The following is a 72,089-nucleotide window of genomic DNA, read 5'->3' as shown; positions in this document are numbered from 1 at the left end:
CTGCAGATATCGACACTCTGAGGAGCGATGAACCCCTTGACTACTGGGTGTGCAGGCTTGACCTGTGGCCTGAGCTATCCCAATTTGCGATAGAACTTCTGGCCTGCCCCGCTTCAAGTGTCCTGTCAGAAAGGACCTTCAGTGCAGCAGGAGGTATTGTCACTGAGAAGAGAAGTCGCCTAGGTCAAAAAAGTCTAGATTACCTCACCTTTATTAAGATGAATGAGGGATGGATCCCGAAGGGACTGACACTGGGCGATACATTCGCTTAAAAAAGGCCTGATGAGATGAGCTGCCTTGGGCTAAAAATGGTCCACACGCTGCTGTATTTTAGCTCTGAATGACGTTTGACTTGCGTGACTTATCCGCCACCAACTAGGGTTCAAGCCGCCATGTTTTAGGGCACTTTCTGCCTGTGAAACAAACATAAATTTTTCAGCGGCTGCAACAATACCAAATTTTTCAGGCATGTGTACATGCCTAATTTTTAGGCCCACTGGTGCAGCACTGTGGCTTCAAAAAACAAACCAAAAATTAAAATCCTCCAAGATGGCACCAATATACCAGTGGTCTAAGCATCTTCCCACCTTGGCCTAAAAAGGGGAGGTGATTCAAAAATTAAAAATCTCTGCCATTTACACGTCCACTGATAGGAGACGCGGAAGGTATTAAACTGATATGAACAATACTCCACTCCTATCAGTAGGTCCGTCCCATTGTGATTTATGCTCCCCACCCACCGCGCAGGGATGGGGGCCGGGGGGAGGAAAGTAGGCCCCCCCATTGTGATTTATGCCCCCCACCCACCGCGCAGGGGTGGGGGCCGAGGGGGGGAGGACAGTAGGTCACCCCATTGTGATTTATGGCACCCACCGCGCAGGGGTTGGGGAGGACAGTAGCTCCCCCCAGTGTGTATCAGGGGCTTTGAGGACAGGTGTCAATCCATACCTGCCAAGTGACCCTATGTAGGGGGAACAGTCTCTATTCTGCTCTGTGTCAGTGTGTATCATGGTCTCTGTGGACGGTGAACAGTCTCTATTCTGCTCTGTGTCAGTGTGTATCATGGTCTCTGTGGACAGGGAACAGTCTCTATTCTGCTCTGTGTCAGTGTGTATCAGGGGTTTTGAGGACAGGTGTCAATCCATATCTGCCAAGTGACCCGATGTAGGGGGAACAGACTCTATTCTGCTCTGTGTCAGTGTGTATCAGGGATCATTAGGATAGGTGTCAATCCATATCTGCCAAGTGACCCTATGTAGGGGGAACAGTCTCTATTCTGATCTGTGTCAGTGTGTATCAGGGGTTTTGAGGACAGGTGTCAATCCATACCTGCCAAGTGACCCTATGTAGGGGGAACAGTCTCTATTCTGCTCTGTGTCAGTGTGTATCATGGTCTCTGTGGACGGTGAACAGTCTCTATTCTGCTCTGTGTCAGTGTGTATCATGGTCTCTGTGGACAGGGAACAGTCTCTATTCTGCTCTGTGTCAGTGTGTTTTGAGGACAGGTTTCAATCCATATCTGCCAAGTGACCCGATGTAGGGGGAACAGTCTCTATTCTGCTCTGTGTCAGTGTGTATCAGGGATCATTAGGATAGGTGTCAATCCATATCTGCCAAGTGACCCTATGTAGGGGGAACAGTCTCTATTCTGCTCTGTGTCAGTGTGTATCAGGGGTTTTGAGGACAGGTGTCAATCCATACCTGCCAAGTGACCCTATGTAGGGGGAACAGTCTCTATTCTGCTCTGTGTCAGTGTGTATCATGGTCTCTGTGGACGGTGAACAGTCCCTATTCTGCTCTGTGTCAGTGTGTATCAGGGGTTTTGAGGACAGGTGTCAATCCATATCTGCCAAGTGACCCTATGTAGGGGGAACAGTCCCTATTCTGCTCTGTGTCAGTGTGTATCATGGTCTCTGTGGACGGTGAACAGTCTCTATTCTGCTCTGTGTCAGTGTGTATCATGGTCTCTGTGGACAGGGAACAGTCTCTATTCTGCTCTGTGTCAGTGTGTATCAGGGGTTTTGAGGACAGGTGTCAATCCATATCTGCCAAGTGACCCGATGTAGGGGGAACAGTCTCTATTCTGCTCTGTGTCAGTGTGTATCAGGGATCATTAGGATAGGTGTCAATCCATATCTGCCAAGTGACCCTATGTAGGGGGAACAGTCTCTATTCTGCTCTGTGTCAGTGTGTATCAGGGGTTTTGAGGACAGGTGTCAATCCATACCTGCCAAGTGACCCTATGTAGGGGGAACAGTCTCTATTCTGCTCTGTGTCAGTGTGTATCATGGTCTCTGTGGACGGTGAACAGTCCCTATTCTGCTCTGTGTCAGTGTGTATCAGGGGTTTTGAGGACAGGTGTCAATCCATATCTGCCAAGTGACCCTATGTAGGGGGAACAGTCCCTATTCTGCTCTGTGTCAGTGTGTATCAGGGGTTTTGAGGACAGGTGTCAATCCATATCTGCCAAGTGACCCTATATAGGGGGAACAGTCTCTATTCTGCTCTGTGTCAGTGTGTATCAGGGGTTTTGAGGACAGGTGTCAATCCATATCTGCCAAGTGACCCGATGTAGGGGGAACAGTCTCTATTCTGCTCTGTGTCAGTGTGTATCAGGGATCATTAGGATAGGTGTCAATCCATATCTGCCAAGTGACCCTATGTAGGGGGAACAGTCTCTATTCTGCTCTGTGTCAGTGTGTATCAGGGGTTTTGAGGACAGGTGTCAATCCATACCTGCCAAGTGACCCTATGTAGGAGGAACAGTCTCTATTCTGCTCTGTGTCAGTGTGTATCATGGTCTCTGTGGACGGTGAACAGTCTCTATTCTGCTCTGTGTCAGTGTGTATCATGGTCTCTGTGGACAGGGAACAGTCTCTATTCTGCTCTGTGTCAGTGTGTATCAGGGGTTTTGAGGACAGGTGTCAATCCATATCTGCCAAGTGACCCGATGTAGGGGGAACAGTCTCTATTCTGCTCTGTGTCAGTGTGTATCAGGGATCATTAGGATAGGTGTCAATCCATATCTGCCAAGTGACCCTATGTAGGGGGAACAGTCTCTATTCTGCTCTGTGTCAGTGTGTATCAGGGGTTTTGAGGACAGGTGTCAATCCATATCTGCCAAGTGACCCTATGTAGGGGGAACAATCCCTATTCTGCTCTGTGTCAGTGTGTATCAGGGGTTTTGAGGACAGGTGTAAATCCATATCTGCCAAGTGACCATATGTAGGGGGAACAGTCTCTATTCTGCTCTGTGTCAGTGTGTATCAGGGGTTTTGAGGACAGGTGTCAATCCATATCTGCCAAGTGACCCGATGTAGGGGGAACAGTCTCTATTCTGCTCTGTGTCAGTGTGTATCAGGGATCATTAGGATAGGTGTCAATCCATATCTGCCAAGTGACCCTATGTAGGGGGAACAGTCTCTATTCTGCTCTGTGTCAGTGTGTATCAGGGGTTTTGAGGACAGGTGTCAATCCATACCTGCCAAGTGACCCTATGTAGGAGGAACAGTCTCTATTCTGCTCTGTGTCAGTGTGTATCATGGTCTCTGTGGACGGTGAACAGTCTCTATTCTGCTCTGTGTCAGTGTGTATCATGGTCTCTGTGGACAGGGAACAGTCTCTATTCTGCTCTGTGTCAGTGTGTATCAGGGGTTTTGAGGACAGGTGTCAATCCATATCTGCCAAGTGACCCGATGTAGGGGGAACAGTCTCTATTCTGCTCTGTGTCAGTGTGTATCAGGGATCATTAGGATAGGTGTCAATCCATATCTGCCAAGTGACCCTATGTAGGGGGAACAGTCTCTATTCTGCTCTGTGTCAGTGTGTATCAGGGGTTTTGAGGACAGGTGTCAATCCATACCTGCCAAGTGACCCTATGTAGGGGGAACAGTCTATATTCTTCTCTGTGTCAGTGTGTATCATGGTCTCTGTGGACAGTGAACAGTCCCTATTCTGCTCTGTGTCAGTGTGTATCAGGGGTTTTGAGGACAGGTGTCAATCCATATCTGCCAAGTGACCCTATGTAGGGGGAACAGTCCCTATTCTGCTCTGTGTCAGTGTGTATCAGGGGTTTTGAGGACAGGTGTCAATCCATATCTGCCAAGTGACCCTATGTAGGGGGAACAGTCTCTATTCTGCTCTGTGTCAGTGTGTATCATGGTCTCTGTGGACGGTGAACAGTCTCTATTCTGCTCTGTGTCAGTGTGTATCATGGTCTCTGTGGACAGGGAACAGTCTCTATTCTGCTCTGTGTCAGTGTGTATCAGGGGTTTTGAGGACAGGTGTCAATCCATATCTGCCAAGTGACCCGATGTAGGGGGAACAGTCTCTATTCTGCTCTGTGTCAGTGTGTATCAGGGATCATTAGGATAGGTGTCAATCCATATCTGCCAAGTGACCCTATGTAGGGGGAACAGTCTCTATTCTGCTCTGTGTCAGTGTGTATCAGGGGTTTTGAGGACAGGTGTCAATCCATACCTGCCAAGTGACCCTATGTAGGGGGAACAGTCTCTATTCTGCTCTGTGTCAGTGTGTATCATGGTCTCTGTGGACGGTGAACAGTCCCTATTCTGCTCTGTGTCAGTGTGTATCAGGGGTTTTGAGGACAGGTGTCAATCCATATCTGCCAAGTGACCCTATGTAGGGGGAACAGTCCCTATTCTGCTCTGTGTCAGTGTGTATCAGGGGTTTTGAGGACAGGTGTCAATCCATATCTGCCAAGTGACCCTATGTAGGGGGAACAGTCTCTATTCTGCTCTGTGTCAGTGTGTATCAGGGGTTTTGAGGACAGGTGTCAATCCATATCTGCCAAGTGACCCGATGTAGGGGGAACAGTCTCTATTCTGCTCTGTGTCAGTGTGTATCAGGGATCATTAGGATAGGTGTCAATCCATATCTGCCAAGTGACCCTATGTAGGGGGAACAGTCTCTATTCTGCTCTGTGTCAGTGTGTATCAGGGGTTTTGAGGACAGGTGTCAATCCATACCTGCCAAGTGACCCTATGTAGGGGGAACAGTCTCTATTCTGCTCTGTGTCAGTGTGTATCATGGTCTCTGTGGACGGTGAACAGTCTCTATTCTGCTCTGTGTCAGTGTGTATCATGGTCTCTGTGGACAGGGAACAGTCTCTATTCTGCTCTGTGTCAGTGTGTATCAGGGGTTTTGAGGACAGGTGTCAATCCATATCTGCCAAGTGACCCGATGTAGGGGGAACAGTCTCTATTCTGCTCTGTGTCAGTGTGTATCAGGGATCATTAGGATAGGTGTCAATCCATATCTGCCAAGTGACCCTATGTAGGGGGAACAGTCTCTATTCTGCTCTGTGTCAGTGTGTATCAGGGGTTTTGAGGACAGGTGTCAATCCATACCTGCCAAGTGACCCTATGTAGGGGGAACAGTCTCTATTCTGCTCTGTGTCAGTGTGTATCATGGTCTCTGTGGACGGTGAACAGTCCCTATTCTGCTCTGTGTCAGTGTGTATCAGGGGTTTTGAGGACAGGTGTCAATCCATATCTGCCAAGTGACCCTATGTAGGGGGAACAGTCCCTATTCTGCTCTGTGTCAGTGTGTATCAGGGGTTTTGAGGACAGGTGTCAATCCATATCTGCCAAGTGACCCTATGTAGGGGGAACAGTCTCTATTCTGCTCTGTGTCAGTGTGTATCAGGGGTTTTGAGGACAGGTGTCAATCCATATCTGCCAAGTGACCCTATGTAGGGGGAACAGTCCCTATTCTGCTCTGTGTCAGTGTGTATCAGGGGTTTTGAGGACAGGTGTCAATCCATATCTGCCAAGTGACCCTATGTAGGGGGAACAGTCTCTATTCTGCTCTGTGTCAGTGTGTATCAGGGGTTTTGAGGACAGGTGTCAATCCATATCTGCCAAGTGACCCTATGTAGGGGGAACAGTCTCTATTCTGCTCTGTGTCAGTGTGTATCAGGGATCATTAGGATAGGTGTCAATCCATATCTGCCAAGTGACCCTATGTAGGGGGAACAGTCACTATTCTGCTCTGTGTCAGTGTGTATCAGGGGTTTTGAGGACAGGTGTCAATCCATATCTGCCAAGTGACCCTATGTAGGGGGAACAGTCCCTATTCTGCTCTGTGTCAGTGTGTATCATGGTCTCTGTGGACGGTGAACAGTCTCTATTCTGCTCTGTGTCAGTGTGTATCATGGTCTCTGTGGACAGGGAACAGTCTCTATTCTGCTCTGTGTCAGTGTGTATCAGGGGTTTTGAGGACAGGTGTCAATCCATATCTGCCAAGTGACCCTATGTAGGGGGAACAGTCCCTATTCTGCTCTGTGTCAGTGTGTATCAGGGGTTTTGAGGACAGGTGTCAATCCATATCTGCCAAGTGACCCTATGTAGGGGGAACAGTCTCTATTCTGCTCTGTGTCAGTGTGTATCATGGTCTCTGTGGACGTTGAACAGTCTCTATTCTGCTCTGTGTCAGTGTGTATCATGGTCTCTATGGACAGGGAACAGTCTCTATTCTGCTCTGTGTCAGTGTGTATCAGGGGTTTTGAGGACAGGTGTCAATCCATATCTGCCAAGTGACCCGATGTAGGGGGAACAGTCTCTATTCTGCTCTGTGTCAGTGTGTATCAGGGATCATTAGGATAGGTGTCAATCCATATCTGCCAAGTGACCCTATGTAGGGGGAACAGTCTCTATTCTGCTCTGTGTCAGTGTGTATCAGGGGTTTTGAGGACAGGTGTCAATCCATACCTGCCAAGTGACCCTATGTAGGGGGAACAGTCTCTATTCTGCTCTGTGTCAGTGTGTATCATGGTCTCTGTGGACGGTGAACAGTCCCTATTCTGCTCTGTGTCAGTGTGTATCAGGGGTTTTGAGGACAGGTGTCAATCCATATCTGCCAAGTGACCCTATGTAGGGGGAACAGTCCCTATTCTGCTCTGTGTCAGTGTGTATCAGGGGTTTTGAGGACAGGTGTCAATCCATATCTGCCAAGTGACCCTATGTAGGGGGAACAGTCTCTATTCTGCTCTGTGTCAGTGTGTATCAGGGGTTTTGAGGACAGGTGTCAATCCATATCTGCCAAGTGACCCGATGTAGGGGGAACAGTCTCTATTCTGCTCTGTGTCAGTGTGTATCAGGGATCATTAGGATAGGTGTCAATCCATATCTGCCAAGTGACCCTATGTAGGGGGAACAGTCTCTATTCTGCTCTGTGTCAGTGTGTATCAGGGGTTTTGAGGACAGGTGTCAATCCATACCTGCCAAGTGACCCTATGTAGGGGGAACAGTCTCTATTCTGCTCTGTGTCAGTGTGTATCATGGTCTCTGTGGACGGTGAACAGTCTCTATTCTGCTCTGTGTCAGTGTGTATCATGGTCTCTGTGGACAGGGAACAGTCTCTATTCTGCTCTGTGTCAGTGTGTATCAGGGGTTTTGAGGACAGGTGTCAATCCATATCTGCCAAGTGACCCGATGTAGGGGGAACAGTCTCTATTCTGCTCTGTGTCAGTGTGTATCAGGGATCATTAGGATAGGTGTCAATCCATATCTGCCAAGTGACCCTATGTAGGGGGAACAGTCTCTATTCTGCTCTGTGTCAGTCTGTATCAGGGGTTTTGAGGACAGGTGTCAATCCATACCTGCCAAGTGACCCTATGTAGGGGGAACAGTCTCTATTCTGCTCTGTGTCAGTGTGTATCATGGTCTCTGTGGACGGTGAACAGTCCCTATTCTGCTCTGTGTCAGTGTGTATCAGGGGTTTTGAGGACAGGTGTCAATCCATATCTGCCAAGTGACCATATGTAGGGGGAACAGTCCCTATTCTGCTCTGTGTCAGTGTGTATCAGGGGTTTTGAGGACAGGTGTCAATCCATATCTGCCAAGTGACCCTATGTAGGGGGAACAGTCTCTATTCTGCTCTGTGTCAGTGTGTATCAGGGGTTTTGAGGACAGGTGTCAATCCATATCTGCCAAGTGACCCTATGTAGGGGGAACAGTCCCTATTCTGCTCTGTGTCAGTGTGTATCAGGGGTTTTGAGGACAGGTGTCAATCCATATCTGCCAAGTGACCCTATGTAGGGGGAACAGTCTCTATTCTGCTCTGTGTCAGTGTGTATCAGGGGTTTTGAGGACAGGTGTCAATCCATATCTGCCAAGTGACCCTATGTAGGGGGAACAGTCTCTATTCTGCTCTGTGTCAGTGTGTATCAGGGATCATTAGGATAGGTGTCAATCCATATCTGCCAAGTGACCCTATGTAGGGGGAACAGTCACTATTCTGCTCTGTGTCAGTGTGTATCAGGGGTTTTGAGGACAGGTGTCAATCCATATCTGCCAAGTGACCCTATGTAGGGGGAACAGTCCCTATTCTGCTCTGTGTCAGTGTGTATCAGGGGTTTTGAGGACAGGTGTCAATCCATATCTGCCAAGTGACCCTATGTAGGGGGAACAGTCTCTATTCTGCTCTGTGTCAGTGTGTATCATGGTCTCTGTGGACGGTGAACAGTCTCTATTCTGCTCTGTGTCAGTCTGTATCATGGTCTCTGTGGACAGGGAACAGTCTCTATTCTGCTCTGTGTCAGTGTGTATCAGGGGTTTTGAGGACAGGTGTCAATCCATATCTGCCAAGTGACCCTATGTAAGGGGAACAGTCCCTATTCTGCTCTGTGTCAGTGTGTATCAGGGGTTTTGAGGACAGGTGTCAATCCATATCTGCCAAGTGACCCTATGTAGGGGGAACAGTCTCTATTCTGCTCTGTGTCAGTGTGTATCATGGTCTCTGTGGACGGTGAACAGTCTCTATTCTGCTCTGTGTCAGTGTGTATCATGGTCTCTATGGACAGGGAACAGTCTCTATTCTGCTCTGTGTCAGTGTGTATCAGGGGTTTTGAGGACAGGTGTCAATCCATATCTGCCAAGTGACCCTATGTAGGGGGAACAGTCTCTATTCTGCTCTGTGTCAGTGTGTATCAGGGATCATTAGGATAGGTGTCAATCCATATCTGCCAAGTGACCCTATGTAGGGGGAACAGTCTCTATTCTGCTCTGTGTCAGTGTGTATCAGGGGTTTTGAGGACAGGTGTCAATCCATACCTGCCAAGTGACCCTATGTAGGGGGAACAGTCTCTATTCTTCTCTGTGTCAGTGTGTATCATGGTCTCTGTGGACAGTGAACAGTCCCTATTCTGCTCTGTGTCAGTGTGTATCAGGGGTTTTGAGGACAGGTGTCAATCCATATCTGCCAAGTGACCCTATGTAGGGGGAACAGTCCCTATTCTGCTCTGTGTCAGTGTGTATCAGGGGTTTTGAGGACAGGTGTCAATCCATATCTGCCAAGTGACCCTATGTAGGGGGAACAGTCTCTATTCTGCTCTGTGTCAGTGTGTATCATGGTCTCTGTGGACGGTGAACAGTCTCTATTCTGCTCTGTGTCAGTGTGTATCATGGTCTCTGTGGACAGGGAACAGTCTCTATTCTGCTCTGTGTCAGTGTGTATCAGGGGTTTTGAGGACAGGTGTCAATCCATATCTGCCAAGTGACCCGATGTAGGGGGAACAGTCTCTATTCTGCTCTGTGTCAGTGTGTATCAGGGATCATTAGGATAGGTGTCAATCCATATCTGCCAAGTGACCCTATGTAGGGGGAACAGTCTCTATTCTGCTCTGTGTCAGTGTGTATCAGGGGTTTTGAGGACAGGTGTCAATCCATACCTGCCAAGTGACCCTATGTAGGGGGAACAGTCTCTATTCTGCTCTGTGTCAGTGTGTATCATGGTCTCTGTGGACGGTGAACAGTCCCTATTCTGCTCTGTGTCAGTGTGTATCAGGGGTTTTGAGGACAGGTGTCAATCCATATCTGCCAAGTGACCCTATGTAGGGGGAACAGTCCCTATTCTGCTCTGTGTCAGTGTGTATCAGGGGTTTTGAGGACAGGTGTCAATCCATATCTGCCAAGTGACCCTATGTAGGGGGAACAGTCTCTATTCTGCTCTGTGTCAGTGTGTATCAGGGGTTTTGAGGACAGGTGTCAATCCATATCTGCCAAGTGACCCGATGTAGGGGGAACAGTCTCTATTCTGCTCTGTGTCAGTGTGTATCAGGGATCATTAGGATAGGGGTCAATCCATATCTGCCAAGTGACCCTATGTAGGGGGAACAGTCTCTATTCTGCTCTGTGTCAGTGTGTATCAGGGGTTTTGAGGACAGGTGTCAATCCATACCTGCCAAGTGACCCTATGTAGGGGGAACAGTCTCTATTCTGCTCTGTGTCAGTGTGTATCATGGTCTCTGTGGACGGTGAACAGTCTCTATTCTGCTCTGTGTCAGTGTGTATCATGGTCTCTGTGGACAGGGAACAGTCTCTATTCTGCTCTGTGTCAGTGTGTATCAGGGGTTTTGAGGACAGGTGTCAATCCATATCTGCCAAGTGACCCGATGTAGGGGGAACAGTCTCTATTCTGCTCTGTGTCAGTGTGTATCAGGGATCATTAGGATAGGTGTCAATCCATATCTGCCAAGTGACCCTATGTAGGGGGAACAGTCTCTATTCTGCTCTGTGTCAGTGTGTATCAGGGGTTTTGAGGACAGGTGTCAATCCATACCTGCCAAGTGACCCTATGTAGGGGGAACAGTCTCTATTCTGCTCTGTGTCAGTGTGTATCATGGTCTCTGTGGACGGTGAACAGTCCCTATTCTGCTCTGTGTCAGTGTGTATCAGGGGTTTTGAGGACAGGTGTCAATCCATATCTGCCAAGTGACCCTATGTAGGGGGAACAGTCCCTATTCTGCTCTGTGTCAGTGTGTATCAGGGGTTTTGAGGACAGGTGTCAATCCATATCTGCCAAGTGACCCTATGTAGGGGGAACAGTCTCTATTCTGCTCTGTGTCAGTGTGTATCAGGGGTTTTGAGGACAGGTGTCAATCCATATCTGCCAAGTGACCCTATGTAGGGGGAACAGTCCCTATTCTGCTCTGTGTCAGTGTGTATCAGGGGTTTTGAGGACAGGTGTCAATCCATATCTGCCAAGTGACCCTATGTAGGGGGAACAGTCTCTATTCTGCTCTGTGTCAGTGTGTATCAGGGGTTTTGAGGACAGGTGTCAATCCATATCTGCCAAGTGACCCTATGTAGGGGGAACAGTCTCTATTCTGCTCTGTGTCAGTGTGTATCAGGGATCATTAGGATAGGTGTCAATCCATATCTGCCAAGTGACCCTATGTAGGGGGAACAGTCACTATTCTGCTCTGTGTCAGTGTGTATCAGGGGTTTTGAGGACAGGTGTCAATCCATATCTGCCAAGTGACCCTATGTAGGGGGAACAGTCCCTATTCTGCTCTGTGTCAGTGTGTATCAGGGGTTTTGAGGACAGGTGTCAATCCATATCTGCCAAGTGACCCTATGTAGGGGGAACAGTCTCTATTCTGCTCTGTGTCAGTGTGTATCATGGTCTCTGTGGACGGTGAACAGTCTCTATTCTGCTCTGTGTCAGTGTGTATCATGGTCTCTGTGGACAGGGAACAGTCTCTATTCTGCTCTGTGTCAGTGTGTATCAGGGGTTTTGAGGACAGGTGTCAATCCATATCTGCCAAGTGACCCTATGTAGGGGGAACAGTCCCTATTCTGCTCTGTGTCAGTGTGTATCAGGGGTTTTGAGGACAGGTGTCAATCCATATCTGCCAAGTGACCCTATGTAGGGGGAACAGTCTCTATTCTGCTCTGTGTCAGTGTGTATCATGGTCTCTGTGGACGGTGAACAGTCTCTATTCTGCTCTGTGTCAGTGTGTATCATGGTCTCTATGGACAGGGAACAGTCTCTATTCTGCTCTGTGTCAGTGTGTATCAGGGGTTTTGAGGACACGTGTCAATCCATATCTGCCAAGTGACCTTATGTAGGGGGAACAGTCCCTATTCTGCTCTGTGTCAGTGTGTATCAGGGGTTTTGAGGACAGGTGTCAATCCATATCTGCCAAGTGACCCTATGTAGGGGGAACAGTCTCTATTCTGCTCTGTGTCAGTGTGTATCAGGGGTTTTGAGGACAGGTGTCAATCCATATCTGCCAAGTGACCCTATGTAGGGGGAACAGTCCCTATTCTGCTCTGTGTCAGTGTGTATCAGGGGTTTTGAGGACAGGTGTCAATCCATATCTGCCAAGTGACCCTATGTAGGGGGAACAGTCTCTATTCTGCTCTGTGTCAGTGTGTATCAGGGGTTTTGAGGACAGGTGTCAATCCATATCTGCCAAGTGACCCTATGTAGGGGGAACAGTCCCTATTCTGCTCTGTGTCAGTGTGTATCAGGGGTTTGTAGGACAGGTGTCAATCCATATCTGCCAAGTGACCCTATGTAGGGGGAACAGTCTCTATTCTGCTCTGTGTCAGTGTGTATCAGGGGTTTTGAGGACAGGTGTCAATCCATATCTGCCAAGTGACCCTATATAGGGGGAACAGTCTCTATTCTGCTCTGTGTCAGTGTGTATCAGGGGTTTTGAGGACAGGTGTCAATCCATATCTGCCAAGTGACCCTATGTAGGGGGAACAGTCTCTATTCTGCTCTGTGTCAGTGTGTATCAGGGATCATTAGGATAGGTGTCAATCCATATCTGCCAAGTGACCCTATGTAGGGGGAACAGTCCCTATTCTGCTCTGTGTCAGTGTGTATCAGGGGTTTTGAGGACAGGTGTCAATCCATATCTGCCAAGTGACCCTATGTAGGGGGAACAGTCTCTATTCTGCTCTGTGTCAGTGTGTATCATGGTCTCTGTGTACGGTGAACAGTCTCTATTCTGCTCTGTGTCAGTGTGTATCATGGTCTCTGCGGACAGGGAACAGTCTCTATTCTGCTCTGTGTCAGTGTGTATCAGGGGTTTTGAGGAGAGGTGTCAATCCATATCTGCCAAGTGACCCTATGTAGGGGGAACAGTCCCTATTCTGCTCTGTGTCAGTGTGTATCAGGGGTTTTGAGGACAGGTGTCAATCCATATCTGCCAAGTGACCCTATGTAGGGGGAACAGTCCCTATTCTGCTCTGTGTCAGTGTGTATCAGGGGTTTTGAGGACAGGTGTCAATCCATATCTGCCAAGTGACCCTATGTAGGGGGAACAGTCTCTATTCTGCTCTGTGTCAGTGTGTATCATGGTCTCTGTGTACGGTGAACAGTCTCTATTCTGCTCTGTGTCAGTGTGTATCATGGTCTCTGTGGACAGGGAACAGTCTCTATTCTGCTCTGTTTCAGTGTGTATCAGGGGTTTTGAGGACAGGTGTCAATCCATATCTGCCAAGTGACCCTATGTAGGGGGAACAGTCCCTATTCTGCTCTGTGTCAGTGTGTATCAGGGGTTTTGAGGACAGGTGTCAATCCATATCTGCCAAGTGACCCTATGTAGGGGGAACAGTCTCTATTCTGCTCTGTGTCAGTGTGTATCAGGGATCATTAGGATAGGTGTCAATCCATATCTGCCAAGTGACCCTATGTAGGGGGAACAGTCCCTATTCTGCTCTGTGTCAGTGTGTATCAGGGATTTTGAGGACAGGTGTCAATCCATATCTGCCAAGTGACCCTATGTAGGGGGAACAGTCCCTATTCTGCTCTGTGTCAGTGTGTATCAGGGGTTTTGAGGACAGGTGTCAATCCATATCTGCCAAGTGACCCTATGTAGGGGGAACAGTCTCTATTCTGCTCTGTGTCAGTGTGTATCATGGTCTCTGTGGACGGTGAACAGTCTCTATTCTGCTCTGTGTCAGTGTGTATCATGGTCTCTGTGGACAGGGAACAGTCTCTATTCTGCTCTGTGTCAGTGTGTATCAGGGGTTTTGAGGACACGTGTCAATCCATATCTGCCAAGTGACCCTATGTAGGGGGAACAGTCCCTATTCTGCTCTGTGTCAGTGTGTATCAGGGGTTTTGAGGACAGGTGTCAATCCATATCTGCCAAGTGACCCTATGTAGGGGGAACAGTCTCTATTCTGCTCTGTGTCAGTGTGTATCATGGTCTCTGTGGACGGTGAACAGTCTCTATTCTGCTCTGTGTCAGTGTGTATCATGGTCTCTGTGGACAGGGAACAGTCTCTATTCTGCTCTGTGTCAGTGTGTATCAGGGGTTTTGAGGACAGGTGTCAATCCATATCTGCCAAGTGACCCTATGTAGGGGGAACAGTCTCTATTCTGCTCTGTGTCAGTGTGTATCAGGGGTTTTGAGGACAGGTGTCAATCCATATCTGCCAAGTGACCCTATGTAGGGGGAACAGTCTCTATTCTGCTCTGTGTCAGTGTGTATCAGGGGTTTTGAGGACAGGTGTCAATCCATATCTGCCAAGTGACCCTATGTAGGGGGAACAGTCCCTATTCTGCTCTGTGTCAGTGTGTATCAGGGGTTTTGAGGACAGGTGTCAATCCATATCTGCCAAGTGACCCTATGTAGGGGGAACAGTCTCTATTCTGCTCTGTGTCAGTGTGTATCAGGGGTTTTGAGGACAGGTGTCAATCCATATCTGCCAAGTGACCCTATGTAGGGGGAACAGTCTCTATTCTGCTCTGTGTCAGTGTGTATCAGGGGTTTTGAGGACAGGTGTCAATCCATATCTGCCAAGTGACCCTATGTAGGGGGAACAGTCTCTATTCTGCTCTGTGTCAGTGTGTATCAGGGATCATTAGGATAGGTGTCAATCCATATCTGCCAAGTGACCCTATGTAGGGGGAACAGTCACTATTCTGCTCTGTGTCAGTGTGTATCAGGGGTTTTGAGGACAGGTGTCAATCCATATCTGCCAAGTGACCCTATGTAGGGGGAACAGTCCCTATTCTGCTCTGTGTCAGTGTGTATCAGGGGTTTTGAGGACAGGTGTCAATCCATATCTGCCAAGTGACCCTATGTAGGGGGAACAGTCTCTATTCTGCTCTGTGTCAGTGTGTATCATGGTCTCTGTGGAGGGTGAACAGTCTCTATTCTGCTCTGTGTCAGTGTGTATCATGGTCTCTGTGGACAGGGAACAGTCTCTATTCTGCTCTGTGTCAGTGTGTATCAGGGGTTTTGAGGACAGGTGTCAATCCATATCTGCCAAGTGACCCTATGTAGGGGGAACAGTCCCTATTCTGCTCTGTGTCAGTGTGTATCAGGGGTTTTGAGGACAGGTGTCACTCCATATCTGCCAAGTGACCCTATGTAGGGGGAACAGTCTCTATTCTGCTCTGTGTCAGTGTGTATCAGGGATCATTAGGATAGGTGTCAATCCATATCTGCCAAGTGACCCTATGTAGGGGGAACAGTCCCTATTCTGCTCTGTGTCAGTGTGTATCAGGGGTTTTGAGGACAGGTGTCAATCCATATCTGCCAAGTGACCCTATGTAGGGGGAACAGTCTCTATTCTGCTCTGTGTCAGTGTGTATCATGGTCTCTGTGGACGGTGAACAGTCTCTATTCTGCTCTGTGTCAGTGTGTATCATGGTCTCTGTGGACAGGGAACAGTCTCTATTCTGCTCTGTGTCAGTGTGTATCAGGGGTTTTGAGGACACGTGTCAATCCATATCTGCCAAGTGACCCTATGTAGGGGGAACAGTCCCTATTCTGCTCTGTGTCAGTGTGTATCAGGGGTTTTGAGGACAGGTGTCAATCCATATCTGCCAAGTGACCCTATGTAGGGGGAACAGTCTCTATTCTGCTCTGTGTCAGTGTGTATCAGGGGTTTTGAGGACAGGTGTCAATCCATATCTGCCAAGTGACCCTATGTAGGGGGAACAGTCTCTATTCTGCTCTGTGTCAGTGTGTATCAGGGGTTTTGAGGACAGGTGTCAATCCATATCTGCCAAGTGACCCTATGTAGGGGGAACAGTCTCTATTCTGCTCTGTGTCAGTGTGTATCAGGGATCATTAGGATAGGTGTCAATCCATATCTGCCAAGTGACCCTATGTAGGGGGAACAGTCACTATTCTGCTCTGTGTCAGTGTGTATCAGGGGTTTTGAGGACAGGTGTCAATCCATATCTGCCAAGTGACCCTATGTAGGGGGAACAGTCCCTATTCTGCTCTGTGTCAGTGTGTATCAGGGGTTTTGAGGACAGGTGTCAATCCATATCTGCCAAGTGACCCTATGTAGGGGGAACAGTCTCTATTCTGCTCTGTGTCAGTGTGTATCATGGTCTCTGTGGACAGTGAACATTCCCTATTCTGCTCTGTGTCAGTGTGTATCAGGGGTTTTGAGGACAGGTGTCAATCCATATCTGCCAAGTGACCCTATGTAGGGGGAACAGTCCCTATTCTGCTCTGTGTCAGTGTGTATCAGGGGTTTTGAGGACAGGTGTCAATCCATATCTGCCAAGTGACCCTATGTAGGGGGAACAGTCTCTATTCTGCTCTATGTCAGTGTGTATCATGGTCTCTGTGGACGGTGAACAGTCTCTATTCTGCTCTGTGTCAGTGTGTATCATGGTCTCTGTGGACAGGGAACAGTCTCTATTCTGCTCTGTGTCAGTGTGTATCAGGGGTTTTGAGGACAGGTGTCAATCCATATCTGCCAAGTGACCCTATGTAGGGGAAACAGTCCCTATTCTGCTCTGTGTCAGTGTGTATCAGGGGTTTTGAGGACAGGTGTCAATCCATATCTGCCAAGTGACCCTATGTAGGGGGAACAGTCTCTATTCTGCTCTGTGTCAGTGTGTATCAGGGGTTTTGAGGACAGGTGTCAATCCATATCTGCCAAGTGACCCTATGTAGGGGGAACAGTCCCTATTCTGCTCTGTGTCAGTGTGTATCAGGGATTTTGAGGACAGGTGTCAATCCATATCTGCCAAGTGACCCTATGTAGGGGGAACAGTCTCTATTCTGCTCTGTGTCAGTGTGTATCATGGTCTCTGTGGACGGTGAACAGTCTCTATTCTGCTCTGTGTCAGTGTGTATCATGGTCTCTGTGGACAGGGAACAGTCTCTATTCTGCTCTGTGTCAGTGTGTATCAGGGGTTTTGAGGACAGGTGTCAATCCATATCTGCCAAGTGACCCTATGTAGGGGGAACAGTCTCTATTCTGCTCTGTGTCAGTGTGTATCAGGGGTTTTGAGGACAGGTGTCAATCCATATCTGCCAAGTGACCCTATGTAGGGGGAACAGTCTCTATTCTGCTCTGTGTCAGTGTGTATCAGGGGTTTTGAGGACAGGTGTCAATCCATATCTGCCAAGTGACCCTATGTAGGGGGAACAGTCCCTATTCTGCTCTGTGTCAGTGTGTATCAGGGGTTTTGAGGACAGGTGTCAATCCATATCTGCCAAGTGACCCTATGTAGGGGGAACAGTCTCTATTCTGCTCTGTGTCAGTGTGTATCAGGGGTTTTGAGGACAGGTGTCAATCCATATCTGCCAAGTGACCCTATGTAGGGGGAACAGTCTCTATTCTGCTCTGTGTCAGTGTGTATCAGGGATCATTAGGATAGGTGTCAATCCATATCTGCCAAGTGACCCTATGTAGGGGGAACAGTCACTATTCTGCTCTGTGTCAGTGTGTATCAGGGGTTTTGAGGACAGGTGTCAATCCATATCTGCCAAGTGACCCTATGTAGGGGGAACAGTCCCTATTCTGCTCTGTGTCAGTGTGTATCAGGGGTTTTGAGGACAGGTGTCAATCCATATCTGCCAAGTGACCCTATGTAGGGGGAACAGTCTCTATTCTGCTCTGTGTCAGTGTGTATCATGGTCTCTGTGGAGGGTGAACAGTCTCTATTCTGCTCTGTGTCAGTGTGTATCATGGTCTCTGTGGACAGGGAACAGTCTCTATTCTGCTCTGTGTCAGTGTGTATCAGGGGTTTTGAGGACAGGTGTCAATCCATATCTGCCAAGTGACCCTATGTAGGGGGAACAGTCCCTATTCTGCTCTGTGTCAGTGTGTATCAGGGGTTTTGAGGACAGGTGTCACTCCATATCTGCCAAGTGACCCTATGTAGGGGGAACAGTCTCTATTCTGCTCTGTGTCAGTGTGTATCAGGGATCATTAGGATAGGTGTCAATCCATATCTGCCAAGTGACCCTATGTAGGGGGAACAGTCCCTATTCTGCTCTGTGTCAGTGTGTATCAGGGGTTTTGAGGACAGGTGTCAATCCATATCTGCCAAGTGACCCTATGTAGGGGGAACAGTCTCTATTCTGCTCTGTGTCAGTGTGTATCATGGTCTCTGTGGACGGTGAACAGTCTCTATTCTGCTCTGTGTCAGTGTGTATCATGGTCTCTGTGGACAGGGAACAGTCTCTATTCTGCTCTGTGTCAGTGTGTATCAGGGGTTTTGAGGACACGTGTCAATCCATATCTGCCAAGTGACCCTATGTAGGGGGAACAGTCCCTATTCTGCTCTGTGTCAGTGTGTATCAGGGGTTTTGAGGACAGGTGTCAATCCATATCTGCCAAGTGACCCTATGTAGGGGGAACAGTCACTATTCTGCTCTGTGTCAGTGTGTATCAGGGGTTTTGAGGACAGGTGTCAATCCATATCTGCCAAGTGACCCTATGTAGGGGGAACAGTCCCTATTCTGCTCTGTGTCAGTGTGTATCAGGGGTTTTGAGGACAGGTGTCAATCCATATCTGCCAAGTGACCCTATGTAGGGGGAACAGTCTCTATTCTGCTCTGTGTCAGTGTGTATCATGGTCTCTGTGGACAGTGAACATTCCCTATTCTGCTCTGTGTCAGTGTGTATCAGGGGTTTTGAGGACAGGTGTCAATCCATATCTGCCAAGTGACCCTATGTAGGGGGAACAGTCCCTATTCTGCTCTGTGTCAGTGTGTATCAGGGGTTTTGAGGACAGGTGTCAATCCATATCTGCCAAGTGACCCTATGTAGGGGGAACAGTCTCTATTCTGCTCTATGTCAGTGTGTATCATGGTCTCTGTGGACGGTGAACAGTCTCTATTCTGCTCTGTGTCAGTGTGTATCATGGTCTCTGTGGACAGGGAACAGTCTCTATTCTGCTCTGTGTCAGTGTGTATCAGGGGTTTTGAGGACAGGTGTCAATCCATATCTGCCAAGTGACCCTATGTAGGGGGAACAGTCCCTATTCTGCTCTGTGTCAGTGTGTATCAGGGGTTTTGAGGACAGGTGTCAATCCATATCTGCCAAGTGACCCTATGTAGGGGGAACAGTCTCTATTCTGCTCTGTGTCAGTGTGTATCAGGGGTTTTGAGGACAGGTGTCAATCCATATCTGCCAAGTGACCCTATGTAGGGGGAACAGTCCCTATTCTGCTCTGTGTCAGTGTGTATCAGGGATTTTGAGGACAGGTGTCAATCCATATCTGCCAAGTGACCCTATGTAGGGGGAACAGTCTCTATTCTGCTCTGTGTCAGTGTGTATCAGGGGTTTTGAGGACAGGTGTCAATCCATATCTGCCAAGTGACCCTATGTAGGGGGAACAGTCTCTATTCTGCTCTGTGTCAGTGTGTATCAGGGGTTTTGAGGACAGGTGTCAATCCATATCTGCCAAGTGACCCTATGTAGGGGGAACAGTCTCTATTCTGCTCTGTGTCAGTGTGTATCAGGGATCATTAGGATAGGTGTCAATCCATATCTGCCAAGTGACCCTATGTAGGGGGAACAGTCACTATTCTGCTCTGTGTCAGTGTGTATCAGGGGTTTTGAGGACAGGTGTCAATCCATATCTGCCAAGTGACCCTATGTAGGGGGAACAGTCCCTATTCTGCTCTGTGTCAGTGTGTATCAGGGGTTTTGAGGACAGGTGTCAATCCATATCTGCCAAGTGACCCTATGTAGGGGGAACAGTCTCTATTCTGCTCTGTGTCAGTGTGTATCAGGGATTTTGAGGACAGATGTCAATCCATATCTGCCAAGTGACCCTATGTAGGGGGAACAGTCTCTATTCTGCTCTGTGTCAGTGTGTATCATGGTCTCTGTGGACGGTGAACAGTCTCTATTCTGCTCTGTGTCAGTGTGTATCATGGTCTCTGTGGACAGGGAACAGTCTCTATTCTGCTCTGTGTCAGTGTGTATCAGGGGTTTTGAGGACACGTGTCAATCCATATCTGCCAAGTGACCCTATGTAGGGGGAACAGTCCCTATTCTGCTCTGTGTCAGTGTGTATCAGGGCTGGGCTTTGAGGACAGGTGTCAATGTTAGGTGATTTCTGCCCTTTATGGATTAAAAGCAGACTCTGCATCAACTGTGCAATTTTCCATGGGAGTTTTGCCATGGATCCCCCTCTGGCATGCCACAGTCCAGGTGTTAGTCCCCTTGAAACAACTTTTCCATCACTATTGTGGCCCGAAAGAGTCCCTGTTGTTTTTAAAATTCGCCTGCCCATTGAAGTCAATGGCGGTTCGCGCGGTTCGCCGGTTCGCGAACATTTGCGGAAGTTCGTGTTCGCCGTTCGCGAACCGAAAATTTCGGGTTCGCGACAACACTATTCAGGATTCCATAGCATGTTACAGTCAGAGGTTTAGTCTATATTTACTGATATTAATAAAGAAGAGCAGTCTACCACATGAAAGGCCTTGTGTTCCAGTATGTAAAAGCAGGGGAGATTCCTAGTGATATCCATTCAGCATTAAAGTGGTTTTGAACTTTTAATGCTAAATGAGAGTCCCCACTTTTGATCCTATCATCCTAACATGGTGTCCATTTCGGGCATGAATTGGTATTAGTAGAATGAAGACTGTATCTTAGTCACAGGTTGTGGGTGCCAGGGACCATCATTCAGTGATAAACTTCTCAGGAACAGTTTAACATTGAAGATTTACAGCACCAAGGAACTCCAGGCACTATAACAAATTTAATGAGATTAAATATATATTCACTTTTTGTATCACACAGCTAGGTTACAATGCTGCCGCCCATCCCATGTGTTTCCTATTAAGGGTTAACAAGTACACAGGGGTGTATATAAAAAAATACTCCTTTCTGTCTGATTAGAGATATTTTTGCCAGAAGTTCAAGGAAGCAAGGTAAAGGGTCAGAGTAGGGGGGTCTGCCTTCACGTTGGCAGACGGGCATTCCCTCCACTGGCCATTGGAGTAACTAAATGACGTCCATTTGTTTAAATATACATAGGGATTAAGGAGAGAGCGCAGGTAACATTTTTTTTCTTTGGTTTTTACTATATGTATTAGCTGATGTGTACTGTAGTCATTGCTGCCGCCCAGGAGTGATGAGAGTGAGCGCAGGACTTTTCTTTATATATATATATATATATATATATATATATATATATATATATATATATATATATATATATACATACACATATTATAGTGCCTATAGTGTCCCTTAGTTTATGGGAGATTAAACTATAGCAACCAGACTGTTATGGTTGCCTTTCCTCTTTAAAATCAATGTAATAAAAAGCTTGAAACAGCAAACAACAAAAACATCTACCTGTACTAGGAGGTAGTAAGTGATACAATGAAGTGCCTAAATAAAAAAGCAGTTCTACAAACAGTGGAATACCCTTTTTCCACAATAAATCTTAGATATACAGGAAATGTATGGTATACTACATATACCAATTAGTGGAGCGCTGTAAATTGAGGATTGTGCAGGGGTTAAACTTACCCCATCAGTTCAGTGTAAATTGTAAGACCATTTTGGTGATAAGTTATGCACATAACACCAAAATGGTCTTACAATTAATACCCCTGCCCACCAATGATATTACTAATGAAATTATTTAATATAAACCATGACCGCCCGCCTTCCGGTGGTGGAGGGCGGACATGGCGAGAGATACCACCCGCGACGTCACTTCCGCCAACCATAAACCGGAAGTGACGCACTCAGATTAATATCACCAATCATATAGCCCTAATTTTAAGCGGCAAACACAATTACCCAATAGGGGTCCCCTTCACACAGGTGCAGCCTACTACTCAGAGGAATACCATACACGTTCTGGACTTGAGTTTGGTTAATTGGACATCATATGACCTCAAAGGGGAGGAGTTCAAGGACCCACAGAACATTTAAAAAGAAAAATGATCCCTGAGGCTTCATCACAGCTGACTGAGGAAGCTCATAGAAAAGCAAAACGCGTTTTAGCAGATCTGGACTTACTTTTGGACTTTTACTTTGTATTTATTTTTATACTATATGTGTTTTCATTTGTAAATGAATAAATTCAAAGTTATTTCAAATCAAGTCCTTGAAGCCTTCAGGAATCTTCATTGGGGAAGTGCCATCCCCAGAAAGTGGCACCTTGCTGGCTACTCTCAGAATCAGGAATTTAAGGCTCTTTAAAAGGTGAGTTCTATACCTACCATAGCTGTAGTATCTGTATTTGTAAAGTACCGCACATTTGGTCGCCACTTTCTTCCTTTTTTGTAATTCTCCTGGAGTAACATCAGTGAGGAAGTGGTGTGTTGCTGCTCTAAGAGCATAAAGATTTACCTTACGGAGCCAATAACATATAGGCTCCAGACCATGTGAGTGGTTCTATTTTATTTACCCATCACCGATTATTGTCCAAGACCATCTGCACTATAAACTTTGTATATTTTCTTTTCCATATGTATCGTTTGCAGTTTCAAGTTTTTTGTCACACTGAATTGATTGTGTAAGTTTAACCCCTGCACTATCCTCACTTTACAGTGCTCCACTAATTGGTATACGCAGTATACCATACATTTCCTGTTGAAACAGGAAATGTTGGACAGCCTCAAAGAGGGGAGCCTGACGCTCTAAGTCAATAAGTTGCGCCTCACTCACAGAATGGCTTGACAAACATACATATTTTTTTCACACTGTTTTTATGCATGAGGAGCTACTGATTGGCTTAGACTGTCAGTTGACACTGTCAGTTAATAAGCAGTGTCCTTGTCCAAGGCTTCCTGTTTCAAAAATCAGGAGGGCAGGTTTGACTCCCCAAGGTAAGCCAGTACAAGGGACCTCCTGGCACCACAACAGCTTAAATTCAATGAAGTGTTCCTTTAAATTGGCACTTTAACATTGCAGTTCTTGTTTTTAAGTTAATTCCTTTTTGTTCCTCTCTTTCCCATTGTTTTTATTATTAATATTTTTTTTAATTGACCAGTTTTTAGTTATACACAAAAAGCATGGACTACTTTTTCTAATATAGCTCATGATCTCTGACAATCTTTACTGTACACGTTTACAGCAGTGCAGGTCAAAGTAAACTGTAAGCTGTCACTGCCTTCACAAATATATAATAGCTGACAAGACAAGATTGCCCTCTGTCACCACACCTTTTTCTTTTATGGCATTTAGTTAATTATCAAATGTTTAGATTAATGTTTATATCTGCATAGTTACATATCCATACAGGTTGAACAAAGACTCAAGTGCATAATACAGTATATAATCTTTTACACATCACTGTTTTTGCTGCTTTTCCACAAGAAGTCAAACAACCCAAAATTCTAATGATTTCCAGTTATGCTGCAAAAAAGAAATAAAAACAAATAATTTTTTGACTCGTAAGTGGCAATTAGATTTTTTTGGTCTATAATATGTTCCCATTTATTGAAGTGTTAGAAAAAGAGTCTAAAATGTTTTGGCTTTTTCTGCCTAAATTCTGAAGTAGGATTGCTAAATCTCTTATGTTGTTGAAAAAATTGTGTACATTCACAACTTATAGTTAGTACTACAAAGAAGTAAAAGATTTAAAAAATGACATATTTAATACATTTAACAGAAAAAAAAGAAGCCATAACACACTGGTGAAACTACCGCGGTCACAGGGGTCGGAGCTGCGACCGGGCCCACCACTTCAGGGGTCCCAGCCGCCCTGCGGACCCCTGTGACCGGGTGCCAGCCATCATGTGTTGCAGCCCCGGCCCGCGTGGTAGAACCGCTCAGGCCACACGTTAAGGTGCCCATCTGGTGACCCATGCTGTTAGACCCACCTGATGGCAATGAATATCCAGGGGGCCCGGTCAGTGCTGTGGCACTTTAATAGCACGACCCCGCTGTGATGATGTCAGCTGCTGGGAGGAAGTGACTGCCCCGGTCACTCCTCCCAGCAATCCCACAGAGCCTGTGCAAAAGGAAGGAGGTGCCATCAGGCTTGAACCACCACTAGACCCCAGGGAAGTCAAAACATTTTGTATATGTGTGTGTATGTCTGTCTGTGCGTGTTTGTATGTGTGTCTGTCTGTATGCGTGTGTGTCTGTATGTGTGTGTGTATGTCTGCCTGTGTGTGTGTTTGTATGTGTCTGTATGTATGTGTGTATTTTTGTATGTATGTGTGTGTGTCTCTATGTATGTGTGCCTGTGTGTATGTGTGTGTCTCTGTATATGTTTGTTTGTCTATGTGCGTGTCTGCATGTGTATATGTTTGCCTGCATGTGTGGGGAGGGAACATATGGGAGAGGGAGGATAAAGGTATGTGGGGCTGGTGAACGTATGGAAGGGGGTGGATAGAGGTATGCTGAGGTGGCGGGGGAGAAAGTATGGGAGTAGGAGTATAGACGTATGGGGAGATGGCGGGCGATAGACGTATGGGGGGAGGGCCCCAGGGCAACTTTCGTGCCGAGGCCCCGTGGTTTCTTGTTACACCTCCCTCATTCTTTCTGTTTCTCCATGTTTTCTCTACGTTGATCGAGAAGAGCAATAACTGTTTTTTTTTTTTATGAACAGTGGCTACAGGGAGTCTCAGTTTCCACTAAAACAGGAGATCAAGAGATAGTAAACGGTGACTCCACTAATTTATTCTGTATATGAAGACACCCAACCTATTGAGTCGATGGGGATCCCACTGTAAATAACTACTCTCAAACACTGTGTGTAAAGGAAATATATAAATGCAGATATAATGCAATTTATTATCATAAATGCACAAATGCAAATAAACAGTGCAAAATAATAACTAGCTTGTGTTAAACTCTGCTGTAGTAATGTAGTTTCTGCAACAGCACACATATGGTCTGTATATGCTCAGCACACGACCACCACCCTCCACATATGGTCAATTATACCTTATGTTCCACAAGAAAGTTGGTGCATAATGTTAGGCACTTGATGTAAGTAGTTCTACCCTTAGAGTTTTGGAAGCGGGAGCACAGTAGATGGGAGATGTTTACTGGATGTGAAGTTAAGGGGAATTTCTGGCAATCCTTACTTTAGTGCATAACCCTGCTAGAAGACAAGAACATTGGAAATGTGCAAGGGAAGATCAGTGATACACAGCTGATCACAAGTCTTGTAAGCATGAGTACAAGCAGGTATTGAATGGAAAGCATGTCATAAAAGACAGAGACATTTTTTAAGAGAGAGACATTTTGCACGGAATAAAAACCATTAAATTCTGACTTTTTAATGGGATTCTTGCACAAATGATGCCAATGGAAGGTCTTACCAAGTTGTACAACAGATGAAGAAGGGAGACAGATCTCCCAGGAACAGTTTGAATAGAATACAATATAGAAAGACAGCTACTAACCAAAAGAGCCAAAACAAAAGATAAAAACCAAAGCTGGTATATCTTATTGTTGGATCACAGTCATATGTAAACAATGGTTGTAGATGGCTTTTTTGCCATCCTTTCTAGATCTAGACATTTCTCTATACCCTACTTAATCTAGTTATAGGATTTGGAGAAATGCCCCTCTGCTGGAGGGGTCAATTTATCTATGTCAAGTTGAGTTTGTAATGCATTTTAAGGAAGCGTAACAAACACTAAGTAAACAGTTCATGCTATATAAATAAATGATAATAATAATTGCATATTGAGATACACACAGCTGTGTCTAGAAATTATAGTGCTGAAGCATTATATAAATAAAGATGGGCCTTTAGTCATTAAATAAATGTTTGGGCTGTGTAGAATTTAGTTGTTTGTAGATTGTTGATGAAAGATCAACATTTGATGAAAATTAATGTGTAAATCAATGTAAATTGTCCCTCAAGCATGTTCATCAATTTAAGCAGGGCCAGATTAACGTAGAGGCTGATGGAGCTGCAGCTCCAGGCCCATGGAATATGAATTTTTTTTTATAGTTTTCTTTTTTTTTTTTTTAACACACTACTCTTAGGGTTGGCTGGCCAGTATTTCTCCGGTATTTGAGGCTGCCTAGCCGGTGCCGGTATTGCAGTAATACCGGCAATACAAATGTTAGTCTCAGTATAAACAGAGATTATACGGCCAGTAGGGGTCACTGTGTATGTGGAGAAAGGCAGGGATAAGAAGTTACAGCATCTCCCTCCCTTCCTCTCTCTACTCACTGATCCACGGGGGAGCAGCTCTGCACAGAGAGTCCAGACAACAGCTCTGAGCCTGCAGAGATAACCTACAGCTCAGATAAGTGAGGGATGGTGGGTAAGGCTGAGGACACTGAGACAATAGGGGACACTGGGGGACACTAGGGGGGCACTGGGAGACCTGGGGACACTGAGACACTAGGAGCACTGGGAGACATTAAGACACTGAGACAATGGGGAACATGAGGGCCCTGAGACACTAGGGACACAGTGACCCCCATGTCTCCCAGTGGCCCCTAGTCTTTTAGTGGCCCCATGTATTCCAGCTAGTGTCTCAGTGTCCCCATGTCTCTCAGTGTCCCCAAGTGTTTCATAGTCCAGTAGTGTCTCAGTGTCCCCATGTCTCCCCAAGTCTCTGTGTTCCCAGGTCTCCCAGTGTCTCAGTGTCCCCATGTTTCACAGTGTCCAAATGTCTCTAAGTGTCCCCTAGTGTCCTAGAGATGTGGGGACACCAGGCGACATGGGGACACTGAGAGACATGGGGACACTGGGGGAGACATGGGGACACTGGGTTACTTTAAGACCTGGGAGACATGGGACACTCAGTGTCCCCATGTCTCCCAGCCAGTGTCCCTAGTGTCTCTGTGTCCCCATGTTTCCCAGTGTCCCTGGTGTCTCTCAGTGTCCGTAGTGTGCCAGTGTCACTAGTGTCTCAGTGTTTCATAGTCTCCCAGAGTCCCCTAGTCTCCCTGTGTCCCCATGTCTCCCAGTGTCTCAGTATCCCCTGGTGTCTCCAGTGTCTCCATGTCTTGCAGTGTCCCCAAGTGTCTCAGTGTCCCCAGGTCTCCCAGTGTTTCCTAGTATATCAGTGTTCTCATGTCACCCAGTGTCCCAATGTCTCTCAGTGTCCCCTGGTGACATGGGGACACTGGGAGACATGGAGACACAGACACCAAGGGACTGGGAGACATGGAGACACAGACATGCTTGCTTTTTGGGTATGTTTGCCCCTTTTGGCAGTTGTGGTTGAGTGATTTGTGTCAGTGGCCCACCCTTTTACCCCATCCATAGACTTCCTTCTTCCCTGGATACTGCTGTTAGGGGGTATGGATTTACTTGAAAGATGAAAGCGTGAGATTAGCATAGGGTATGTGTTTTCTCATAGCTGCATCCTATGAGTTTCCCTCCAGCACTATCTCTATCAGATACATGATGCTTGGGAGGTAGGACTATTTTAGTGTTTGTGGTCAATAAGATTTTGTAATTAGGCCTATCATAATTGTCAGCACCAGCCCACTGGGCTCTTAATCTGGCCCTGAATATAAGTAATTTGAAAACTCCATATCTAGTGAAGTGTGCTCTCCTGGTAGTGTGTTGTAAAGGACCAATCACTATGGAAGCAAAGGCAGAGATCATAAATGATTTTACTCTTTTACTATTGAGCATCACATACGTCACCGAGACTGGTTCTTCTGGAAGATCATGACAATTGTGAAGTCCCTTGGACTTTTTTATAATTTGATGTGGTTGCACATTGCTCTATTCTGCTTGTGTTAAGTATAGCTCATATGTGTGGCTGCTTTGAAGGGCTGTATGTGGGTGTCTATATGTGGACTGTTTGTATCATGTGTATGTGACTAGTTTATGGTTTTGTGTGCATTATGCATGTATGTAGGTTGTGTATTTTTTTGTGTGTGGCCTGCATGTATTGTGTTTGTGTGCTCTACACACTACCACACACGCACAAACATTTACACTATTTTTTTTTAAAATAAAAAATATGGACCAGTATCCTTTACCTGCGGGTGTTTAATACTCAAAAAACATGTCTCACATTGAGGCCTAATGGTTTAATGATCAGACTGAGACAATCATAATGTCCACTGGATAAAAGGAAGCAACATGTGTGCAGTATTAAAGTATCATCAAATTCGTCAGTTTACAAAGACATGAATTCAATGAATTCCTATCATGATGCATACATCATGCACTATATATGATTTAATGTTTTGTTTCTGGTAAGTATCTGTTAGATTTATCTGTGATAGTGTCACTTACTGATCCTTGCCTGGAGCGATGTAAACTCTAGAAAGTCAGACAGGAGAATGAATGTATTTGAATATATCTAGTCTTTCACAGCAAAACCTATAGACTGTGTATGTCAGCCAAAATCCTGATTTAAAGCCAGGCCAGCCACGATGGAATCTAAGGATTGTCTACAAAAGCTACACATTTCATTGAGAAATCTGATAATTCATGTCGCCTAGTGACAGTATTATGCTTCACAATGTGGTTTTACTATAGATAAAGCTTTTCTTCTATAGTCAGTATCAGTTTTATCATGTAAACAAAGTGCATTTTGTCTCTTGTTCTCTGTACTTTAAAGTTGCAAATTTGTTTGGCAAAGTTTTATAAATGTTCTAAAATTAAGTTTATTTGTGCAAATGTGCATGATTATACATTATCTAAATTTGTAAGGATAACGAATAAGTTTACAGCAAAAGTGCTAAACAAATATCAACACTGTAATAAAATTATCATCTGGCTGGGAACAAAGTTGGGGCAGTAAACCAAAGTTTTTCATGTTTTCCTACTTTGGATGAAAATTATTAAGTAAATGGTAGTGAAAGGCCAAAACATGTTTGTGTTATGCCCTAAGCTTTCAGAATGTAGAGATACAACCAAAAATGGATAAGTAAAAAAGTAAAAAAAAAAAGCTACACTCTGGAGGACTGATGTCAACAATCCTAGTCTTGCCAATCATCAAGTTAAATTTGTGAGCAAGGAAAGTCTGCTCAGTCAAACGTGAGTATTGGTTTATTTGCTGACCTGTAGTACATAATTTTAATGTGACATTTGATGAAAGTTGTACATTTGCAGTAGGGCAGTTGATACTTAGGGTGCTGATGATCTCGTTACAAGGATTTCACACTTGCACACAACATACACACAAAGGAATAGACTCTGTACACACTATTGGATATTGCTTCATATTGTGCACAAAATAGTGAATCCCACTCAATTTAATGACATTGGTTTTGTCCCAATCACTGTCTTCTGGGTGAATGTTGAATGTTGGCCTTTGGATCAATAATAACCAAGCGGATAAGTGAGATTTCCATTGTTTTGCATTTTTAGGATGACCGCCTGTCTCTAGACCAAGTAGAGATAACTAGACATTTTTGAAGCCCAAAATATTTTTGACAAAATATTTAATGAGACAAAAGATACTATTTAAACAGAACATCAAGAGCACTCTGATACACTATACCCACAAGAAATATAGTGCATTATTTTTGAAGATATTAGGACAAATATGTTTAAATCTTTTGATAACAGGCAAGAAAAAAAAAAAAGGCAGACTTGGTCACTGCCATCAAGCCCTGTAATTATAAAGCATTTATTCATGTTTATCTAAAATTATTGGGGTGTAATTAAAAAACAATTTAATTTTAGACAATAAGGGTCTGGCCTCTATAAATCCATGCTCCCCCCACATACCCCATGTCCAACCCATTACAGTTACGTCCATTTAAAGGACCACTATAGTGGCAGGAAAACATCCTCGTGTTTACTCGGCTGAAGGGGGAGGAAGGGGTTAATCCCTTACCCTTTTATCCAGCGCCGGGCTCCCTCGGCGCTGGGGACTCTCCTCCCTTTTCTGCCGTCATCGGCTGAATCTAGCAACTTGATAGATATGCTTAATGGAATTACGCAGGATTTGAAATGGCTGTTAGAGATTTTTTTCTGACCGCTTGTGGATGACAATTTTGGAGCAATAATACATTTTCCACCACTAAATGATTTTTATGTTATATTTGGAATCTTTTTCTCACCACTTGTTAAATCCAATATTTAATGAAGCAGTTTATATTAAAACATAGATCCTATGTTGAAATTCTTCAATTTCCGAGAAAATTAAACCATCCCTGGATGTTCCATTTTTTGCCCCTGAATTGTATTTATGAATGTTTAAGTTGTGCAAAATTTATAACATTAGGATTTACAGTGATTCATTTTTAAGTAAGGGAAAAGGATTGAAAAGTATGGTCTTCTTTATTATGCACAATAAAAATGTGACAGTGAGTCAATAAACTGAAATAAGAAATTAAATCGTATTTGATGTTTCAGTGGCACTTAGTCATAGGGTCAAGACCAAATTTTAGTGATAGAAAGCTGGATTGTAAATTCAACTGTATAGTCTATAGTTACTATAGTCACAGCTTGGCATTTTAGCCTAAATTTTGTTTCAGTTTATTAGAATTTCAGTATTTAGTATGTGGACCCCAGAATGTTTGGTTACTGGTGCCTGTGGGTGCTATTGTCAGGTTTTCTCCTGCTACAAAATACTGTACCACATTTTAATACAATATAGTTTTAAAACTTTTTTATTTTTTTCCGTAAATCAAATTGTATTTAGCATGTGGTGCTTATAGTGGAAGAATTACAACAAAACACTTGTTAACAAGAAGCAGTCAGATAGAGACAGGAACGTATCTTCTGCGAGGCAAACAAGGCATCTACCTTGGGCGCCACTTTGCAGATCGCCCAGGCAGATCCCTTGCTTGCCTCGCGTCCTGGGGGGCTCAAGAGCAGGCCAGCTGGCCACTTTTGAGCCCCCGAGGCGGGCAGCGGGCAGCAGGCAGCGAGGGAGCATACTCACCTGAGCTCTTCCTGCTCAGCTCTCTCCGTGCCGCTTAAAGACACAGGGAGCAGGGATATGATGTCAGACCGGCTCCCGGCATCACTAAGCGGCGTGCAAGGGAGCTGAGCAGGAAGATTAGAGCTCCCTCGCTGCCTTCTCAGCCTGTCCGCCCCCTGCCTGCTTGACCGGGAGCCCTACTGGACAGGTAAGTAATCCACTCCAGCTCTCCCAGGGAGGCTGGGTGGATTTAAAATAAAAAATTAAATAAAAACTATTGTGAGTGTTGGGGGAAATGTCTGTGTGTGTGTCTATGAGTAAATGTGTGTGTGTGTGTGTGTGTGTGAGTGAATGAGTGTGTGTGTCTGTGAGTGTGTGTCTGTGAGTAAATGAGTGTATGTGTCTGTGAGTGAATGTGTGTGTGTATGTATGTGTGTGTGTGTCTGTAAGTGAATGAGTGTGTGTCTGTGAGTGAATGTGTGTGTGTGTGTGTGTCTGTGAGTGAATTTGTGTGTGTATGTATGTGTGTGTGTCTGGAAGTATGTATCTGTGAGTGTGTATCTGTGAGTGTGTGTCTGTGAGTAAATGTGTGTGTGTGTGTGTGTGTGAGTGAATGTGTGTGTGTGTCTGTAAGTGAATGAGTGTGTGTCTGTGAGTGAATGTGTGTGTGTCTGTGAGTGAATTTGTGTGTGTATGTATGTGTGTGTGTCTGGAAGTGTGTATCTGTGAGTGTGTGTCTGTGAGTAAATGTGTGTGTGTGAGTGAATGTGTGTGGGTGTCTGTGAGTGAATGTGTGTGTGTCTATGAGTGTGTGTATGTGTGTGTGTCTGTAAGTGTGTATGCCTAAGTGAATGTGTGTGTGTGTCTAAGTGAATGTGTGTGTGTGTGTCTGTAAGTGTGTGTGTCTAAGTAAATGTGTTTGTGTGTGTGTGTGTGTCTGTGAGTGAATGTGTGTGTGTCTCTGAGTGAATGTGTGTGTGGGGGGGTCAGTGAATGTGTATGTTTCAGTCAGTGAGTGTGTATGTGTCGGTCAGTGAGTTTGTGCATCTGTCAGTGTGTGCGTCTGTCAATGAGAGTGTGCGTCTGTCAGTGTGTGTCCGAGTGATAGTGTGTGTCTGTCTATCAGTGTGTCAAATTAGTGAGTGTGTGTGTGTTTGTCATTGTTTGTCATTGCATATGAGAGTGTGTGTCTGTCAATGAGTGTATGCATCTATCAGTGAGTGTGTGCATCTGTCAGTCAAAGTGCGGCCTTGACTGTAAGGGGTGGGGACATTTTAATTAAGGGGGGGGGTGGTGACTGGCTGGTTTGGCTGGCTTTTCTGTGCCTGGGAGACAAACGGACAGTCTCCTTTCCTGTGTCTTGGCTCCCAGGCACAGAGGCTCATGTGATGAAGACCCACCCCTGTTGTCCTGGGCGGGAGACCCCTCGCCTGAGTGGCGGGCTTTCCATATTTGGGACACAAAGGGACAGCGACCCCGATCTCATTACCCATCTCAAATGTAAGTCAAAAATCTCTTTCCGCTCAATAAAAGAGAAGGTGTTTAGTAATTTAAACTGCCTTTGGGAAAGTGGACGTCAACCATTGTGCCCTGATGTCCATAGAGTTAATTTGCCCACAATGCCTCCATGTTATACCAGGAGGGTATGTCTGTCCTCCTTCACTGTAGCGGTATTAAGCTTTTTGCAATGTTTAAGATTCCAATAGTTAGTGACTTCATGTAGGCAGAGGTTGGTGTAGTCGTGTGGTGGAGGAGAAAAGACTCTGGATGGGGAGGTTTGACTTAAGATTTCTGCAAAAAATTGAGTGAATTTCCTGAAAAAGGCTGACCTTCAGACTCCAGCTATGAAGGGTCGTCCTTTGCATTCAAGCAACTCCAACAGCTCCTAGTGCAGGCAGGGCCGGCGCATCTATAAGGCGGCACAGGCGGCCGCCTTAGGGCGCACCGGCTCTGGGGGCGCAAAACTCCAGTGACTGGCAGGAGGGAAGTGCTCCCTCCTGCCAGGTCACCTCCTGGATCCCCGGCGCGGAGTGCAGCTGAACTGGATTCCGAGGTGGCGAGGGAGCTCTGATCTCTCTGATCTGCTCCCTCGCGCGCCTTTTACTGATGCCGCGGGAGCCAGAATCTGACGTCATATTCCGGCTCCCACGGCATCAGAAAACCACCTGCGAGGGAGCAGATGAGAGCGATCAGAGCTCCCTCGCCACCTTGGACTCCAGTTCAGCCACACGCCTTCCAGCAGCCCCACTGGACCACCAATGAGAGACCCACGCCAGATCTCCAGGTAGGGAGGCTGGGTGGGAAATTTAAATTAAATTTATATTATTAATTACTGTGAGTGTGTGTATGTGTGTGTGCATGTGAGTGTGTCTGTCAGTGTGTGTGTGTGTCTGTCAGTGTGTGTGTGTGCATGTGAGTATGTGTGTCTGTCAGTGTGTGTGTGAGTATGTGTCTGTGAGTTTGTGTGTGTGTGTGTGTGTCAGTGTGTGTGTGTGAGTGAGTGTGTCTGTCAGTGTGTGTGTGTGTGTGTGCATGTGAGTATGTGTGTCTGTCAGTGTGTGTGTGAGTATGTGTGTCTGTGAGTTTGTCAATGAGTCTGTCAGTATTTGTGTGTCTGTCAGTGTGCGTGTGAGTGTCTGTCAATGAATGAGCGTGTCAGATAAGTGAGTCTGGCTGTCAGAGACGTCTGTGTGTTTGTCATTGAGTGTGTGTGACTGTCAGTGTTTATACACCCATGACTGTAGCGTGGCCAAGCGGAGTGTACCGTGGTACAGGAACATCTGTTTCCTGTACCTGGCAGGACTGACAGGAAAAGCTCACTTACCGGGATTCGCTCCGCTCAGCCACGCTACAAGAAAGGTAGGATGCACACCAGGAAGGGAAGGGGACCACTATGGGGGTGGATGGCGCACCAATGGACAGGGAGAGGAGGAGAGAGATACCCTGAGGTACAGGAAAAGGATGGAGGGGGGAGAGGAACACTAAGCAACAGGGAACAGAGGGGGAGGGGAGAGGAACACTAAGGGACAGGGAAAGGAGGAGAGAGGGGAGAGGAACAGTAAGGGTCAGAGAAGGGAGGGGACCATTAAGGGATGGGGAGAGGGGCTGGATGTGAAAGAAACACACAGCGGGGCTTGAGAAGGAAAGAGACACACACAAAGGAGCTGGGAAGAGTAAAAGACACTAAGGGGCTGGGAGAAAAGGAGTCACACAAAGGGTCTGGGAGGAGTAAGACACACAAAATGTGGGAGGATGTAAGAGTCATACAAAGAGGAGAGATAGGAGACCCACAAAGGAAAAAATAGGAGATAAAATACACTAAAGAGAGTCAGATATTTAAAGACGGGATAAGAAACACAAAAGGGAGGTTAAGAGGCACACAGGTGAAGAGGTTTTTGAGGGGGCGGAAAAATGCATCTTCGCCTATGTACCCAAAATTCTTTGCACCGGCCCTGAGTGCAGGAAGGATTGAACACCTTTAATGTCTGCGGGCTTTGCTATTTGTATGCCGTTTCCTATACCTTGCTCAATAATACGCAATGGTGTATGATATAGCAATTTTTTTGCCATTGGGCATCTGTGAAAGTTAAGCCCAATGCATTTTCGCTCTTCTCCTTAATGGGAGGATGGGGCCACCCTCTTGTTGTAGAGTAGTGTATAGGTAACAGATTCCATGTTCTTATCCATCTGGGTTTGAGCATAGTTCCTCAAATGCCATGACTGGTAGACAGCCACTAGAGGCAATCTTAACACTGCAATGTAAACAGTTTCTTTGAGGGGGACAGGGCCACTGCTCCCAGACCCCTTTAATGAGATGAAGTGGTTTGGGTGCCTATAGTCCCTTTTATCTTATTTTAATTGAATTTTTACTTTATATATACAGTATGTAGACAGGACAAGCATCCTCAATACCCTTTATATCTATCCTGTAACACCTTTAAAAAGCCCACATTTTTCCATCTGAATTGTAAGAAGGTGTATGGTACAGGCTCCCATTGTGCTCTGTAACAATGATCTACAATGAGAGAATGTGTGTGAAACATGTGTTTCACAAATGTGACAAAGCATTGACTGTGTAGATGGGATAGTATGTAGCCGATGCCAGTTAATTTCCTTGGCACCCCTAAAATAAGACGGATTTTTGATTGATTGGTCATTTTCCATCATCATACTTTATTTTCATCAATAAAATCTAATAACAATGCCTGCGTGACTCACTCCATCTGGAATCCTAAAAACACAAACAGAACTTGAACAGCTCTGGTTAAGTGTATTTTATAATCAACTGGGGGTAAACAAGACAGTCCAGACTTATAATTCTCTTTGATCTCTTGATCTCTCCACAGAATGAAAATGTGAAGCATGAAATCTTAATATAGCGCTTAAAAAATGTTTCTTGAAAGGCTCAGCCCTCTGATTATTTAAAGGCGCATGGACAGTTTTTTAATATCCTATTTCACTTCTGGTACTAACTGAAATAAAATATGCTTTCTCACATGACTATAGCTGTCAGATTTCATTAAAATTGCCTCTTGCATGCTGCTATATAGTTTTCTTGTGTTGAGGTTGGATTAACATGGAATTAATTGCGTAGTAGCATTAGGCCCAAACCCCATAATAGACTCATTTAGATTTATCCTTTTCAACGTTTTTTTTTTGTCTTCTGAATGGCAGCTGTTAAAAGGTAATGTTAATGGTACGTAGTCCAATAAAGAAGTGATCATTCACTTGCTGGAGCAAAGTGAATTGTGCCATATGTAACACAGCCAGGCATTAATAAAGGGACACAACAGGCACCCAAACAACTTCATATCATTGCTATGGTCTGAGTGCAATGTCACTGTCCCCTTAGCCCCGTAATGTAAAGCTTTGCAGTTTTGGAGTAAGGAAATCTACCAGACGGCCACTAGAAGTGCTTCCTACTGCTTTACAGAGTTTTACTCCGTGAAACAATGCTAGAAGTCCTCAAACTTTTGTCCATAGTCTTGTAAATACCCATAGAAAAGCATTAAGCCAATCCTTTCCTACGTGGAGAAGACCTAAAGCGAGTGCAGCAATCTCAGTGCATGCACATTAGGTTTCCTCCTATGGCTGACTCTGGAATCAGGTAAGTGTTTAAAGGGTTGTTTAACCCTTTCATGGCTGAGAGGGGAGCCACTGAGACAGCGGGACACTCCTAACACTATATTGTCCCTTTTACTCTTTTTAAAGGGACACTCTGCACATCAAAACAACTTTAATTCATATGATAACTTGTGGTCCCAATAATCGTCTGTATTAATTGCATTTTCAAATATGTATACTTTTTGCAAAAAGCATAACAATGTTTTGCAGAATTCTACACAATAAGCTATCCTTCGTTGCCATGCTTCAACCATCCTATAAAAAAACCTTACCTTTTGGCTCACTAACCATTGTACATATGCAATTAGGCCACTGACTGTGCTAGTCAGATGCTGAATGTCAAGAACCAAGGAGCCAACATGAGAAGAATAGAATGCCCAGACAGACATGTAGGTGTATCATTACATCTGAAATTTAATATAGGCAGATTGGCCGAAGTTGGCTATTTTAATTATTTTATGTTATATTAATAAAGGAAAATTTTACTTCCTGTGCCAAATACCTTTTTTTTTTATCCATTTTTAACCTGGTCTCCCAGAATTCCTGAAGATCTACTCACCAAAGAATCCCAGGTGGGGATTATACCACCCACACCCTAAAAGTGAGCAGTAACTCCTGCTCACTCAAGTGTGAGTATAATATCTTCCTACCTTTACCATATATAGTATTGTGTACACAGAGAGCACTATTCTTTTTTTATTTTATTTCCTCTGCCGAAATATCTCCACTAGAGATGTCCCGAACAGTTCGCCAGGAACTGTTCGCCGGCAAACATAGCTTGTTCGCGGTCGCCGCGGCGGGCGAACATATGCGATGTTCGGTCCGGCTCCTATTCGTCTTCATTGAGTAAACTTTGACCCTGTACCTCACAGTCAGCAGACACATTCCAGCCAATCAGCAGCAGACCCTCCCTCCCAGACCCTCCCGCCTCCATGACGAATAGGGGGCGGACCGAACATCGCATATGTTCGCCCACTGCGGCGACCGCAAACAATCTATGTTCGCCGGCGAACAGTTCCCGGCGAACTGTTCGGGACATCTCTAATCTCCACTTTCAGGGACACATAGACTAACATCATCACCGATATCCCACCAGTGGGGGAAGTTTGTACTAGCTCCTGAATAGGTGAGTGATACCATAGCGGATTTTTACATACAGTATTATATACACAGAGAGCACTATCTTTTTTTTTTTAATCTCCCTCTACTGAAATATCTCCACTCTGAGGGACCCACAGACGACCATCACTTCCTATATCCCACCAGTGGGGGATCAACACCACTGAATACTCATCCCACCTGAGCTTGTATTAGCTCTCAAATAGACTCCAGAGATCTCTATGACACAGATCCACAACAGCAACCAATAGAATTGCCAATATAAACCCACTACTGACTCACAGAGCTTGCTCACTGGAGTTTGCTTGAAAGAAGCTATTTAAAGTAGTCTATTTTAAGTAGGAGTTAAAACAACAGGAGTTGAAACCTACAAGGGAGTTTAAACCAATAGGGTAAATATTGTTTTTGCTCACTTGTGTTATTTGGTAACTGGGGATGAGTGCTAGCAAGATTACACGTTTTACTCAGTGTACATCCTGCTGCATGTATGCATGCCTGGATAAATCTGTCCAGGGTCCATACCTCTGTGGTGGGTGTGAGCAAGTGGCTTTTCTGGAAGCTCGGATTGGAGATCTGGAGAGGCAAATTACAACACTGAGGGAGATTGATAATCTTGAGAGGAGAGTTTAGTGGGTACAGGTAGTGGAGTGGGAGGAGATGAGACAGTTGGAGAACAGGCACATAGCTGGGTAACAGTGGGGCGAGGAAGCAGAGGGGGAGGTAAGAGGAAAGGTTTAGCTAGTCCTGATCTAGTGCAGCCTAACAGATTTGCCCGTTTGAGTGAAGATGTTGGGTGCATCAGCTCAGGAGTAGCTGTACTGCAGGAAGCTGTTCCTTCTAACAGCCGTGGGAACAGCCCCTCTAGTACGGGTGAGGTTGAGAGGGTAAGGAAGTCTAGACAGGTTGTGGTGGTAGGGGACTCTATTATTAAGAGAGTAGATAGGGTAATCTGTAACTCTGATTGACTCAACCGGACAGTTTGCTGTCTCCCGGGTGCTCGGGTCCGGCATGTTGCCGACAGAGTGGAGGGATTATTGGGAGGGGCTGGGGATGACCCAGCTGTCATGGTCCATATTGGTACCAATGATAAAGTCAGAGGAAAATGGAAGGTCCTAAAGAGTGAGTTCAGGGATCTAGGAAGTAAGCTTACCTGAAATATTACCTGTGCCGATATCAGAAATATTACCTGTGCCGCGCGCTACAGCAGAAAGGCAGCGGGAGATTAGAGAGGTCAATGCGTGGCTGAAGTCTTGGTGCAGGAAAGAGGGTTTGGGTTTTTTAGAGCACTGGGCCGATTTTGCGCTTGGGTACAACCTGTATAGTCGTGATGGATTACACCTAAACGGAAGAGGGTCTGCTGTGCTGGGGGATAGGATGGCTAGAAGGTTGGAGGAGATTTTAAACTAGTATTAAGGGGGAGGGTCAAAGCAATCTAGAAAATGGAGATAGGATAGAAATGAGATGGGCTTTAGCTCAGAACAAAGGGGGTGGAGATGGGGGGTGGGGGAAGCTCAGAACAGAGGAGGTATGTAATATTGATAATTCACAAAGAGTACAAATGACTCATGGTATTATTAAATGTATGCTTACTAATGCAAGGAGCCTATATAACAAAATGGGGGAACTAGAGGCAATAGCATACACTAAACAATACGATATAATATGCATAACAGAAACATGGTGGGATGAGACACATGACTGGGCAGTTAACTTAAATGGGTACACGTCATTTAGGAGGGATAGGATAAACAAGAAGGGTGGTGGGGTATGTTTGTATGTCAGTCATGAGTTCAAGTCAAATCTTAGGCATGTGGAGTGTGAAGAGGAAAACGTGGAAGCTTTATGGGTAGATATCTGCTTAGGGCAAACAAAGGGAAATACGTTATTGGTTGGGATATGTTATAAACCACCAAATGTAAATATTAATGAGGAAGAACTGCTGTTAGAGCAAATTGGTAAAGCTGCAAATCAGGGTAACACATTAATTATTAGAAATGTTAATTACCCGGACATAAATTGGGATAGAGGGACTAGTACTTCAGCTAGGGGAATCCGTTTTTTGAATGTGTTAAATTACACCTTTATGTCACAACTGGTACAAGCACCAACTAGAAAGGATGCTTGTCTGGATCTCGTTATAACAAACAATGTTAATCTTTTAACCAACATTCAAGTAGGGGAGCATTTGGGAAATAGTGATCACAATATGGTAACTTTTGAAATAAACTCAAAAAAGCAAAAGCATGTGGGGTATATTAAAACGTATAATTTAAAAAAAGCCAATTTTAATAAGATTAGGGCAGCTCTACAACATATCGACTGGCATAAACTCCTTAGTGATAAAAACACTGAGGAAAAATGGAAACTATTCAAACAAATATTAGAAAGGTACATTACACAGTATGTACCATTGGGTAATAAATATAAAAGAAACAAATTAAAACCAATGTGGCTTAGTAGAGAAGTAAAACAAGAGATTAAAAATAAGAAAAGGGCTTTTAAAGCATTTAAATCGGACAAATCAGAGGCATCCTATATAAGATATAAGGAAGCCAATAATACTTGCAAAAAGGCAATTAAAGTGGCTAAACTAGAAAATGAGAAATTGATAGCCAAAGAATGCAAAACCAACCCCAAATTTTTTTTCAAGTACATTAATTCTAAAAAAACAAAAAATGAAAGTGTAGGTACACTGAAAACAGAGATGGGTCTGTTAGTCAATGAAGACCAGCAAAAGGCAGAAATTCTAAATAACTATTTTTCTTCAGTATATATTAATGAGGATCCTATGGCAAGAGATATGCATATGATTGCTGCAACAAACTTGCAGATAACTTGTGATTGGATAACTCGAGACAAGGTGCTACAGCTATTAAAGAAAATTAATGTAAATAAAGCTCCGGGGCCTGACGGTATCCACCCACGAGTACTTAAGGAGCTAAGTTGGGAAATAAGTGAACCTCTGTATTTCATTTTTCAAGATTCTTTTGTTTCAGGTATTGTACCGGAGGATTGGAGGAAGGCAGATGTTGCTCCTATATTTAAAAAGGGTTCAAAATCCTTGCCTGGAAATTATAGACCTGTGAGCTTAACTTCTGTGACTGGGAAATTATTTGAATGGCTATTAAGGGCTAATATTCAGGAATTCATTGGGAAGAACTGTGTTATTAGCAATAATCAGCATGGTTTTATGAAACATAGGTCATGTCAAACTAACCGAATTGCATTCTACAAAGAAGTAAGTAGAAATATAGATCAGGGTGTTGCAGTGGATGTGATCTACTTGGATTTTGCCAAGGCATTTGATACGGTTCCTCACAATAGGTTAGTCTTCAAACTAAAAGAAATTGGTCTAGATAAATACTCTTGTTTTTGGGTAGAAAATTGGCTTAAGGATAGAGTACAGCGAGTTGTCATAAATGGTAAATTTTCAAGCTGGACAAAAGTGGTGTCCCTCAGGGTTCTGTTTTGGGACCGCTTCTATTTAACATATTTATAAATGATCTTGAAATGGGCATTGAAAGCCACGTATCAGTGTTTGCAAATGACACAAAACTTTGTAAAGTAATTAAATGTGAGCAGCATATTGCCTTGCTGCAGAGGGATTTGGATAGATTGGGGGACTGGGCACTAAAATGGCAGATGAAATTTAATGTAGAAAAATGCAAAGTTATGCACTTCGGGGTTAAGAATGCACAAGCAATTTACACCCTAAATGGGAGTGAACTAGGGATAACCACACACGAGAAGGATTTGGGAATTGTTATAGACAACAAATTAGGTAGCAATATGCAATGTCAATCTGCCGTTGCTAAGGCTAGTAAGGTTTTGTCATGTATAAATTGGGGCATAAATTCTCGAGATGAAAATATAATTTTGCCTCTTTATAAATCGCTGGTAAGACCACACCTTGAATATGCTTTGCAATTTTGGGCACCTGTTCTAAAGAAAGATAATGCATTCCTACATTATACTATTTGTACTATCATTTTTTCCTGTCTGGCCTATTATTGTAAGTACTATAAACATTTTTTTTCTCTCCTTTTATTACCAATAATATTTACTACATTTGAAATATTTTTTTATCATAATACTTTTATATACTGTGTATAGGCGCAACCTAATTAACAGTTACAGTATATATGCAGGCAACAAGTGAGATAATACCTCACTGACTTGGTGCAATTAATTTACACATATGCAGTTTTCATGCAGTTGTTTGCAAAAAAATATTTGCATCTGTTGTACTTTAAATGTATGTGATCACCTTCAATGTATGTGGTCCCTTTAATTGATTGTATGCACTTTTCATGCATAGTTGTTTGCACTAAATGTATGCATATGTGTCACTTTAAATGTCTGTGGTCACTTGATTTCCTGGGCTGTATTGCATATCCTTCTTCCTGTGTTAATTGCTGAAACACCTATGTTGCACAGCTGTATTGATTATTTCATGACTTGACGAGGACCCCTGTGTGGTCAAACCATAGCCCTTGTGTGTGCTGTTACCCAATAATTATAAGTGCTGCTCACTGAAGAATAATTATTGAAGTGCTGGATATTTTCCTTATGTTCTAGACTTTGGGTTGGTTTTGGTAAAACCTGTGTTAATTATGCACCCTCTGTCTAAAGAAAGCTTATTTTTCCTTTTTTCATATGGAGCTTTTTAGTGCGTGCTGGCTTTTATTTTTTGGTGCATCATTACACAATTTTATATGTATACTTACTATAAGGTGAGCTGTAAAAAGTTAAAATCCAGGCTGCACATTTTAGACCAAAACAAATGACTTTGACAAAACATACCACAAAGGTACCTTATGGCTTGGTGAATAAAGCCCTTGGTAGCTTTTTTAATAAAATTATTACAATATATTTCAGTGTGTAGATTTCTTTTTGTTTTTTTTATGTTTTGCAATATATGAATAGTTCAACGAGCATTGAGAGTTAACTCAGCCAGAATTTTAATTACACTTTATGTCCTACACTTTGGAATTTCATGGAGATTACTAAAATACACTGTATGTTCCATTAAAATGAAAGCCTACTCCTACTTTAGATATTTAAGTCTCCAGGATAAATCTCAAAAATCTAGTGAACTACATTCATTTTGACCCCAATGGAAGAATTTGTATGCCCTCATTATTTTCATAGGGCTCATCGTAATGCATTCTCCATAGGTGGAACTGTATTAGGTTCCAAAAGACACGAGCTCCTGGGAGAGTATTACTTCTAATCAAGTAGAGCTACCTGTCCAATCTTTTACGGGCTAGCATTGCTATTAACACCTGAAATGCTGCAAAAGTACTATTTTTAAAAGCCTGTAGTGTGTGTTAAACAGTGCAGACTCTGTACTGACTCAGAGCAGTTTCCCGCAGAGACAGACTGGCACTGGTCCAGCCTTTCACTCCTTCCATCAGGCGGTTTCAATCAGACCAGTGGAAGACAATATGGTTCTATGATTACAGCATCTGGTCTAACTCAGCAAGAGAGGAAGTAAAGGAAAAACCCTTAACACTTTCTTGTCTGTGCAATACCAGTTTCATGACACTTTCACTATTCCCTAGGGCCCCAGAGGTAGGCAACCTTTGTCACTCCAGATGTTGTGTACTACATCTCCCATAATACTCTTGCAGCCATAACAGTCGCAAAGTATCATGGGAGATGTAGTCCAAAACATCTGGAGTTCCAAAGATTGCCTACCCCTGTGTTTGTTTCACTAGGCATATATTAACTTAGAATACTGTAACATGGTTTAGATGTTTATGTGGTCTCTCCCAGTCTCACTGGTATTACAGGCCTGCTTACAACACAGCTTATCCACCCTCTGCTTTCGATTTCGTAGCACATGGCAGGGGCAGAGCTGACCCTGGAGGCTAAATGAAATAATATAAATAAAGTAAAATATCAGGAGAAATATATGTATGAAAACCGACACAAGAATTTTATTAACTAAAAAAGATCATATTCATATAAACAAAAAGCAAATAAATCCTGACAATTATTGTTAATTAATTACAGAAAATGTCATTTCACATTTTTTGTTGTAATTGTAACATCAATAATAAGGCTCAAGATGCTAAATCTTGCAAGTATAACAAATTTGCAAACTCCCCACAAGTGTGAGTTGAGAAAGCAGGAAGTTTAAAAAGACATCACAGGCGCCAGCAGATGACCAAAGATGGTGGGCCTCAGTGCTATGGAAAAGAAAGCGTAACACAAATGTAAAAAATGTAACACAAATGAAGCAATGAAGCTAAAGTTTATTTCCAAGAAGACATTGAAGATGAGAGTATTACTTTTAACCTAGAATATAGACACCAGCTGTTTGGAGATGAAACGGTAGCGTTTGGATAAAAAGGTTTGCAGATACAGCTGCACTTACAGTGCTGGAAGCCTCTCTACCATGTTCCGTGTCTTATACAAATCTAACGTGAAAGATACGTTTGATCCTGTACAGGCAGATGATGTTGAAAGCAAAATCGGTGAGATAATTCCTGCAGGGTTTTGTACTGGCACCGATGATTTCATATCTTTGGTGGAAGTCAATTTTAGGCGCTTCTGAACAATATTACATACATATACTGTACACAAAGAAGAGGCAGACAAAGACCTTACATATCAAATAACCAAGGCTGACATAACATATCCTGGCTTCAGAGAATACCACGGGAGGCTCCAGACATTTTTGATGTGGCTTATTGAAATTACTAGGCATGTGCAATTATTTTCGATCCATATTTAAATTCGGATGAATTTTGCAAATTCGGACATTCGGATGCTTCCGAATGTCTGGATTTCCGAAGTGCCGAACCAAATTGCCGAAGTCCCAAATTTCGGAAGTGCCGAACCGAACCGAATTGCCGAATTTTGGAAGTGCCGAAGTGCTTCGGATTTCTGAAAAGTGGCAAAACAGGAGAGGGAGGGAAAATTAAGGGAATGATGACAGGAATCTAACCCTAACACTAACCCCTAGCACTACCCTTAACTCTACCATGAAACTTCTAACCCTACCTCCTAATCCTACCCCCTAACCCTACCCCTAACCATAACTCTACCCCTAACCCTACCCCTAACCTAACCCCTAACCCCAACCATAACCCTAGTAGGGGTAGGGTTAGGAGTAGGGTAAGGGGTTAGGCTAGGGGCAGGGTTAGGGGTAGGGTTAGGGGTAAGGGTGTGGGTAGGGTTAGGGGCAGGGTTAGGGGTTAGGTTAGGGGTTAAAGTAAGGTTAGGGGGAGGGGCAGGGTTAGGGGTAGCATTAGGGGTAGGATTAGAGTTAGGAGTAGGGTAGGGTTAGGGTTAGGGAATTGCCAAATTTCCGAAGTCCCGAATTGCTGAAGTCCTGAATTTCGGAAGTGCCGAACCGAACCAAATTTTTTACCCATGCACATCCCTAGAAATTACACAGTCTGTACCCACCTAACCATTGGCACTTATAGATACATTATGGAATAAAGAATAGCAAATGTATTTTTCTTGATTATTTCATTTGACATTGGAGCTCAATATAAAAACAATACAAATATGACATAATGTGAATATTGCTTATCTAAGGAGTAGTGTATGAACTATTATCTGTAATTGGAAGTATAAAATTCATAAAATGAAAGTATAACACACACATTAACAAACAGAGGACAATGAAACAAACACACACAGTTACACACAGAAGACACTGACACACACACAGAGAACACTGACACACACTCATTGACAGACACACTCGCATTGATTTGACACACTCTGACATACACACTTACTGACACACACATTTACTGACAGACACAGTCACTCACAGATGCACTCACTTATATAACCCACATGGACTGACACACCCACTGGCACACTCTCACTGATTTGACACAAACTGATAGACACACACACATTCACTGACATACACATCCACATTCTCAAACACACACTCAATAACTTTTATTGTTTTTTTCTCCCTACCTTTGGTAGAGCTGGAGTGGATCCTTTCACTGGGGTCCAGTGGAGACCCTTTCCCTGCTGTCTAGCATTACTGCTGTCATCTTCATGGGTTTCTTGAACTGCTCCTTCGCAGGCTGTTTAGTTAGTCACTTGAGGACACACAAGGAAGCAGTGCTTGAAGAGCTCGTTTGACGCCCAGCTACAGCCTCCCCCTGAACACTATATTAAGACAGAGTAGGATAGTCTGTGTAGGCAGGTGCCTACTTTGTGTTAGTGCACAGCCTGACGCCGGACACCTCCTTGATGGCTCGAAGGTGGGAAGCTGGCCAGCTCTTGGTGTACCCCCTGCTTTTAGTGCGTGTACCCCTGGTTGACATATACAACAAAAATGGGTGTGATATACTTCTTCATATATATATATATGTGTGTGTGTGTGTGTGTGTGTTTGGCACGCGTCCATGTGTGTTAATTTACACAAATTGCCAAGACAAGTGTTAGGAACAGAGAGAAAGTCCCAGCTGATTCCTCAGTAAAAAGAACAATCGTAATTGGATACATTAGACATTCATAGCAAATTCCAAGTCATTCCACTCGGCCACTAGCTCAAACCTGTCTAGCTACATGTATACCCAGTTCTAACAAACTAGAGAATGTTAGTAGATTCCCCAGTAAATGGACTAAAACAGTTGGATACATCATCCATGTCTGTTAATTTCTTCAGCATTCTATTAAGAACACTAGTCATATTCCATGCATCAACAAGTCAATTCGCTAGATGTTGGCTTCATTTTCATTCTGTGTTTTTCTTGACATTCAAATCCCATGTGTACAAATGGACTAGCATTGGCAAATACTGCAAGGACTGCTATTCTGCTGTTCTAAAACCCTGGTGGCAGTATATGTGAGTGCTTGGGGAAAAGATACAGAAATTATCAAAGTAGCATTGGTTAGAAAAAAAGAATTACAACACAATTTATAATTGTAATAATTATAACACCACTGACAAGAGATATTTGATGTGAGGTTTGTGCATTATCTGAACATTTTCATGGTTTGGAAATAAACTTCATTTTATACATCTTTTTATGCTTTTTAGAATTCATTAGGACATTTACTGATTCCAATATATTTTCTATATACACACAAGTAATGCATCCACTGGGATTCTTGGCTATTATCAAGTTTGACTAGGGCATAGAAGATGAAGGCAAGGGTGAGTGAACTTTCTACTGTTTTGATTCTACAAATGTTTCATCTCAATGCCACAGAGTTTTGACAAAATGCTTCCATATGTAACTCACATGGCATATCTTATTACAAAATAACACAAATCAAAATTTCATGACAATTATCAACAAGGGACTTTGTTCAAAAGAACTCAACATCACTTTGTGTTTAATGAACAGACCACCAGAGGTACATTCAGGAAGTTATTACGTAACTAACCTCCTTTTGTCCAAGAAATAATAATATATTGTGAGGGCTTCTTCAACCCAACACATCATTATGCCCAGGGGTGTATTACAATTATAAGTAAATCAAATCTTGAAAGAAAGGACGGAGAACGGATATTTAGAACTGGAGACATAAAGGAGGATGTTTTGTGCTGCATAATTATAATTATGATAATAATACCAAGGATGGCTCCAATTATAATGTTAAGCAGCATGTCTCCTTGAGTATTTTTCATACTTAAAAACAGTCTTCACTACTAGTTCAGTATCTAATCATTTGTATAACAATAGAGATGGTTGAGAGATATGTTGTGACTATGACCCAACAATCCAGTGGTCCTTATGCTGTATGACACACTGCAGATGCAGTTAACCCATTTAAGGACAGCAATATATTTGGGAGTATATCAACAGTATTGATTTGTCGACAATATTGTTAAAATAGGCTTAGTCAATAAAGTCCTTTTTGCAATTTTAAGCATAGAGCTTATTCTTTTATATACTTCCTAAATGGTTAAATTGGTGGTTAGGTTTAGGAGTAGCCTTATAAGGCTGGTCTCACAGTAATTAATATTATTTTGGTTTTTGATTTATTCTGATGGAGATCCTCTCCAGTCTGATTTATATATGAGTCTTCGCTACGTTCCACACAGCTTAGGATACTTTTAATAATTCCAGGTTGGACCAATCCTTGTGACAAGGAAAAGTGCCTATTTTTTTCTAATTTTATAATTAGGGTGAGGTCCTGAGACACCCCTGGAGTGTCTAACAGGTGTACAGGTTCTGGGTAATTAGTTTATCCCGATCCCTGCATTAGTGTGTTTGTTTTTCAAGTTACAGTAGTACATTGGAAGATGCCAAAAAGGAAAATTGAAGCCAGAGCTTTGCTGTCCAGCTTTTAGCTTTTATTTTATTTTTCTCACTCCTAAAGGTAAATGTGGGAAGAAGGGTTATTCAGCAGTGGTAGTCCAATAAATTTGTGGTGGGGATTGCCCACCACCTTGTTACAACACCAATTCTCATAATACCTAAAACAATGCGATACATATTCCAAGAAGACTAATAGGTCTATTCACTAAACAGAGTGTTTAAAGTATGCTTACAACATTTTGACCAAAATTGTGGAGTTGCAAAAGTCACAATCTGTTGACGTTAACATTTAATCTAACTCGCCCATGTTAGCCTTTAATGTTTTGATAATCATTATTTAATAACGTTTTGCAATACACTGTACAAAGAAATAAGAAACAAACTGTAACAAATGGAAAAGCATAGAAGAAACACAAATATAATCACGTCAACCATAACTCCGGACATATAAAAATAGAAAATAGTTGTGAAATTAAGTGACTAGTCAGCATGATTACTATACACCTATACAGATCATTAGGCAACATAGCCAGACCATGTTTTCCATACAGGCATTCAGGGGGTGGGGAGTCAGGATTTTTGAGAAAGAAGTAAAACAGTAATAAAAATGGGAAGGAGAGGGGGATATTTGTTAAGGGGATGGGGGGGGGGGGATAAGAATACTAGAATTGTTATGACAACATCCAGCATCCAACATCAGTAGAGAGAGAGACAATTCAGACAGTGCAGGTGATCCAGTACAGAGCCATGAAAAGGATGCAATCTCCTGTGGAATTGTGAAGCCAACTCCAATTCAATATTGGATCTAGATTCATTTCCGGTCCGGAATGCCTAAAAATATAGTCTAACCATGGAAACCACAGGTTGATATTTGATATCCTGAAATTGGTATAGGAGTAGAGTGTAGAATAATCATAGGCTGGAAGATTGGTGGTCATGGGTCATTTAGTATTTCAGAGATGGAGCCTTTAGTTTTTATCCAGAATGAACCTATCAAGGGACAACTCCACCAGATGTAAAGGAGTGTGCCTACTGGAGTGTCACAACTCCAGCACGTAGAGCGTGTGGAAGAAAAAAATATCAGGTGTTTGAAACCACATTGAGAGAATATTTTAATTATTTATTTTTTAAACTTTGAGCATGCTGAGCTTTGGTGGTTCACCTTAGTCCACTGTATATCTGACAATGTTGATCCTATCACCTCCACCCAAGACACAAGGGACCACTCCACACACATAAAGCACTTCAACTGCTGAATAATTTTATGTGTGAAGAGTGTGATCTCTTTTTTTTCATTTTTCATTTAGAAAAAAGTGCAGATTTCAATAGAAATTGGCAGTTTTATTAATTAACCTTGAAGAGTTCCCTTACTGTCAATCAGACATCTGCAGTTTTTATAATTTATTTATTTGTAAAACATTTTACCAGGAAGGATACATTGAGATTTATCTCGTTTTCAAGTATGTCCTGGGTGTTTTAGATATACCATCAATGTAAAAAGGCATTAATAAATGCAAGTTATCATTGGGGGTATAGCTACTAAATACTGAATTTGCTTGGATGGTGGTGGGGACAGTGAAACGTCCCTTTTATTTTTAAAGCAGCACTGTCACTCCCAACTTACCTTTCTCCTATTGTGTCCTCTTCTCTTCCTCTTTCAGAATCTGTTCTTCTTTTTTTTTTTTTTTATGATTTAGTTTTTTTTTTTTTATCATAAGACAAAGTAGGGACTACTTTGTCTTGTGTATTTTGCCTACGCTTGACATCCTTTGACCAACTCTGTTCTGTTAATATTGTTCTTTATTACTTTCTATTACAAGTACTAACTAGCTATCAATTAATAAAGCCCATGTTACTCACATTGTGTTTTAAAAGTGTAAGATGCAGAGTTAAGCAGATGAAGACCACAAAGCAGCAGGGTACTGGATAGCACAATATCAGGATTTCAGTACAGAGAAGGGTCAAATGTGAGAATGGTCATGAAATCCAAAGGTCAGGTCAGGCAGCACTGGTTTGCAAATGGGAAAGCAGGCAAAGGTCGAATACCAGAGATCAAACAAATAACAAGTGAAGATATAAACGCTATCAGGAACACACTATAGCTGAGCAATGAGACACAGAAGGAGTGCTGTTAAATAGGGGAGAGGAGGCACAACCTATGCGTCATCTCCGCCTCACACACACACACACACACACAGTGGCAGTGTGTGTGGTGGAGCAGTTTGTGTGTTGGGGCAGTGTGTGTATGGGGTACAGTGGGGGCCGATTGTGCAGTGGGGCAGTGTGTGTATGGGAGTACAGTGGTGGCAGTGTGTGTATGGGGGGCTGTGAGGGCAGTGTATGTATGGGGAGCTGTGGGACAGTGTGTGTGTTTAGGGGGGCAGTGGGGGCAGTGTGTGTATGGGAATGCCGTGTGTGTGGGGGGGAGAAGTGTGTGTATGGGGGTATAGTGGGGGCAGTGTGTGTATGTGGGAGAAGTGTGTGTATGGGGGTGCAGTGGCGGAAGTGTGTGAGGGGCAGTGTGTTTGGGGGTGCAGTGTGTGTAGGGGGGCCTGTGGAGGTAGTGTGGGTATGGGGAAGTAGTGGGGGCAGTGTGTGTATGGGGTGCAGTGTGGATGGGGTGGAGAAGTGTGTGGATGGGGGTACAGTAGGGGCAGTGTGTGTATTGGGGTTCAGTGGGGGCAGTGTGTGTATGTGGGAGAAGTGTGTGTATGGGGGTACAGTGGGGGAAGTGTATGTAAGGGGGCCTGTGGGGGCAGTGTGTGTATGTGGATACAGTGGAGGCAGTGTGTGTGTGTGTGGGGGGGCAGTGTGTGTATGGAGGTACAGTGGGATACAGTGGGGACAGTGCGTGTGGTGGGGCAGTGTGTGTGTATGGAGGTACAGTGAGGGCAGTGTATGTATGGGGGTGCAGTGGAGGCAGTGTGTGTGGTGGGGCAGTGTGTGTATGGGGGTACAGTGGGGGCTGTGTGTATGGATGTGCAGTGGGGGAAATGTGTGTATGGGGAGCTTTGGGGCCAGTGTATTTATGGAGGTACAGTGGGGGCAGTGTGTGTATGGGGGTGTAGTGGGGGCAGTGTGTGTGTAGGGGTACAGTGGGGGCAGTGTGTGTATGGGGGTGCAGTGTGTATGGTGGGGCAGTGTGTGGAAGGGTGTTCAGTGGGAGCAGTGTGTGTGTGTGGTGGGGCAGTGTGGTGGATAGCACCGGCCCTGCAGGAGAGAGCATCGGCTCTTGTGGGGGAGGGGGGAGGGATTTGCCCCGTTGCCTCCCCCTCTCACCATGGATCTGCCACTGCCAGGCACCATGACCACTTAAAGTCACTGAAGCATTATTGGTGCTTGGAGTAACCCTATAAGAAGAAAGATAAGAAGTCATTCATTTAGACTTTAGCAAATGAAATGTTAACTTCAGAAGAGAAAACAGTACTTTAAAGTATGGTTTATAACAATATAACTGAAAGAGCAATTCTGGAAAAGAAGCCATGAATGGTGCTTTGACTGGGATAGGAGCCATATTATTCAAAACCTTAATTCAGCCTTGCTTGAAAAGATCTTTCTTTACAGATTTTTAAACAAATTGTTACAGCAAAAGTGGTTTTAGGGCAAGACTTCTGACAACATCAAACTGGGAATTTCTTGAAATGTTTAGAAATTGGAAAGAGCGATATTTAGGTTCCATTGGTTGAACACAGAAGTAGTGTAACCTAACCAAAAAATGCACCACATGCCTCATCTCAGCTGTAATAATAAGTAAAATGATCATTGTGCAATACAGACTTTGTTTAAACTTTAGGGGTAAGTTATCAATGAACAAAATGTATTATGCTTATAACGGTGGGTGGGGGCCCTAAAAAACACAATAAGGGGGGACCTACTGTCCCCCCGGCCCCCACCCCTGAGCGGTGGGTGGGGGCCCTAAAAATGACAATAAGGGGGGGACCTACTGTCCCCCTCCAGCCCCACCCCTGAGCGGTGGGTGGGGGCCCTAAATACCAATAGGGGGGGGACTATTGTCCTACCCCCCGGCCCCCACCCCTGAGCGGCGGGTGGGGGCCCTAAATATCAATAGGGGGGACCTATTGTCCTCTCCCACGGCCCCCACCCCTGAGCGGTGGGTGGGGGCCCTAAATACCAATAGTGGGGACCTATTGTCCTCCCCCTGGCCACCACTCCTGAGCGGCGGGTGGGGGCCCTAAATACCAATAGGGGGGACCTATTGTCCTCCCCCGGCCCCCACCCCTGAGCGGCGGGTGGGGGCCCTAAAAAACACAATAAGGGGGGACCTACTGTCCCCCCGGCCCCCACCCCTGAGCGGTGGGTGGGGGCCCTAAAAATGACAATAAGGGGGGGACCTACTGTCCCCCTCCAGCCCCACCCCTGAGCGGTGGGTGGGGGCCCTAAATACCAATAGGGGGGGGACTATTGTCCTACCCCCCGGCCCCCACCCCTGAGCGGCGGGAGGGGGCCCTAAATACCAATAGGGGGGACCTATTGTCCTCTCCCACGGCCCCCACCCCTGAGCGGTGGGTGGGGGCCCTAAATACCAATAGTGGGGACCTATTGTCCTCCCCCTGGCCACCACTCCTGAGCGGCGGGTGGGGGCCCTAGATACCAATAGGGGGGACCTATTGTCCTCCCCCGGCCCACACCCCTGAGCGGCGGGTGGGGGCCCTAAAAAACACAATAAGGGGGGACCTACTGTCCCCCCGGCCCCCACCCCTGAGCGGTGGGTGGGGGCCCTAAAAATGACAATAAGGGGGGGACCTACTGTCCCCCTCCAGCCCCACCCCTGAGCGGTGGGTGGGGGCCCTAAAAATGACAATAAGGGGGGACCTACTGTCCCCCCCGGCCCCCACCCCTGAGCAGTGGGTGGGGGCCCTAAAAATTACAATAAGGGGGGGACCTACTGCCCCCCCCCGGCCCCCACCCCTGAGCGGAGGGTGGGGGCCCTAAAAATAACAATAAGGGGGGACCTACTGTCCCACCCCGGCCCCCACCCCTGAGCGGTTGGGGGGGCCCTAAATACAATTCACCCCCTCCCCCCCAAAAAATTTATCCCCCTACCTACCCCCCTCACCCTAAAAATAATGAGGTCGGGACCTTTAACTAAAAACCTGTAAAAAAAAATTAGATAAAAACAACTTACCATTCGATGTTTTCTTTCTTCTAAAATCTTATTTTTTTCAGCCCCAAAAAAGGCCAAATAAAAAACCATAATAACCGACGCAATTCTAAAAAAAAAAAAATTATCCATCTTCACCCATGGAGGGCTCCGCGCAGACTGAGCTCTGCAGGGCGGGGGAAGGCTTATAAAGCCTTGCCACGCCCTGCAATTAGGCTAAGAACACTCTGATTGGGTGGTTTAAGCCAATCAGAGTGCTCTTTGTCATTTTACACAGCGTGGGAAAATTCCAAAGAACTTTCCCACGCTGTGTAAAATGACACAGAGCACTGTGATTGGATGGCTTGAAATCCATCCAATCACAGTGCTCTGTGTCATTTTACACAGCGTGGGAAAGTTCTTTGGAATTTTCCCACTCTGTGTAAAATGACACAGAGCACTGTGATTGGATGGATTTCAAGCCCACCAATCAGAGTGCTCTTTGTCATTTTACACAGCGTGGGAAAACTCCAAAGAACTTTCCCACGCTGTGTAAAATGACACAGAGCACTCTGATTGGCTTAAACCAGCCAATCAGAGTGTTCTTAGCCTAATTGAAGGGCATGGCAAGCCCTGCAGAGCTCAGTCTGCGCGGAGCCCTAAATGGGTGAAGATGAATGATTTTTTTTGCGCTCATTTCTTTTTTTTTTTTTTTTATTGCGTCGGTTATTATGGTTTTTTATTTGGCCTTTTTTGGGGTTGAAAAAAGAAGATTTTAGAAGAAAGAAAACATCGAATGGTAAGTTGTTTTTATCTATTTTTTTTACAGGTTTTTAGTTAAAGGTCCCCCCCTCATTATTTTTAGGGTGAGGGGGGTAGGTAGGGGGATAATTTTTTTGGGGGGGAGGGGGTGACTAGGGTCCCCCCCTTTGTATAAAGGGCCCCCACCCACCGTTCAGGGGTGGGGGCCGGGGAGGGGGGACAGTAGGTCCCCCCTTGTTGTCATTTTTAGGGCCCCCACCCACCGCTCAGGGGTGGGGGCCAGGGGGGGACAGTAGGTGCCCCCTTATTGTTATTTTTAGGGCCCCCACCCACCGCTCAGGGGTGGAGGCTGGGGGGGGCAGTAGGTCCCCCCTTATTGTTATTTTTAGGGCCCCCACCCACCGCTCAGGGGTGGGGGCCGGGGGGAGAACAGTAGGTCCCCCCCCCTCATTATCATTATGGCCCCCACCCGCTGCCCAGGGGTGGGGGCTGGGGGGCAGAACAGTAGGTCCCCCCCTCATTATCATTATGGCCCCCACCCGCCGCCCAGGGGTGGGGGCCGGAGAGGGGGAGGACAGTAGGTCCCCCCCCCCTCATTATCATTATGGCCCCCACTCGCCGCCCAGGGGTGGGTGCCGGGGGGGGGAAGGTGAGTAGGTCTCCTCTCCCCCCCCCCCCCCTTCAATCACTATTGTGGCCAGAAAGAGTCCCTGTGGGTTTTAAAATTCACCTGCCTATTAAAGTCTATGTTCGCGACATCACTATTGGTGACTGCCGTGATGTCTCCTCTTTCGGCCTCACACAGTGGTCTACTTCAGAAACTCATACAGCAGGAAACACTCTTGACCTCATCTTCACCAATCTCTGTACCACCTCTAATCTCTCCATTGTTCCATTTCCTTTATCTGACCACCATCTGCTGAAGTTTGACATCGGCATATCCCATACCCAAATCTCACCACCCTCAACTCTCCAATCTTGCAGAAATCTCCACAGTCTTGATTGCCAGCATTTCTCCACCAAATTCCAAACTCTCCTTTTACCCATCTAAAATCTCACTTGCCCTAACTCTGCAAGCTCACTCTACAACTCCACTTTCTCCTCTCAACTAGACATCATGGCACCCCCTACATTTAAACGCAGCAAGCGTTCCCAATTACAATCCTGCACACCGAGCTGACCCGATATCTCCAAAAATGTTCCGGAACTGCTGAATGCTGTTGGAGAAAGTCTCACTCTGCACCTGACTTCATCTGCTATAAATTTATGCTGCACTCCTACACTCTTTCCTCTGCAAAAGTAAATTACTTCAACACAATCATAAGCACACTGTCCCACCAACCCAAATGCCTATTTCGCACTTTTAATGCTTTCCTTTGCCCTGTTGCTCCCCCTCCTCCTATCACCCTGCCGCCTCAAACTTTGCAACTCACTTTAGTGAGAAGAGTTCTACAACGAGGGAAGAAATCTCTAATCTCTCTCCTTCCCCTTCCAATACATCACCCAACCCCACCACTGTTCTATGCTCATTAGCACCTACTACAACGGAAGAGGTTTCTGCTCTGCTCAGGTCCCCCCGCCCCACCACCTGTTCCCTCGATCCTATTCCCTCATATCTCATCCACACTCTGTCTCCCTCTCTTGCTATTCCTCTCACTAAAGTTTTCAATCTCTCCCTTTCCTCCAGCACATTTCCTTCACCCTTCAAGCATGCAACCATAATGCCAATTCTGAAAAAGCCCAACTCCCCATCCAACTACAGCCCTATATCGCTACTGCTGTATGCCTCCAAGATCCTCGAGAGCATTGTGTATGCGAGATTGACAGACTTCCTTAAATCCAACTTCGTCACTCTGTTGAAACAGCTCTGATCAAAGTGTCCAAGAATTTAATCGCTGCTAAATCTTGTGGCCATTACTCTAGCCTAATTCTCTTTGATCCTTCTGCTGCCTTTGACACTGTTGATCATCAACAGCTTCTTCTCATTCTCCATAATCTTGGTCTACAAGATATTGCTCTCTCCTGGTGCTCCTCCTACCTCTCCCAGCACTTTTTCAGTGTTTCTTTCTCTGGCTCTGCCTCTTCTCCCTAACCCATCTATGTTGCAGTCCCCCAAGGTCCATCCTTGGTCCCCTACTGTTCTCCATTAATAGTGCCTCCCTTGGTAAACTCATCAGCTCCTTTGGCTTCCATTATCATTTAGATGCAATGACATGCAAATCTACTAGTCCTCTCCTGATCTCTCTTCGCCCATCTTGATTCATGTCTTGACTGCCTCTCTGCGATTTCCAATTGGATGGCTGCTCACTTCCTTAAACTCAACCTGTCCAAAACAGAATTTCTGGTCTTTCCTCCCTCAAGTGTTGCTACTCTTGTGTCTGTCTCCCTCCAAGTCAACGGTGCCACCATCACCTCTACCTCACAGGCTCGCTGTCTAGGTGTTCTCTTTGACTACGACCTCTCCTTCACCCCTCATGTCCAGTCGATTGCAAAATCCTGCCGCTTCCATCTCAAAAACATAGCTTGCATCCGCCCCTATTTAACACCAGATGCGGCTAAGGTGCTGGTCCATGCCGTTGTTCTTTCAAGTCTCAACTACTGCAATCCCCTTCTCAGTGGTCTTACATGTTCCCAGATTGCACTGCTGCAATCTATTATGAACGCGGCTGCGAGGCTCAACGTCATGTTCATCCGCATGTTCTATTTAACACCGGATGCGGCTACTGTGCTGATCCATGCTGTTCTCGCTTGCCTTGACTACTGCAATCCCATTCTCAGTGGTCTTACATGTTCCCAGCTTGCACTGTTGCAATCTATAATGAATGTGGCGGCGAGGCTCAACGTCATGTTCACCCGCACCTCTCAGCTCTGTCAGTCCCTACATTGGCTTCCAGTTAGATATAGAGCTCAATTTAAGATTCTGGTGCTTGCTTACAAGTCCATATATAATGATGCTCCAACCTACCAATCCTCCTTAATACACAAGTATGTCCCGTTGAGGCCCCTGCGCTCTGCCAAAAAAACCTTTTCTAGCAACCTATTTTATTACCACTACTTATATCCAACTCCCTCTAGCATGTAAGCGCATTGAGCAGGGCACTCAACACCTCTGTTCCTGTGCGTCCATTTGTCTTGCTCCTTAACGTGACTGTTAGTCCACCCATTGTACAGCGCTATGGAATTTTGCTGGCGCTATATAAATAATGAAATAATAATAATTGGGGACCTAATGCACATACGTGTCAAGTGAAGTGTGCACATTCAAACTTCCTGACATGAAAGCATTGGATCAATGCTTTCTAATGGGGTTTCCCCGTCACATGCCAAGTTTTACTCGGTTGGTCCCGCAGTAGCACCCCTAATGGCTGTCATAGAGATGAAGTCTGGGTGTCTCTAGTGTCCCCTTAACTAGACAAGTAATGCTATTATGATGCATCAGTTTAAAAAATAGTCATAGTTGGTGATTATTGCATGATTGTGGCAAAGTCAAACTCCATGGCTGTCTTTGCTTACGTAAGAGTAGGTATGAGGTCATGTTTCATTTTTCAGCAAGATAATGATCAGCAACACACCTGAATGTCACACAAGGACTTTGAAATTTGTCCCTACATTTGTCCCTACATTAATTCTAGGGGAATTGAGGACTGAAGGTTGGGAAATACTGGTCAGTCGGAGTTGATGCCCTACGATTTCCTTTTCACTACATAAAACATATAATAAAGTGATGGGATACCTTCGTACCACAGGTGTTTTTAAACTACATTTCATATGGGGCTCAGCTAGCTTTTGGAAAAATGTAGTTTACTCAACATCCTGGAGCACAAACTTAGATATGATCAAACGACAGTAGGTTCTCATGTATAGGTGAGCGACTTTGTCTCATGACAATTTATTTTGTTTACACCTCTGACAGGAACCTCTGAATGTATTAGAATGATTGTATGCTGTATACTAAGCCAGCTTCTATGCATTTCTTTTTGTCAATGGAGAAAAGTTTTTTTGTGATATCTTTTCCAGGCATAACACTAAACATTGAAGGGGACTGGGCAGTTCACTAGGACCACACACAGTGCATTAGTCTTGCATAGTCTGCGTCATATCTCCAAAACTCCAGCATCCTGACACTCGGAACAATATCACTACTTCTGACCCAAAGGTGTGGACCTGCCAGAATGGGAGCAGGTCTACCAAGGTTAATGGCAAGTCAATACACACTAGGCTGCTGTCCATGACGCAAGCCAGTCCACTGGGCTCCCTACAGAGTCCTAGTGCCTTGAACATAGCGTGAGTGCATCTTATGATGCACTCATGCTTTGATTGATGGAGACAGTTCCCTGACAGCAGGAAATTAAGCTGGGACAGAACCCGAAAACTGGGATGGTCCTGCCAAAATTGGGATGGTTGGGAGGCATGCTGGCTTATGGGGCGAGCTTTCCACCCTTTTTAGGGGTGGGAGCTCCCTTGAAGCATTGATCTGCTCCGTGCACTGTGCTGAGTTCCAGAAAGTGGGCACGGAATATTGGCAGGTATGGAACTAGACTCTACACTAGTTATTCAAAGAAACTATAAAATATCATGGGTGAATGTGCTAGCTTAAGCTATGACTAGCCTCCTTTTACAGAGTGGTTTGTATCTTAGCCAGATTTTCATTTACATTTGTTAAGTTGATTGATTCAGCATGACAGCATGACTTTTGACATCTATTGTGTATTAAGCCTATATCCTATACATTGCTTTTCAACAACATGACTGACAAATTACACCAGATCTACAGAAGATCCCTACACCAACAAATCCTGTTTAAATGGGCCTTTGACGAGGTCAGGTCATCTGGAGTACTAACATATCTTTGTCCATTATTTATCAAAGTGCTCTGTTCTAAAATGTGGTTCAAGGGAAAAGACATCAATGGAATATGCTTGCTGGTTTCACTAGTTTGCTTGGTAATTGCCATACATTAATAAATCTCACCCACTGTGTCTTTATGAAACCCATATAATGGAATGATGTGTATTAGACTAGAATAGACAGTAAATGGTGAGGTAAATGATGATAGCCTGTTCTAACCTTCTGTCATTATGTCTCATTCATACAGTGATAACCATACCCAGCTTCATCTTAATGTCTGCAGTACTAAAAAATTTAATTGTATTGTATTTGAGGCACCCTACCGGCAGAGGACCCAAGTGTCACCGCCAAGGACCCCCTTTCCCTCAGTAATTATAGCTCAAAGAGCATATTATAGTGTTACTAGCTGTTAAACCAGATTTACCCCAAAAACTAGCCTAGACTTAGAGTAGGATGAAGTAGAAATTTTTTATTGGAAAAATTACATTTTTTTATACCTGGGTCCTCAACAGGAGGTCCACAAGAAAACAATACATAGTGAAACATACTTGGCATCTAGGTGTTCGTGTCTGACCAGATAATTTAATTAGTGACCAGACATCTTGTGTTCACAATTTAACACAAAAAAACAGTGTTCCCATGCCCACATCCCCAAACAAATGCTGTCCCCAGAATGCTCTCTTCTGAGTGCCCACTCTGTCCTTAAAGTGCTCACATCAGAGGTGACTGACCTGATTTAAAGTGGAGGTAAAGTTGTGAAAGGGCCACAACCATCCAGCACAGAGATCAATCCAGCACAGAGTTCCACAGCACTAGGTGGGAAATCCTGGTCACCTAAAACGATGGTGCTTTCTGTTGGTACATAGATCTCCCTTAAGGTCTTGGGTACCATTCGATATCTCACCACCTTCTCTATCACCACTCCAAATAGCTCTTTGGTATGTGACTTTGGGATTAAGAGCGCATTCGGCATAGTTTTACTGGACCGCGGCAACTAAGCAATCGGATCAGGAGTTCCAGAGGAGTTGCAGGTTGCTCCAGGTCAGGCGTGCCATATGCATCTATGGAGCAATGGAATAAAGTTCCTTGTTCTTTTTTTTTTTTTTTTTTTTTTTTTTTTTTTTAGCGTAGACAGCACACATTTTTTTTTTTTTATAGATATGACATGAGGAATACAGGTAGTTAAACATAAAGATAGTAGGTAGCGTTTAGCTTGCTAGGGTGAACGTGCATTTGTCTTGTCTAGTAGCGCTGAAGTATGCATATCCAAGATATTGCATCACTAGTAACGACAGCTATAATGGTAGGATATATGTTGCACACTATGAATTTTTTATGCAGGCATAATAAACAGCATATTGAAGCGTAAAATGTTAAACAAGTAAAATTATTAGGCAAACACATGTGACAATGTAAGATTAATTGGGAACAGGCTATCTGAGCGCATGTCTAATAAGTGCTGCATAAGATCATAAAAACATAAAAGTTCCTTACAAAATAATACAGTTCAAAACATACCATTACTGAGGGGTCAAGAGTATACAGACTAGGTAATGGTTTGGCTAGCCTTTGACACATATATGCAACAGCGTGGAAGACACTGCAAGGGGTGTAGCAGTGGTAGTTAGTATGCATTATATATTAATTCAGCGCGTAAAACACAACATATGGTATAATAAACGGGCTATGAGGCTTTGAAAAACATCTATGGGTGAGTCCCAAAGGCTAAGTCCAGACAGAAGTTTGCCAGGTTCAGGTAGGGAGACCTGTACATGTTGGGGAGTCCCCAGGGTATTTCAGTTTTGCAGAGCCGTCCGTGTTTGTGCCGAGAGACAGTCCAGGGCCTCTTGCCTGTTCAGCCGATGCCCAGTCTGTTCTGTGTTCGTGGGTCACTCTGCGTTGGGCTTGTGTTCCGCCGGTATGTACCTTTTGCCAGGATGTGAGGTGGTAGCCCACACTGTCGCAGTTCAATGCGGTGGGTCAGTGGACGTGATGAGTGTCGCTTGGGTGAGTCAGGAGGCTGGGGTAGAGTTGCCCTTGCGGTAGAGGGAGCCTGAGGTGTGCCCATGCTGTGTCTTGTTCGTGTTCGCCGTTTCGCCGCACTGTGTGGGTAAGCGGTTTGTTTGTCTCGGTTTCTCGCTGGTTTGGGCCTCCCCTGGGGTGCCGTGTGACGCTGCGGGTCGGGCGGTGAGCGGCTTGGTGGGTGTCTGAGGTGGGCGTTAGCAGAGCCCCCTGTCTCAATCTGTGCTCGAGCTTAAGCCAGAAGTTTGTGAAAATTAGTTCCAGGCTGGACACAGGGGCTTGTTGTACCCCCTGTCTGTTCGTAAACCGCGTGGTCGCCGCCATCTTTGGTGGATCTCCCTGAGCTCCGATTTGTGCCATGCATGTTTCTGCTATAGCTGGTGGACCGGGATCACCCCCACCGGTCCGGGGGGGGGGGTTACGGGGTACCCGTTTGTAGCACTCGGCTCGCGGGTCGCTCCAGGCTGAGAGCTCGGCCGCCGCTCCCGTCCCATGCACACCCGGCCACATGCCTCCACGAGTATAGCCTGCCGTCTGTCGTCCATTCCTGGGCCGCATTACCGGTTTACCGTATGGACTAAGGGTCAGTGCGTTGCTTGGGGTCATTTTGTGTCTTTTTCGTGGGTCAGGAGTGACCATTTAGTAGTTGTAGCTTAGATCAGGAGGGAGCCTCAAGCAGGCACGTCTTCCCTCCATGACAGTCAGGCCCCGCCCCCCAAAGTTCCTTGTTCTTTTGAAACACATTTTCTTTCAGATAAAGCAGATAGTCATGTGCATGTACATTGTTTACCTGCTCTATAGGAGGCAGGCCGATGCAGAAGAAGACAGGCCGACGGAGGCACGGTTATGCTCTGAGCAATAAAAGAGAAAAAAAAGTTACTATTCCAAATCACTATGCACATTTTAATAACTGGAGTTTTTTTAGTATCAGTCCAATGACCATTAATGTATAAGCTCACCTGCCACATCAAAGAGGTGTATTTTTCTAAACCGTACACACCTCTTAATCCTTATTATTGAAGAAGTTGGGAAAATACACCTCTGTCCCATAAGTGATTTTACCTTCTAGTTTAATAAGCAGAGTGAATTGTTAGTGTATGTCAAAGTGTATGAGAGGTTTTGCATTGACATGGCAGGTGAGCCTACATTTTAATGGCCATTGGAGTGATGTTAAAAAAGCTCCAGTTATTTAAATGTACATAGGGATTTCAGATAGTGCGCAAGTTACTTTTTCCTATTTTTTTTTTTTTTGCATGTATTGGTGCTGAGGTGTACTATGGTCATTGTTGTCGCACATGAGGAGTATATAATCTGGGAGAATGTTCTGCTTGGAATCCTTGGGTCCTGGCCTTCATGTGGATGTTACTTTGACAGGTACCACCTAACTAGTGTTTGTGAAGACCATGTACACCCCTGGCAATGGTGTTACCTGATAGCTGTGACCTCTTTCAGCAGGATAATGCACCCTGCCACAATGCAAAAAAAATTTCAGGAATGTTTTCAGAAACCTGACAAAGAGTTCAAGGTCATCACATTCCCCAGGTCTCAGTCCTATTGAGCATCTGTGGGATATGCTGGACCAACAAATCAGATCAATCAAGGCCCTACCTTGCAATTTGCATGACTTGCAGGATCTGCTGCTAAAATCTTGGTGCCAGGTACCACAGGTCTTCAGAGGTCTTGTGGAGTCCATGTCTCGATGCATCAGAGTTGTTTTATCAGACCTACATGATATTAGGCAGGCAGTTTTAATATTATGGCTGATCAGTGTATAATGGAGCAGATTAAAGGCCAATTGACCTCAGACTTGTCCTCTAGCTATTGTTTATCTAACGAACATGGATCTAAGGAAGTAAATATTTGCTGAAAGAGGAAAAAAATAAAATCTGAGACATTGCAGGGAGCCAGAGACGTCTTGTTAATGACATCCAGAAATAGTTCTGTTTAAATCAACAAATAAAGCGCAAAATAACTTACGACTTCATCCAAATAATTACAAGACTGTTTAGAATTATCCTGAATGTCACAGTAGTTGTCCAACTACTTAACCTCATTTAAAATAATAAACGGAAGCATTCTACCAAAAGGTTAGATGGATATCTGTTGAATTTTTCACTTTTGCTCACCTGACAATATTATGTTATTTAAACTATGCCATGTTTAATTGAAATGTGTGTGTCTATTTAATTAGTTTAACTTGGGACAATAAAAAAGTAAAATAAAGGTAATACTGTGTGCATGAAGAAGAAACAGGCCTGTAAAAATTCATGCATAAGCCAAAAGATCCAGAGATGGTGTGGTCTATGTTGCAATTAGTAATGGCTGCATCAGTATGATCTGTTCATTGACAAAATGGAAAGCACTGTTAAAGAGCTTCCACGGAGTATAAAATGCAATAAATAAATGGAAACGTAAGTAGCAAACTATAGCGACTTGAAAAATGTAGTGGAGTAGAGCATGTTCCCAGCTGCTAGATAGTTGCCAATGTTGGGTTTGCCTCCATTTCTCTATTGGGTAATTTAGTTCGTATTTGGAGTATTTGAAATCTTACCCACTTTCTAAAAACAGTCTAAAACAATCTTGAAACAGAAGTTTTCTTCTTTTCTTACTATGATTACCATACACAAGGTTTGGATCCAGTTATGGGAATGCACCGAGATACTATTCATGATTACACCAGGGTTTAAATTAGAGAGTACCTCCTTAATGGTTTTTCAAAGTACTATGACTACTTTACCATATTGAAGTGGTCATGGGGCCTGGAGTCTGTGCAACATTTTGATTTGAAGCACTGGACATATCCCATTAGTTGCGGCAGGTTTAACCCTACCTCAGGCAGCATCATGGGACATTATCTAGTCCAGCAAAAGTTCCAGACTGGTTCATGTCAATTGTGTACAAATCTTCAGGCACATTGTGCCATTCGTTGGCTCAGAGAAGTCAGCTGATGCTCTCAGCTAATGCATGACAACTGGACTGGTTTCCACTGCTTCTACAGTTCTGCAGAAACCATAAGTGCATCACTGGAGCCACAAGGAGCCTCAGAGCCTGAGCCTGGAGGTAAGAGCCTAAAATCCAATCCTAAACTCTAATATGTACTATAAATCACATTGTGACACCAGATATTTGATTGAGTTCAGAGTATTACATAAACTTAAGGAATCTGCCCCCAAAGCAGTACTCCTACATTGTATAATTAACTCCAATTATGGTACATTACATTTCACTATGAACTCTAATCTACCACGGAGGGTACATACAGAAATAGGCACTCCACAAAAATGTCTTAAAGCTCTACTACCTTACCACGGTACATTAAATTTCACTGCCACAAATTATATTGTTGGATGTGTTACTTCTCTGTCATAGTATATTTGGAGTTAACAATGAAAAAAGTGTAAAAATTAGACTTAGGCCTTAGGCAATGCCCCTGCCTATTTCAAATACCCAAATAAAGGTATTTAACAAGTGGTACTGCTATCTTTGTCATTTTCTGAACTGCTAATGTAATGTTAACAGTGAAATGGAAGAGCCTATTTACTCATCTCCCTACCTGGCTGTAGGAATAATATAACCTATTCAAACTTACTTTGCATTTTTAAAGGAGAGGTTGAGCTGAGATATTAAGAAGACTTGAAAGAGATATTTGGTTTTCTACATGCTCTTAAACGTTCTTAGGTTATACATTTACACCTGGACTCATGAAGCACATGAAGCACACACGTTTCATAATGCTTTGGCTACATTCAAAGTGTTTAATCTTAAGGGATTAGTATAGTTTTAATTTATACTATTTATATTGTTTTATTGTTTTAAAAAGTATTTGTTTTAGTAAAAAGTTTTTTATGTATTTTGAGATATTGGTTTTATTTATTTTACTGACTTCCTGATTTTCATGCATTATTCCTTGCGTTCTACCCAGGTTTCCAACACCAGAGCAGGTCCATGCTCTGGGTTGTGTAAGTAGGCATTTTAGTATTTATATACCTTCTACCTACAATCTTTTTTTAAAGATATTCAACAGTACAAAGCAAGCATGTCAAACTCTAGCATGGACCACATAAACAAGGTTTAAGTTTATGTGGGCTGCAAAAAAAACAAAAACCCTACATTTTCATAGAAACTTAGGTTCATTTTGAAAAGTACAGTATAAAAAAAAAACCTCTAAACCACATCACCCCCCTATACTAAATCCCAGTCCCTCCCTCTACTAAATCCCAGTCCTCCCTATAAACTAAATCCCAGTACCCGCCTCTAGCCCACAAGCAGACTCCACTTACATTGCCGCTACCAGTATGCAACTCTGGAGTCCGGCCTCTGGTATACCCCAAATGGTGCCGTCCACACCCTGTGCCAAATCTGATCCTCCTGCTACTTCTTGAAACTCTGTGAAGGTGGAGCATGTTGATGTCATGTCGGAATGTGATGTGACGTTGCGTGCCTCCATGCTCCTCCAGGTACTCCACTGTCCAGTCACAGCCAACACACAGACACACACACACTGACAGACACACACACACACTCATAGACACACAGACAGACACACAGACACTCACTGACACACAAACACACTGACACACACACTGACAGACACACAGGCACACACATACTGACAGACACACACACACTCACTGACAGACACACACACAGACAGAAACACTCACTGACAGACAGACAGACACACACACACACACACTGAACTGGTGTGGGGATCTTCTATCTGGAGTTTTTCTTCCTGCTCTTCACTGCTCCCTCGCGCGTAGTTTAGTGATGCCGGGTGACGGAATATGACATCATATTTTGGCGCCCAGCATCACTACAGATGGTGCGCGAGGGAGCAATGAGGAGCAGAAAGGCTGAGCTCCCTCACTGCCGCCAGGAACCTCTCCTTCCCAGCCGGGTAACTTTTAGCAGAGTAGGCACCTGCAATGTGGAGAAAGCAGGTGCCTACTCTGCTTTAACACTAAACATGCACTCGCGGCTCGCCGGGCTGCAAAGATGTCTATTGTGGGCCGCATGTGGGCCGCGAGTTTGACATGATTGGTATAAAGGATATAAATTATTTTTGTATGTATATAATGTCTATCTGTTTATTAGTATATTTCCAATTTTGGTCAGATATAAGATTTCAGGGTGCAGTTTACTACTGATTTTTATTTAATAACAAACCCTTCTTTATTCCTCCATTGAATTTAAATCACATTTGAGACTCATTTTAACACAACAAAAGCAGTGCTAAAATAACCTACTGTGCGTCTACAAACATATCACTGGTCTGGTTATAATTTTTCTAGATGTCACAATAGCTGTCCATGTTCACAGCTGAGTAATTAATATAGAGACAATTTATCAAGACCAGAGAGACAATACTATAAATCTTCTTGGTCCAAATCCAAGTGTAAGAGTCAAAGATTTTATATTGCTTTTTTGATTTCTGGCGTTTTGGCTATTATTGTAAGCCAGAAGAATTCATTAAGGTCCTCTGTGAGGATGTACTATAATGTCTAAAACAGGTACAAATAATGAAGTACAATTGAGAAATAACAATGTCTGTGCCTTTAGCAAGCCCAAAAGTGATCTCAAGAGGTTTCAGTAATTTATCAACAGCATATGCCTCTGGGCAAAATTGCCAAGTAAGGATTCCCACCTTGAAACAGCCTGGCTAAGCTCTCACTCCCACCAGTTGTTCATTCTAGTTATTTTTATTTAATTTGTAGGTATTGCATTAGTAATGATTGCAGTACATTTGCCTTCATAGTTTACAAACAATGTTGGAGTGGAGTGTACTTTAATAAAAAGTTATCTCACTATAGTGAAAACGATCCTACACACTACCCCAGTGACAAATTTAAAAAATGTACGCCTGGGTAAGGGCTCAATGTCTAACAGGACCTAGCAACTCTACAGCCCCATATATAATAAATCACGTTGTCATTTGGTAGAAGCCTGTTTCACACAATACCTTTCTATATATGCATCAGAAATGGGATTCTTATGAACCCACTATACTGGCATAGTACAAGTTGCAGCCATCCGAGAAACGACGCACAGTAAAGAATGCAAGGGCATGGACATTTTGAGAAAACTACCTATTATCATGTTTTATGAAAAATGAAAGTGTAAGAGGCTAATGTGATACATTGTCAAAGTCCATAAATTGTTGAAATGAATAAGAAATATATATAAAAAAAAATGTTTCATGTTTAAAATTCTCCAGTTTCTGAAGATGATACAGTCTACTAAATAGGTTTATCTATCTCCACATGCATGTTTACACACAGATATAAAAACATCTTGGACAACAGGGTTATATTTTCTTCTGAATTCCAATCCACATTTCTTTTGCAGATGATTACAAAAGTTCAGAGGTTTCTCTACAATGGGATAATGCCCATAGGATTGGAACTCCTGACATGTTTCCCATTGCTTTCTCAATCTTTCAAAGTGGGAGAGGAGGAATAATTCCCTGCTGATTTTTAACAGTACAAAAGGGCAGGAGGAAGGTCTATATATGTAGAATTGTTCCAGCTCAAGAAAATGTACTTGATGTTGAATTCCCTAGTTAATATATTGAACATAGGCTTATCTACTCATCATAGCATATGCAGAAATAATATATGAATAATTCTGCAGACAGTATTTATTGGAAGAGAATCCAACAGGAACATAGGTTATAGTATAAGCCATTTCAGTTTATATTTTCTCCCCCAATTGTGCTGACAATGTACCATTGACCAGATGACCACCAATAAGGGGTACACAAGGTATAGTTGTGAGTATGCACTTTCTGATTGCAGGCAAGTGAGCTTTGATTTAAAGTGATAATATTAGACAGTAAACACATGCTTACCTGTGTTTTTAACAGAGTGAGTTACTATTAGGCAAGTTAGACTTAGTATAACCAGATTGGTTCTAAAGCAAGATGAAACAAGTAATTATTTAAGGTAATATAAAATGTGGGGTGAGATTTTTAAGTCTCAAGTAGACAATGTACAAAAAGAATTAAAAAAAATATGAATAGGAAGCACTATTTGTAGTATGTATTAGTTAATAGTGGTGTCACAAGTACCTAAATGTGTACAAAATACACAAATACAAATATAGTTAGAGACAAAGTGCTCTATAATAAGAGTCATGAAAAACATATATTTTAAAATGTAGGGAGAGAATCTTGGAGTAAATTGCAATATAACTAATGAAGATAACATATTTATCTCATATGTTAAAATTCAATAATACTATTAGGGTACTTTGAGGTAGTGATGGATTAACACAGTATGCCATATAGTATAACCACATACCTATATATTTCGTTTGAGATAGGTGTGTGAAGTAACCTTGAACATTTTAGTGTTTTGTATGTTTTAAATCTTTATTATTATTTATTTTACTATATTTTTGAACAAGCTGAAGTGGATAGGTCAGTTAAAGGAGCACTCTACAGCCACAGAGCACTTCAGCTTGCTGAATTTCTATATAGCTGTGTAGTATCCCTTTTAAAATCTCAATTTATAAAAGTGCCAATTTCATTGTGAAATTAGCACTTTTATATTTCAAAAAAGGAACGCCTCCCCAGTTCTCAGTCCAACAGCTGGGTAGATTCACTTCCTACTTCTGTTCCATTCCACTTACTTAACAGAAGTAACAAGTGTTCTAATGTGTCTCAGTCCGCCTTCCCCTCACTCTGTCTTAGTCCCACCTCACCTTCCCTCCATGTGTCTCTCCCCCCCTCCTGTCCTGTGCCTGCCAACCTTGTAGTGTGCTAATCTGCAGGTAGAGCATCTTTCGTTTCCTCTATCTGGACTGACAGGAAGTGTTCTCAGTGAGAAAAAACTTCTCCATGAGAAGCCTCTGATTGGACAAGTCCAGGGGCGGACTGACTGGTCGGGCACTTCGGACATGGTCCGAGGGCCCGGCCGGGAGGGGGGCCCGCCATCAGGGGGCCTGGCCGCCCCTTTAAATGCTGCAGCCGCCTGAGCGCTCTCTTAAGAGCCTCAGGCGGCTGCAACTTCTCACCTCCCCTCCCCTGTAATTGTGCGGTCCACGGTGCCCGGCCGGAGTGATAGGAAGGTGCTCAGTGTGCACCTTCCTATCACTCCGGCCGGGCGCGCGGACCCCACAGCAGCTCGGCCACGCTACAGGTGGGGTTGGTGGGGGGCAAAAAAGAGGAGGAGAGGGGAGGGGTGGGCAAAAAGAGGAGGGGAGGGGGGCAAAAAGAGGAGGGGAGCGGGGCAAAAAGAGGAGGGGAGGGGGGCGAAAAGAGAAAGGGAGGGGAGGGGGGTTCAAAATGAGAACGGGAGGGGAGGGGGGTTCAAAATGAGAACGGGAGGGGAGGGGGGGCAAAATGAGAAAGGGAGGGGAGGGGGGTCAAAAAGAGAAAGGGAGGGGAGGGGGGGCAATAAGAGAAAGGGAAGGGAGGGGAGGGGGGCAAAACGAGAAAGGGAGGGGGAGCAAAAGGAGAAAGGGAGGGGAGGGGGGGCAAAAAGAAAAGGGGAGGGGAGGGGGGGCAATAAGAGAAAGGGAAGGGAGGGGAGGGGAGGCAAAAAGAGAAAGGGAGGGGAGGGGGTAAAAAGAAAGGGGGGTAAGAAGAGAGGGGGGGGTAAGAAGAGAGAGAGGGGGGTAAGAAGAGAGGAGGGGGGAGTAAGAAGAGGGGGAGGGGGAGTAAGAAGGGGGGAGTAAGAAGGGGGGAGGGGGGAGTAAGAAGGGGGGAGGGAAGAGTAAGAAGGGGAGGGAAGAGTAAGAAGAGGGGAGGGGAGTAAGAAGAGGGGAGGGGGGTAAGAAGAGGGGGGAGGGGGTAAGAAGAGGGGGGGCGGGAGTAAGAAGGGGGTAAGAAGAGGGGGAGGGGGGAGTAAGAAGAGGAGGGGGGAGTAAGAAGAGGGAGGAGTAAGAAGAGGTGGGAGTAAGAAGAGGGGGAGGGGGGGTAAGAAATGGGGTAGGGGGGGAGTAAGAGGAGGGCAATTGCCCCCTCCCCTGTCCGCAGGCACCGTGCGGGCAGCCGGCAGGGGAGGGAGGAAGGGAGGAAGAGAGGACCCGGGAGCTCAGCCTGCAGCTCCTCTGGGTCCTTCTTGCGCGAGCACAGATCGTTGCCGCGGTTACCACAGCAACGTTACGGCTCTGGCGAAAGTAAACTCTAGCCCTGGAGCTACGGGCTAGAGTTCACTCTCAACACTGTAACCACCAGGGATTCCTGGTGGTTGCAGTGGTGAGAGTGAACTCTAGCCCCATAAACACACTACCCCCACACACCATACACATTCACACACTGCCCCCCATACACACACACTGCCCCCACACACACCATACACATTTACACACATTGCCTCACACACACACACATTCACTGCCCACCCATACACAAACAGCCCCCCATACTAACATTGCCACACACATACACAGCCCCCTCATACACACATTGCCCCACACACCCTACACATTCACACACTACACACCCTCACACACACTACACCCCCTCACACACACGGAACCTTTCACACACACTGCACCCCTTACACATTGCACCACTGCTCCTATACCCTACAACAGCCTCATATCCCAGCAGACCCCAGGTAAGTTGTCAAACTGTTCTTAAACGGTTTGACTACTTACTCTGGGAGGGGGGCCCGGCCCTCCTTGCACCATAACGACTACACAGAGCAGTAGTGGTTATTGTGCATGGATTATTTCTTTAAATAATCTCCAAGTGACCCAGTAGCCAGCAAGCCAGCCAGCCCACAGGCCAGCCAGCCAGCCCACAGGCTGGCCGCTGGCCAGTAGCCAGCCAGCCAGCCCACAGGCCACCAGTTAGGCTTACAGCCAGCAAGCCCACAGCCTGCCAACCGCAGCCAGCAAGCCACAGCCAGCAAGCCAACAGCCTGCTAGCCGCAGCCAGCAAGCCCACGGCCTGCCGGCAGTAGCCAGCAAGCCCACAGCCTGCCAGCAAGCCCACAGCCTGCCAGCCGCAGCCAGTAAGCCCACAGCCTTCCAGCAAGCCCACAGACTGCCAGCCAACAACAGTAATTAAGGTAAGAGGAGCCAGCTTGGCCTAGGTATCAGCGAGCTATGTTGTGTTGCTATATTGTGAATAGTGTTGGAGAGACCCCCCTCCAGGCCCCATTAGACTCCATTGTAGTCTCTAATGGGACCTGGAGGAAATTCTTTCTAACACACTCTCTAAAGGACACTGAGATAGCGTCTGCTAGAATACTCCCCCCCCCCCTCCATGGCCCATTAGCCCTCAATTGTAGTCTCTACTGGGGCCTGGAGGCGACTGTTTCCAGCAGGATGGCCTCTGTTAGAAAGACCCCCTTCCAAGCCTTTTAGACTTCATTGTAGTCTCTAATAGGGCCTGGAGGGGATTCTTTCTAACACACTCTCTAAAGGACACTGAGATAGCCTCTGCTAGAAAGACCCCCCTCCATGGCCCATTAGCCCTCAATTGTAGTCTCTACTGGGGCCTTGAAGGGATTATTGCACTTTTGTTCCTTGTGTCTAAAGATTGTGTAGGGTGTGGCTGGAGGCGGTGCATGGAGGCGGAACATGGGTGGCACTTGCTACGGAGTATGGGTGGGGCCTGTAAGGGGGCCCTTGATTTATTTTGCCCGGGGGCCCTGGGAGTTCTCAGTCCGCCCCTGGACAAGTCATTTTCTGTGAAAAAGGGGAGGGCTTACAAAGGCTACAGTCATAAGAACGGCATATTTTGCAAGCTGTTTTTGATTATTTCCCTAATGAATACATGCAGAAAAATATCGACACGTGCATTCGTTAGGGATATATCTACAACAGTTTGTTCAGTTTTTTTTGTTTTTTCTAAATATGCATTTACCCACACGCAAATGCATATATATATCCTTAAATTACGTAATAGACAAGGAGCTTGATTAGTAGAGTCTAAAGGTAATAATTACTTTTTTTTCAAAAAAATCTTAACCAAATCTAGGCTCTGGAGACAAATGTTACAAGTGTTACTTAATGCAGCATACTTGTAAAGCTGTGGCTGGAGTCCAGCTCTCTACATCTCCACCAATAATAATAATTATTATCTGAGCCGCTCTGCTCTTATGCAGGGACCATCAGGAAATGACTATGCTTCGCTACATTTGCAGTAGAAATGTAGGCCAAGGGAAATTTTTGTCTGCACACACATCAAAGACACCTTTTAAAAAAATTCTTTCAATGAGTTCTAAAATGTATTTATTGTCATCCGACCATGACTAGTTGATTAAAATAAAACCAAAACTCACATAGACGCCTGTGAATTTATAATTCATATTGTCTTTGGAGATGGATGAAAAATTGCAATTTTCTTTTATTTAACATGAATTGTGACCTGCATGGGAGAAAAAAAAAACGGAAAAATTAACAAAAAACAGCTTATTATAAAGGAAGAAAATCAAATTCCAGCGTACATGTGTGGGACTAATGACTGCTTTCCATTCATATATGTGGGCTAATTGAACCTGCATCATGGCTGATACTTACAAAGAGAAATGTGCAGTGATGCTATTGTCTGCTCTTGGTTAAAAAAAATACAAAAAACAAAGAGGATCAGGGTTTTTCGTTAACTCTACAGCAAGCATGTCAAACTCAAAGACTAACACGGGCCAAACAAACAAGGTTTAAGTTGATGTGGGCTGCAAAAAAAACAAAAACTTCAGTTTTCATAGAAACGTAGGTTTATTTAGAGAAGTACAGTATAAAAATTTTGCCTAACTGACATTGGGCGTCCTCACATTCATAAGGCTTCAAAATAAATAAAAGAGAAAATGTATTTTAAGAAGATGTGCATATAACCAATATTTCAGTCCAACTACCTTACCATATTAAGAAAAGTTTAGTAATGGGACTGAAATGGTGAATGTATGCTGTTGCACAGCTGTAAAAAACAAATTACGTTATCTTGTTGATTTTGAAGTCCTATGAGTGTGTTCTTCACTTTGGCTGAGATCATCAAACTTGATGATCTCAGCCAATCCAATGCTTTCCTATAAGAAAGCATTGGGAGGCTATTGTGCATGTGTGGCCAAAAGCTGCGCAGCCAATCAGCATTTCCATGGGGAGCGTTCCACGCCTCAATGCCGAGCCAATCTAATACACTGCCTCC

This window comes from Pelobates fuscus, chromosome 3 (genome assembly GCF_036172605.1).
Source record: "Pelobates fuscus isolate aPelFus1 chromosome 3, aPelFus1.pri, whole genome shotgun sequence".
Taxonomy (NCBI): domain Eukaryota; kingdom Metazoa; phylum Chordata; class Amphibia; order Anura; family Pelobatidae; genus Pelobates; species Pelobates fuscus.
This window is presented reverse-complemented; position numbering follows the sequence as displayed.